General features: G+C 42.7%; 1 protein-coding gene across 1 annotated transcript; it reads left to right on the top strand.

Moving 5' to 3' along the window:
• The first annotated feature begins 33569 nt into the window (after nt 1–33569).
• On the top strand, nt 33570–42037 carry LOC139158197 (vomeronasal type-2 receptor 26-like). The gene is made up of 6 exons (XM_070735615.1): nt 33570–33793; nt 35072–35363; nt 36806–37642; nt 38901–39119; nt 39646–39775; nt 41133–42037. The coding sequence occupies exons 1-6, from the start codon at nt 33570–33572 to the stop codon at nt 42035–42037; spliced, it is 2607 nt and encodes an 868-aa protein (XP_070591716.1).
• The last annotated feature ends 30052 nt before the right edge of the window (nt 42038–72089 follow it).

Raw genomic sequence — 72089 nt, 5'->3', positions numbered from 1 at the left:
CTAACCCCTATCCTAAGAAGGGGTATAGGCCCCACAACTTCAATTACAACCGTTTCCACTCAAACTACAACAGTTTTCCCTCCCACTACAACCATAAGACCAAGAACGGGGGTGACAAGAACCCCCATAGGGGTAATCAGTTCAAATGCCCCTTTCGAGGGGCAGGTGGTCGCCCCTACCGCCAAAACCACTAAAGGGGTTTGCCCTCCCATCGGGGGTCGTCTGGCAGCCTTTGCCAGCCGGTGGGAGGCTACGACCAGGGACCACTGGGTCCGGGAGACCGTATCCAAGAGCCTAGTGATAGAATTCCTCACAACTCCCCCAGACTTCTTCGTGGGCTGCCCAGAGCCAAAAAACCTGGCCCAGAGGGAAATCATGGAAGAAGCCATCCAGCACCTTCTGGACATAGCAGCCATCCAAGGCCCAGAGAGGACAAGGATTCTACTCCATCTTGTTTGTCGTGCCAAAATCATCTGAGGGGTGGCGGCCCATTTTAGACCTAAAGCGGTTGAATGAGTATGTTAAGTACCGGAGGTTTAAGATGCATACCTTCCAAACCATCCTGGGGGGAATCAGGCAAGGTGACTACCTCACTTCTATAGATCTCTTGGGAGCCTACCTCCACATCCCCATCAGAGACTCCCACTGCCGTTTACTCAGATTCGCATATGGGGGTCAGCACTATGAATACAAGGCCCTTCCCTTCGGCCTTTCCTCAGCACCCCGGGTTTTCACCAAGGTCCTTTCGGTGCTAGTGGCATACCTCAGGACGGTCCCAGTCAGAGTACAGTGCTACCTCGATGATGTCTTAGTTCAGTCAGTATCCAGACAGCGAGCCCTCCAGGACATCGCCATTACTCGGGAGGTATTGGAGGGCCATGGGTTCATGATCAATCAAAATAAGTGTCAGTTGACCCCAAACACTTCCCTAACCCACCTGGGGGCGGTGATAGACACTGTGTTGTGCATGGTGTCCCTATCAGAGGAAAGATGGCACAGTCTCAGGGATTTGACCAGGGCAGTAAGGGATTCCCCAGTATCACAGCTCCATATATTGTCCTCACTGCTGGGGAAGATGATTTCAGCTATTCACATTGTTCCCTGGGCACACCTCCACTCCAGGGGTCTCCAGTGGTTTCTTCTCCCTTTTCAGCGAGCAGGATACGGAGCGTCATCGCTCAAGGTTCGTTTAACCAAAGAAGCTCGGTCGTCGCTGTGCTGGTGGGAATCAGGAGACATCGACAAAGGAACCTGCTTCCTGGAACCAGACAGAGTGACTGTCACAACAGACGCAAGTACTCTGGTGTGGGGTGCTCATCTGGGGAACATGGTGGCTCAAGGCACATGGTTCCCAGAGGAGGCGCTCTTCAGCATCAACCTGCTGGAACTGCGGGCCATTGCATTGGCCTTGGGTCACTTCGAGTGAACTCTGAAGGGGCATCATGTACTGGTGCTAACAGACAACATCACAGCCAAAACACACATCAACAGACAGGGGGGTACTGTGTCCAAACAGTTGATGGCAGAAGCCATGTCTCTAGGCCTGTGGGCGGAGGCACGGCTCCTTTCAATCATGGCAGAACATATTTCTGGGGTGGACAATGTGACGGCGGATTGGCTCAGCCGCCATGACATCGACCAGGTGGAATGGTCCCTGGATCCAGGGGTGTTCAAGCAACTCACCTCCAGATTCGGCCACCAGTAATGGATCTCTTCGCCACACCTCTCAATGCTCAGGTCCCCAGATTTCTTTCTAGATTCAGGTCCCACGGGGCAGAGGGCATAAATGCTCTTCGCTGTTCCTGGCCGAAGGGCCTTCTATATGCCTTCCCACCTCTTCCAATCATCCCCAGGGTGGTCAGAAGGATTGTACAAGAGCGGGCAGAAGTGGTACTACTGGCCCCACACTGGCCCTGGAGGACCTGGTTTGCGGATTTAGTGGCTCTGTCAATAGTCTCCCCCTGGAGGATCCCAGTGACAGAGTGGTTGCTGTCTCAGGGCTCCATCCCACATCCAGATCCCAACTGGTGGCAACTGATCGCCTGGCGCTTGAGCAGCTCACGCTAAAGCTACGCAGGGTCCCAGAGGACATCTCAGACATTATGCTATCAGCCAGAAGGCTGTCTACAGAGCCTGAAGCTCTTCAACCTGGAGGAGCTTCTGTAAATGGTGCACAGAGATGGCTCGATCCCCCTTGGATCTCTCTATAGTAGACATTCTCAAATTCCTAAAGCAAGGCGTAAGCTTAGGCCTGTCCGTCAACACACTCAGGCATCAAATAGCGGCACTGTCAACAGACTTGAAGTGTCACCCGTTGGAATCGCTGGCAGGCCATGATCTCATTAAGCAATTCTTTAAAGGGATTTCTAAGCTACGCCCTCCTACTGTGCACAGGTTCCCTAACTGGGACTTGGCACTGGTGCTCTCGGCTCTCACTAGGGACCCATTTGAACCAGCAGAGAGCATATCCATCAAGAACTTGACACTCAAGGTGTCCTTCCTCGTGGCCATCACTTCGGCCCGTAGGATCTCAGATTTAGCAGCCCTCTCAATCAGAAGGGACCTCTGTACGTTTTTCCCAGACAGGGTAGTTCTCCGTCTAGATCCCACCTTTACTCCGAAGGTAGACTCCTCCTTCCACCGAAAGCAGGAGGTGATTCTCCCTTCCTTCTGTGAGAACCCGGGCTCAGAACAGGAACTCTCCGGGCACACACTAGATGTTAGGAGGGCCTTATCCATATACATAGAATGAACAGCAGCTTCCCGTAAATCAGACGCGCTGTTCATTTCCTTTTGCCCGGCCATCTTGGACTGCAAAGCCTCATCCACTACTGTGGGAAGCTGGCTGCGGAACACCATTTCCCTTGCATACCAGCTGGCGGGGTATCCCCCGCCGCAGGGGGTCACAGCTCACTCAACTTGTAGTGCTGCCACCTCGGCAGCATGGCTGTCTAGCATTCCCATTGAGGAGATCTGCAGGGCAGCTGCATGGGCATCGCCCACGCCATTCATTAGACACTACAAAATAGATGCCTTTGCTGAGAAGGACTCAGGATTCAGCCATGGGGTACTCCGACATGTTTTTTCCAATGAGGGGTCTCTTCCAGGCCCTAGTATCCCGCCCATAGAGAATCCTTAACTTTGGTATGTCCCAATCTATTGGAGGATAGCTCTGCCCACTGGAGAAGGGGCGTTGGTATACACTGATATGCCCTTTCTCATGGGCGGAGCTATCCTCCAAGGCCCACCCTGATCTAGGGCCAGCCGTTGCACACGGTTTTTCGGACTATAAGTCTGGAGATAGCACGCAGAATCGTTACTTCCCTCATCGAAGAGGGGGTGGTTTTGGGGGATCTTCCCTTTTAAGTAATTGATTCAGTCCTATCACGTCACAAGACCATCATAACCCAATCTATTGGAGGATAGCTCCGCCCATGAGAAAGGGCGTATCAGTGTATACCAACACCCCTTCTCCTCATCCTTAAAGTCATTCACAGATACCATTAAACTTCCTAAATACCATGTTACTGATAATTCACCCACAGCTTTGGTTCTTCCCATATATAAAGTACATCCACCCAATTGGTTGCTGAACAATTTTTGTAGCTTTCCTGTGTGTGGATACATATGCACAAGTGTGGCAAGAAGCAATTCAGTTTGAATTCTCCTTCCAGCTTAAAATCCCAAATAACTAAAAAGAAGGAGGCTGGTCTCCCCTCCCTTCCCTGGCCCCCTCCCCTGCTGGCAGGCACGCACAGCTCTGCAAAGCCAGAAGCCTTTGTCTGGGACCGAAGGGGAAGGACCCACGTGGGCCCCTAGAGAGGAGAAGGGGGAGGGCTTGATTGACAGCTTCTCTCAGCCTCTCATGACTTCTGTGCTCTGTGATCAGGAGTTATTTTGAAGGAAATCCTTTTTCTTTCATTCTTTTTTAATGGCCTCTTTCAAAGAGCCTGAAGCTGCTGTTGTAATGAAGTTAGGCAAGTGGCAAGGAAGTTTGGGCTCTTTTTCCCTTTGGAGGGGGAGGTCTTAATAATAATAATAATAATAATAATAATAATAATAATAATAATAATAATAATAATAATAATAATTTATTAGATTTGTATGCCGCCCCTCTCCGAAGACTTATTAAGTAAATAGATTCCTCGGAGTGAGCAAGTACAGCTCAGGAAGGAGAAAGAGAAAAAAATTGGTGTGTTACATTGGCCATGCCCACCCAGTCACATGACCATCAACCTGGTCCCGCCCCCAGCCATCTGAAGGACTGTGAATTGCCCACCTATGTTTGAGGACCCCCATTATAGTATTCAACTAAGGGACAATATAAAGTATGTGTATGTGAGTTTGTCTGTTTTTAAATATACAATTTTAAAAATATGTTTCAACTACTTTTGTTTTGTCTTTGCAATAGTTCAATTTTTTGAAGCTTGTTTTTTACCTTTTTAAATAAGAGAAAATTTAAAGTTTGCAGAGAAAATATGAATGATTTTCACAGAGAGAAGGGTGCATGAGTAAAAAGCAGTAGAAAAATCATCTAGGGTTTTTTTTAGCACATAGGACTTGACTGACAATAGAGTCTCCTATAAGAACATTGATGGTAGACTGGAAGAAAGATGAGGGACACCAAACTTGATATGCATGTTTGTGAAAATGACCTCAATATTCTGGAAACAGAATATGAATCAGGAGGGAGATGTTCTTGGAAAGGAGGCAAAGGCAGCTGTAAGAATCCCAGGAAGTGGATGTTCTGGCTTGGGGAGACATCAACTCAAGGACCTGGTCCCCAAGCTTGGAGGAGAATTTGAAAAAAATCTACATCAAGTTCAGGGAAGGACAAATACAGTATTTCCGAGTCTTGCAGAGAGGGGCGGCATACAAATCTAATAAATTATTATTATTATTATTATTATTATTATTATTATTATTATTCGGATAGAAGATGTTCTGGATTATCAGATGCACCTAACTTTTTGGGGGAGGAAAACAAGGGAAAAAAATCTGCCTCCCAGAAATTTGCCTCCTTGCAGCAAGCTTGTTTCAGCTTTAGCACAGCCTGATTAGAAAAAAGCAGATAATTGTTGGTTGGATCGGCCTCATCAGCTGTTTCAGGCTGCAAAGATTGCCATAGGCTATTGCCACTTCTGCACGCTCCATTTTCTGGGTGGTGGGGATCAGAATGAGTGGAAAATGGGGCACACGGAGGCAGCAATGTGAATCTCTCAGCCTGAAACAGCTGAGGGTCGTGTGGATGCTTGTGTTCATCAGGCTGTGCTGAAACTGAAACAGGCTGTTTACCATTAGCTGCAAGGAGGCAAATTGCTGGGAGGCAGAGGCCAAAGGTTGGGGGCTGGTAGATGGGTGGGTCTACATTGAGTCTGTAAGATGGACCCAAATTTTCACCCTCTTTTTGGGGTGGAGCAATATTGGGTTGCTACCAGTATGGAAAAGGGTGGCGTTTTGGTAGCATAAGTTGAGCTGTGCATGTGTGTCACAGCAAGATTTTGCTTGTGTGTGTGCAGAATGGGAATCCGCCCCAGGTGGGGGAGAGTGCATCTTATACTCTGAAAAAATCAACTGTGGCGAGGGGGACGTTTGCCCAGGTTCGCCTGGTGCACCAGTTGCGGACATATCTAGACCGGGACTCACTGCTCACAGTCACTCATGCCCTCATCACCTCGAGGCTCGACTACTGCAATGCTCTCTACATGAGGCTACCTCTGAAAAGTGTTCGGAAACTACACATCATGCAGAATACAGCTGCGAGAGCAATCATGGGCTTTCCCAAAAATGCCTATATTACACCAACACTCCGCAGTCTGCATTGGTTGCTGATCAATTTCTGGTCACAATTCAAAGTGTTGGTTATGACCTATAAAGCCCTTCATGGCATCGGACCAGAATATCTCCGGGACCACCTTCTGCCGCACGAATCCCACCGACCCATTAGGTCCCACAGAGTTGGCCTTCTCCGGGTCCCGTCAACTAAACAATGTTGTTTGCTGGGTCCCAGGGGAAGAGCCTTCTCTGTAGTGGCCCCAACTCTCTGGAACCAGCTCCCCCTGGAGATTAGAACTGCCCCCACCCTCCTTGCTTTCTGTAAACTCCTTAAAACCCACCTTTGCCGTCAGGCATGGGGGACTTGAGATATCTCCCCCCGGCCTATACAATTTATGTATGGTATGTTTGTTTGTATGTATGTCTGATTAATAATGGTTTTTAAAAAAATGTTTTTAAATTATTAGATTTGTTATGAATTGTTCTATTGCTGTTGTGAGCTGCCCCGAGTCTACGGAGAGGGGTGGCATACAAATCTAATAAATAAATGAATGAATGAATGAATGAATGAATGAATGAATGAATGAATAAATAAATAAATAAATAAATAAGGTAAGGCAAGGAAGAGATCAAAGGAGCAGCTCGTAGCCTTGAGGAAAGAGAAGAAGGAGGAGAGCTGAAGATCGGGAGGAACCTGGGAGCCCCTTTTCCAACGGACACCATCTCTCAATTGAGGAGGGGAGGTTGCTGCCCTCTTCCGATCACTGACACACGTCACACACCAGCCTAAGATCTGCTCACTGTTACTCCATGGTGTCAGACATAGAAAAATGAACTCAGTTACAGGAGAGGAGATGTTAGATGAACGAGAGAGAAAAATATCCTAAAAGGATGAGCTCTTTTAGAGCTGAGCCACAAAAGCAGAGAAATTCAGTCTCCCCTTTGTGGAATCTCTGGATGCAAAGATGGAGCCACCATCAGTCAGAGAAGCTTTAACTGGGATTGCTGCAGAGAGAAGGGGTTGGGCTAGATGGTCTCCAGGGTCTCCTCCAAATTCATAAAGGTCAAATTCCACAATGCTAATCACAAACCTATACAGCATTTTCAAATTAACAGTGTTTAATAATTGTTACATGACATGACCAGCAAGCATCACCTGCTGAATCACATGACCATGAAGCCATCCTCCACCTGGTCACATGGCTAGTAAGCTCCTCCCACCCAATCACATGACCATCAAGCCATAGTCACACAATAAGCCACACCCACAAAGTGGTAGTAAAATACTTGGGAAACACACACAGACACACGCACGCACGCACACACACACACACACACACACACTGCTTTGGAACCATTATTCCCTGAGTAATTAAATTGAGCAGATCTGTTGAGGTGGTTCCCCTCTTTCTCCTCGGGATTCCTCCTCCAAAGAATCTGAGATTCATGGATTCCTATCGGGACCCCCTACCTGCCACGGCTGCAGCCTTGGAGACCCCGACCTCTTTTCTCCCTCCTTCCTTCTCCTCCTCGATCTGGGAGAATAGGCGGCATTCAAGACATGGGCCAAAGTCTTCATGAGGGTGTAATACTCATAGTAATTTGGGACCTGTATTCTGTTCCTTTTCCTCTGGGTCTCCAGTGGGGCTTTCTGGGTGCATCTTCTGTAGCCTTTGACAGAAAAGACGTTCTTTGAAAGAGAACAGAGAAGATAAAGATCTTGAAAGTTTTCTTCCACAAAGAAATGGGGTTCAAAGGCTTCATCTTTTGGCCTTTCTTTGGGCAGATAACCAAAGTTCACAATACTGTGGATGTATTTGAGAAGTCTGCGCTTGTCCATTGGATACCCTTCAAAATTTGTGATGATCCAGACTTTCTCTTCAATGAGTCCCGGCAAGCGCAAAAATGTTAAATGGAAAGGAAGAATTCTGTCCCAAAGGAAATCATTTTCCATGAAGTGAACAAAGATATTGACTTGTCTCCACTTAGAGAGGGCATCCCTGAGATGGGCTGTATATCCTGTTGGTGAGAATTGTTGTGATAGAACCACACAAATTCCATTCCTGACAAGCACAGGAGGGAAAGTCCTCATGAAATTCTCTCCCTTCTCTGTGTCTGAAGCAAAGAGGCCAATCAGGGTCCATCTGAAATGGAGGAGCAGTTGGACAATGGCTGGGTAGTGGATCCCTTCTTTCTGTTGCGTCTGGTGGAAAAAGGGGAATTTGCTTTTATCACTCAGAGCCTCTGAAGCAATTCCAACTTTGATATGAAAAAGCAATGAAAATGCTGTGTCATATTTGGGGTCAGATCAAATCCAAAATATTAGATTTTAATAAATCCAACCTGCTTCTCATGAATGTATTAGAACAATTTGTAGTTAGACATTGCTTGAAATATTAAAGACAGAATATTAGCCAGATTGTATAATAAAAATGAAAAAGAATAAATTTTAAAAACTATAAACATTGTGAATAATATTACAGTACCACCTTCACAATTTACCACAATTAGATTAAGATATTGAAATGCTGACTGAAGTATTATATTCCAATAAGGGGCATATTATAATTTTTGAAAATTGGTGCATCTTTTTCTGTTTCTGTATCCCAGATTTTTTCTGGAGGACTTTTTTTAGCTTTTTCTCCAGTTATACAAGAAACAGGGAGACGTTATTTCCTAAAACAATTTGTCAGTTGTATAATCCAAGATTTCTCTTTAATTGAAATTTTGTCTGTTTTCGGAGACAGACAGTTTTCGTAGATTAGAATTTATGCCAATATCCATATTTTCTGAATTTAGACATAGCAGAAATTGTATAAATTCCCAATACAACTGTGAGGGCAGTAGCTGGAGTTCTTTTACTCACCCCAACACCTCAGAGGCCATGATGGGTTGGTTCTGCTAGAGATTCCTCTCTGAGGGTTTAGGACTTTTTGCCTCCGCCAGTTGGACGAATCTCATTCTTCTGCTGCAGCTGATCGGCCGCTGCCTTCTCTCCCTCACCCAAAGGCCCCTAGCTCTTGGCCCCAGCCCTTTCGTCACACACATCCACCTTCAGCCACTGCCTTTTGGCCACATCGGACACTTCGCCACCATCCAATCAGAACGGTTCTTACAAAATGCTACTTTGGGAAGGAAAGAATGGGACAGTTTGCTCTTTCATACATACACACACACACCAGTTGAATGATAGAGATGGAAGGGACCTCAGTGGCCATCTAGTCTGACCCCCATTCTCATTCAGGAGACTTACAGAATGATAGAGAGGGAAGGGACCTCAGTGGCCATCTAGTCTGACCCCCCTTCTCATTCAGGAAACTTACAGAATGATAGAAAGGGAAGGGACCTCAGTGGCCATCTAGTCTGACCCCCCTTCTCATTCAGGAGACTTACAAAATGATAGAGAGGGAAGGGACCTCAGTGGTCATCTAGGCTGACCCCCGGCTCAAGCAGGAGATTGGAGGGAACCTCAGTGGCCATCTAGACTGACCCCCCTTCTCTTTTTTTTTTTTTTTTTTTCAAATCTTTTTATTAATTTTCTTTAAAATGACAAACAAACTTACAAACATTTAACATACATTGTAGGGATGTATCATCCCTGCTCTTCTCAAAAGTATAATTGCAGATACAGAAAAAGGAATACACAATTGAATATCTAATTCAATGCTACTAATACAAAAAATATCTGGTAAAAAAAATTAACTGTCATATAAAAGTTTCTAATTAATTTCAAGTCAAAAAATCTTTAGAAAAAACAAATTTCTATTCTATCTATGTAAACTAAATCTAAGATAAATCTTAATAAGAAAAGATCATCTAAAATATCTATACTTGTTACTACTCTTCTTTCTTTATTTTTTTATTCTTATCTATCCATTCATAAACATTGTTCCATGTTGCGTAAAATTTGGTTTCTTCCTGTTCATTCAAGCGTCTTGTCATCATGTCCATTTCCGCGCAGTCTAATATTTTTGCAATAACTCCCTCTTCTTTGGGGATATCTTCCCCTTTCCAATTTTGCGCGTATATAATCCTTGCCGCTGTAAAAATATGTATAATCAAGTACAAAATTTCTTTTTTATAATTTTGGTTAGTAATTCCTAGCAAACAAAACTCCGGGGTGAAATCTATTTTCTGCTTTGTAATTTCTTTTGTCATTTTTTCTATCATTTTCCAATACATTTTAGCTTTATTACATGTCCACCATTGATGATAATAGGATCCTATTTCTTTCTTACATTTCCAGCACAAAGGTGATGTCTTTGGGAACATTTTTGCTAATCTACTTGGTGGGAGATGCCATCTATAAAACATTTTAATTTGGTTCTCTTTCAAAGAAACTGATTTAGTCATTCTCCAATTGCACATCCAAACTTTCTCCCATGTATCTAAATCAATTTCTTTACCTATGTTTCTACACCAATGTATCATACTATCTTTTAATGTTAATTCAATATTCTTGTGGGTAATCAAATATTTATATATTTTTCCAATTACTCTGTTGTGGTTTTTAGTGATTAACTCACTTAACAGGTTTTTACTTTTGTTAAATATATAGAGTGTACTATCTTTCTGGTATCTGGATCTAATCTGTGCGTAATGCCACCAATCAATTTGTATCCCTTCATCTTGTAGTTTAATTCTAGATTTTAATTTCATTTGATTGTCTAACAAATCTTTATATCTTATATTTCTTGAATCATTAATAGAATTTGGATGTATTATTGCGTCCAAGGGGGTAACCCAATCTGGAATTGTTAAAAAGTGGTTTTTCTTTATGTCTTTCCAGACATCAAATAAATATTTTCTCAGCGTGTGTCTTTTAAAGTAAGAATGGTTTTTATCTTTATCGTACCACACAAAAGCATGCCAACCAAGCATGAGGTCATGTCCTTCTAATATTGATGTTCTCATGTCCTCTAAAGTTATCCAGTTTTTAATCCATGTTAAGGCGGCTGCCTGATAATATAGTTTCCAATTTGGGAGCGCAAAACCCCCCCTCTCTTTTATGTCTTCTAACATATTTATCTTAATTCTTGCCTTTTTCCCTTGCCATAGAAATTTTTTAACCACATTTGTTAAGTTTTTAAAAAAGTTAGCCCCTGGATTGATTGGGATCACTTGAAATAAAAATAATACCTTAGGTAAGATATTCATCTTAATCGTAGCAATTCTTCCCAAAAATGATATTTTTAGATTGTTCCATATTTCTAGATCCTTTTTAATTTCATTAATTAATTTTATATAATTATCATTTTTTAATGTTATTGTTTTGGCTGTTAGCCATATTCCCAAATATTTTACTTTTTTAACTATTTGCATTCCAGTAATACATTCTAAATTGCTTTCTTGTATTTTACTCATGTTTTTAGTTATAATTTTTGTTTTATTTTTATTTATTTTCAAACCTGCCACCTTGCCATATTGTTCTATTGTTTGGATTAATCTTGGTGCTGTGACTAACGGATCTTCCATTATAAAAGTCAAATCATCTGCAAAGGCCTGGACTTTGTATATCTCTTTTCTAACTGTTAAACCTTTTATCTTTGGATCTGATCTTATTTTTATTAAGAGTGCTTCTAAAGTCATAATGAAAAGAAGAGGTGATATGGGACATCCTTGCCGCACTCCTTTATTTATTTTAAACGCTTCTAATTGTTCATTGTTTAATATAATTTTTGTCGTTTGTTCTGAATAAATAGCGTCTATTAAATTAACAAATTTGGGGCCGAATCTCATTTTATTTAATTGCATCTTTATAAATGTCCAATTCACGTTATCAAAAGCTTTTTGCGCGTCTAAGAACATTAAAGATAATGTTTTATCTGAATGTTGCTCATAATACTCTAATACATTAATAATTGTTCTAAGATTATTTTTAATTTGTCTACCTGGAAGGAAACCATTTTGGTCTGAGTGAATTTTGCTGTTTATCACATTTTTCAATCTATCTGCGTATATTGCTATAAAAATTTTATAATCTACATTCAATAAAGATATTGGTCTATAGTTTTTAATTTTTTCTTTTGGTGTATCTGGTTTATGAATTAAAGTTATCAAAGATTCCGACCATGATTTAGGAATTTTACCATCTACTCTACATTCATTAAAAATTTGGAGCATATTATTTCTTAATACTTCATTTTCTATTTTATACCACTCTGCCGGGATAGCATCCGGCCCCGTGGCTTTGTTGTTTTTCTGCTTTTTAATAACTATAAGGAGTTCTTCCATCGTTATTGGACTCTCCATCTTTTCTTGTTGCTCTTCTGTTATTTGTGGTAACTCTGCACTCTCTAGGTATTTAAATACGGCTTCTTCTTCAATATTATCATCTTTATACAATTCTTTAAAAAAGTTTTGAACTATATTTGCTTTTCCCTCTGGGTCATATTTTATTATTCCATCTTTATCTTCTAATTTTCTAATTAATTTAGATTGTCTCTGCTTTCTCAGTTTGTATGCTAACCATCTACCTGATTTATTGGCATGCTCAAAATACTGTTGCTTAGCTTTCTTTATTTTTTCCAATAGCTGATTTTGTTCTTGTAATCTAATTTTGTGTTTAATTAAATTTATTTTTTTCCCCAAATCTTTATTTTTCACATTTTGTTGTGATAGAAACTCTAGTTGTTTTAATTCATTTATTAATTGTTCATATTTTCTTTTTCTTTCTTTATTATATTTTGCAGTATAGGATATTGTTAATCCTCTTATGTATGCTTTGGTTGCATCCCACAAGTTCTGAGGGGTGGTGTCTGTATTTTTATTAATTTCAAAAAATATTTTTAATTCCTTTTCCATCCATTCTTTATATTCTTTCTCTTTCAAAATATTTCTATTCATTTGCCAATTGCGATGTTTTTTAATATTTCTCATATAGACTATAACTGGATTATGATCTGCCCAAGTATTAACATCTATTTCTACGTCTTGTATGTACTCTGCTGTTGTTTTGGGAGCCCACACCATATCTATTCTAGTCCAAATTTTGTGGGGGTTTGAGTAAAAAGTATATTGCCTGCTATAAGGATGCCTTTCCCTCCATATATCATTCAATAGCAATTCTGCTTTCATTTTTTGGAAAGTTGAGGGCAGTAAATTCTTTTTTTTCTTTTTACAACTTTTCTTCACCCCCGAATGGTCTAATTGTCTATTTGTTATGGCATTAAAATCTCCAATAATTAACATATTTTCCAAATTTAATTCTAAAATTTTTTGATGTAATTTTTCATAAAATGCAATTTGGTCATCATTTGGGGCATATATAGAAACAATAGCAAGCGATTTGGGTTCAATATCTATCTGGACAATCAAAATTCTACCTTCATCATCACTATATAGTTGTTTGGAATTTATAGAACTCTCAACATACATTGCCACTCCTCTTTTCTTTTGGTCTGCTAACGCAGCATACATCTTTCCAATTTTATTATTTAACAATAAATTCCGATTACTTTTTTTTATATGCACTTCTTGGAGTATCACAATTTGAGCTTTTTGATTCTTAATTTTGGAAAACATTTGTTTTCTTTTTTTTGGTTCATTAAGTCCATTGACATTTACTGAAAAGATTTTTAAATCTCTCAATGTAGTCATTTGTTGTATTTCTTGGTTTCGCGTTGAGGTTGCTTTCTTCTGGCCCCATGGTCCTGGTCCTCCACTTGTGCAAGTGCCCCCATGGCTTCGGCCTGCATTGCTTCCAGTTCTTTTGTTATCTGTTCCATTTCGCATATTCCACTGTTTTCATAAAAGTCTCTTGCTTGGTCTAGATTCTCCAATTTATATCTCGTTGATTTCCATGTCAATGATAGACCTTGTGGAATAAGCCAGCGAAAAGTTATGTTTTCTTTGATCAGAAGTTTGGTCAAGAAATGATAGTCTCTTCTAGTCTCTCGAACACGTCTTGGGATTTGTTTTAATATTTTTATTTCTTTGCCTTGGTGTTGTAGTTGTCCCGCTCTTGACCAATGCAATATATCATCTCGCATGCTTTTTCTTACAAATTTGATGTGAATCTCGCGTGGAAGATTAAAACGGCGAATATAGCTGTTAGAAATTCTGAAGACTTCATCGATTTCTCTTTTTATGTCATCTGGGTCCATCTGAAGAATTTTCCCAATAATGTCAGCCATAATGGCCTTTAAATCTTCATCTTTTTCTTCTATTACGTTTTGAAATCGAAGTCCATATGACGCACGTTGCATTTCCAAATGTGTAATTGATTCATCATACCCTCTGTAACGTGAAGCAGCTTTATCCTCCAAGTGACCAATTCTTTTCTCCACCTTTTCCGCCTTTTCTTCCACTGCCTTCATTCGTACTTCATTATCTTGCAAGGCTTGCTTAATCTCCTTCATCTGGTCTTTCATTTCACCTGTGTCAACTTTCATTTCCGCCATCTCTGCTTTAATTTCATCTCTCTGTTGTGTTGCGTCTTGTTGAGATTTTAGCATAAAGTCATTTAATGTTGTTAATGTCTCTTGGATTGAAGCCAGAGATGGTTGTTTCTCCCTGTCCTTCTCCTTGGTGAACATAGTTGCAGATAAAGTCTGCTGTGCGGGAGATGGATGTGGTGAACTTTGCGGGGAAGAAATAACAGTTGTTTGCTTCTTGATTGTTTTAGTATGGGTGGAAGAACTTGACATTTTCAAGTTTAAATTTGGTGTTATTTTATGTTAGCAGAATGTAAAGAGATTCTATAAATTCCAAACCCACAGTAACAGTTATACTAAATCAATAGCAATTAATTAATAGCAATAAAAGTTCTAATTCAAATAAAAGGCTAAATTTCAAATACACTTAAAATTTAAAATATATCTAATTAATGCTCAACTTATTTATTCTTATTACTCTAGTCAAAGTTTATATCAAGAAGATGTGAAGAAGAAGAGGGGGAAAGGGGGAAGAGATTAGTTTAGCACAGCTGCAAAGATAAGGAGGAAAAGTCAGCAAAGTAAGAAGGAGGGTAAAAGCATGTGAAGAAAGGGGGCAATCAGAGTTAAAGACTATTATTCAATTAGGAGGGACAGGGGACCAAAGACCAAAAGAAAATTTAGCAATGCATAAACAGAACCAATTGTAATATAATGTAATATAGAATTAAAATTCAAAGATTGAAATTATCAAAGGGAAAATGCAAGAAAAAAAAAAAACAATTGATTGAAGATCTAATTTGTTGTCAGAAACACCTTAATGAGTACTGCAAAGGTATTCCGTTTTTTGAAGAAGGGTATAGTCTTTAGAAAATTTATAAAACTTTTTCCAAGCAAATGCAGTTTAATCTCACGAAGTTAAAATGAAGTCGGTCCGTCTCTCACAGCCCAGGAAGAAATCTCTCCGCAGTAAATCCAACGAAAATGCTGTTAATCCACAAACCGCTATTAATCCAAACGAAATCCAATGGAAATAGTCCAACAGAATAATCCAAAAAAAACGTCGATTAGATAATCCAAATTTTAAAATTCTCAAATGTAGGAAAAGAGTTTTTTTTCCCTTTATAAATGTTTATTCAGAATTGTAGGTAAATAGTGAGCAGTCTGGTCCTTCCGCTAGAAAAATCCCAGCCCGGACTTCATTTTTCAACTTTCGGTAACCAAATGTTTCAAAAATGTTTCAAAGGAGGGAAAAAAATTTTTTCAACCAAATAATGTCATTTGTGAATAATAAATCCTTTAATGTCTCATTCTAAAATCTTCTAGATCTCCTTGTTTGCAAAAATTCAACAGTTCAAAACAAGTGAAAGTGGTTAGAATAAGTTCCGGCTGTTAATTCGCGCCTGGATACAATGTTGTTTTAACAACTTTCTCTTTCGCCTTTGTTTAAACTCCGATTCAATTTTCTTGTTTTTTAAACTTCTTGTTTAGCATGGAACATAGAAAAAACTTTTACCTTAATTGTAGCTTCTTTGGCAATATTCCTTTTTCGATTAGGATTGTTCAGTTTCTCTGCTTTTTACTCTCTTGATGTTTCTTGCTTCCCACTGGTTAGGTGGGATCGCAATGGCCGTGTCCTCTTGGGAGAGGACCGGTGCTCCCTGCACCAGAGCTGCAGGATGAACCCTCTGTCCTGGAGCCTCGGCGATGGCTCCCCGGGCAGAGGGGAATCCCCTTTTCTAGGATCGAGCCATCCGGACTCGATCCGATCGCGCTGGGGCGACCTCTGGGAGGGTTGGAGGGGTCTCGAGGCAGAGCCCTGCCAAGAGACTCCGCTGCGATCCTCAGCGAAACCGGAAGTCTGACCCCCCTTCTCATTCAGGAGACTTACAGAATGATAGAGAGGGAAGGGAACCCAGTGGCCATTTAGTCGCCCCCCCCTTCTCATTCGTCCAACTGGTGGAGGCAAAAAGTCCCATCCCCCTCTCTGAAGCCCCAAACATCAGATGGATGTAAGAGCATGGGGGAAACCTTGGCCTCTTATGCTTTGATAGTTGAGGGTAAGGAAGCTGGAGAGCTATGAGGTTTCCATTTAAGCACCACTCTCACTCAGGCCCTTTCTCTGACTGAGCTCCTTTGATGAAGAGGGTCCCAGATTCAGTCTCAGAGAAAACAACCCCAGGTAAAGAAAAGTATTACACGCTCTATTGGCTGACCAACTTGACTACCATGTCATTTCCCAAAGACCGTAACTTTTGAACTTGATTGATTAATTATCAGATAATTATTATGACAAAAGAATCCAAGACTTGTTTACAGAGTATACAATCCAATGTGTAAGTATGATAATATCATTTGTTAGTGGAAATTAGTGAGTTCCAATAGGTATTTAGCATGCTCAACATGTGTACCTATAACAGAAGTTAAAACACAATAAAAGAATTGGAAGGGACCTTGGAGGTCTTCTAGTCTAACCCCCTGCTCAATCAGGGGTCCCTATGCTATTCCAGACAAGTAGGTGTCTAGTCTCTTTTTAAAAACTTGCAGTATTGGAACACCCACAACTTCTGGAGACAAGTTATTCCACTGATTAATTGCTCTAAGTGTCGGGAAAGTTCTCCGTAGTTCTAGGATTCTTCTGTCCTTGATTAGTTTCAATCCATTGTTTCTTGTCTTATTTTCCAGTTTTTGGAAAATAGGTGAACCCATCCCCCCTATTCTTTGGGGCAGCCCCTGAAATATTGCACACTGTTATTATGTCACTGTGAGAAAAGGAAAAATAATGACACAGGAGCCAGGTGAACAGGAACAGACGTTTACTATCTCGTTAATCAAGGAGAGGCCAACTCAGTTAGAGAATCACCCCTGAAGAAGGCAATTGACATCTTCACACCTTCATTTTTATACCAAATCGACAATTCATACATGATTCCCAGTATACTGGACACTCCCATAACTCATGATGTGAGCAATGTCATATGTTCTTCATGTGGTTTTTCCTCTTACTTAGGGACTAGCCCCAGTTTCATATCCTGTTTTTCACACAATGAGCTAAAAATACAATATGTGTTCATAATACTGCTTCACACTCATGGTGATATAATGATACAGAGGGAAGGTCATTTGAGTATAAAAGACAACTTGATATCACAATATGGCTCCGCTTTGATTCCCTTCTTTACACAAAAGAAACCATCTTTACATTTTCCTCTCAGTAACTCAAAGTCCTTTTCATTCAACTAGACATATTCAATTCCTGCAACCGTTCTTCACATGTTTCAGTCTCCAGACCCTTAATCATCTTAGTCTCTGCATTTTTAAAATAATATTGTGATCAAAATTGGATGCAGTATTCCAAGTGTGGTCTTACCAAGGCATTATAAAGCGATACTATTACTTCACATAATTTTATCCATCTGTTGATGCAAATGTTTTGGCTTTTTTGGCTGGTGCCAAACATTGTTGGTCCATTTGTAAGTGATTGTCCACTAAGACTCCAAGATCCCACTCACAGTTACTACAATTGAGGCAGATTTCACCTAATCTGTAAGTGTACATTTGGTTTCTCTAACCTAAGTGTAAAACCTTACATTTCTCTACATTGAATTTCATCTTGTTAGGGTTCAAGTCTATTTAGATCCATCTGGATCTTCACCTTATCTTCTGGGGTGCTGGCTATTCCTGCCACTTTAGTGTTGTCTTCAAATTCGATGATTTTCCCATATCTCCCCTCATACAAATCATTTGTGAAGATGTTGAAGAGTCCTGGGGCTAAAATGGAACCTGGGGATCCTCCACTGCTGGTTTCCCTCCAGGCAGACATAGTTCCATTGAGGACCACCGGCTGACTCCATCTGGGCATCAGGCTGCCTATCTCACATAGTTTTAGCTTACCAAGAAATAGGTTGTGGTTTACAGTGAGAGGAAGTACAGGTTGTGGTTTACAGTGAGAGGAAGAGGGAAGAGGCAGCGACTGCAGCTCCTTGGAGGGGAGATTTTCTGAGAGAAAAGCCATAAGAAATTGCAAAGAAACCATAAGGAATTCCAAAGATCCTGAGGGGAGAAGTTCTAACAACTGAATACTGCAGAGAAAAGCAAAGAATCGGTGAGTTTTAGCGTGCTACAAATATAGCAACGTGTACCCATTTCCACTCACCTTCTCCTAGCTGCTCCATAACAAAACAAAGAATCTCAGCAGCCAGCATCTGAGGTATAAGAATCCGGATACTTTTTTCCCCCTTAACTCCAGAAAATCTCTTTCCCTCTTCCAAAGCTTAAACTCAAATCATAAGCTAAGAGACTTAATTAACTTCAAGAAGTTTCAAGAAACTTTAAAGAGGAAAAGTTCTTCTCTCCCCCCCCGCTCCCGTCCCCCCTAGCCCATCTCAATTTGCATATCAAAGGCGTTTTCTGAGAGAAAAGCCATAAGGAATTGCAAAGAAACCATAAGGAATTGCAAAGATCCTGAGGGGAGAAGTTCTAATGACTGAATACTGCAAAGAAAAGCAAAGAATCGGTGAGTTTTAGCATGCTACAAATAGCAAAAAGAATCCAAACTTCGCATATGAACTGAATAAACAAATTCTCGCAGCCAACCCACACTCAGTAAAAGACCTTGGAATACTAATATCAAACAACCTAAGTGCTAAAGCCCACTGCAACAATATCGCCAAAAAGGCTTCTAGAGTTGTTAATCTGATCCTACGTAGCTTCTGCTCTGGCAATCTCACACTACTGACTAGAGCCTACAAAACCTATGCCAGACCCATTCTCGAATACAGCTCATCTGTCTGGAACCCATACCACATCTCAGATATCAACACTCTCGAAAATGTCCAAAGATATTTCACCAGAAGAGCCCTTCACTCCTCCACTCGAAACAGAATACCCTATGAAAATAGACTATCTATCCTGGGTCTTGAAAGCTTAGAACTGCGGCGCCTAAAACACGATTTAAGTATTGCCCACAAGATCATATGCTGCAACGTCCTTCCAGTCAACGACTACTTCAGCTTCAACCGCAACAACACAAGAGCACACAACAGATTCAAACTTAATATTAACCGCTCCAAACTTGACTGTAAAAAATATGACTTTAACAATCGAGTTGTCGAAGCGTGGAACTCATTACCGGACTCAATAGTATCTACTCCCAACCCCCAACACTTCTCCCTTAGACTCTCCACGATTGACCTCTCCAGGTTCCTAAGAGGCCAGTAAGGGGCGTATATAAGTGCACTGATGTGCCTATCATCCCCTGTCCAATTGTCTTTCCTTATCTCATATGTCATATATATTCTCTCCTTATCTATATCTATATATCTATATCTATATATATTCTCTCCTTATCTCTTATATCATATATATTCTCTCCCTCCCATCTACTTCTCTTCTTTTTACTTTCTATCGTCATATATATTACTTAATGTCTATTCTCTTCCATATGTATTGTATATTGGACAAAGAATAAATAAATAAATAAATAAATAAATACCTTGTCAAAGCCTTTCTGAAATCCAAGTACTGTATACTATGTGCACTGCCTTTCACTGGTCCACTAATTTAGTAAATGAAATAACATATATTTATGATCTATTTTAGTCCTAGTAAGTGATTCATATCTATACTGAATAAGAAGGGTTCAAATATGTATCTTTCCTTTCCCTGCTTGGTAAGCATAGATCCTTCTTCTCGTGGCCCCATTGAGCCCAAACCTCCCTCTCCAACAAAGGCTTGGATCAGGGCCAACAGGCTGAGCTCCATTTGGAGGGCAATCCATTTTCTCCATCCTATTTCTCTGTTCATTGAGTCAAATGCTGCACTGACATCTAGAAAGCCTGCAAACCTTGTTTTTCCTCACTGATATAGATTAGATATTTCACGACCTATTTAAGCCAATAGATGATCATTAACTTATGCATTGTTTCTTCTAAAATCTACATAACTTTTAACTCTACTGAAAACCTTCTGGTTCTTCTGCAAGGAATGCATTTTTCTCAAGTTTAACTAAGAGGATCATGGCATAAATTTTAGCCACAATATCTGCTAGTCCATTTGGTCCATAATTGCCAGAGTCCTTTTTATTCCATATTCTAGTTACATAAAACGCAACTATTGCCTACTTCAATCCGAGTGGATAGGGCAGGTCTTGTCTTCTAAAATGAAGATGCCAATAGGGGCCCCAACAACTAGAGATGTTTTTGGATTGATTAACTAGTTGGTAGAATGTCTTCTCCAGGGAAGGTATTGCTTGCATCTCAGGCCTTTTATGAATAATCTCAACATGAACATAATGGGGTAGAACATTGACATTTTTGCTAATATGGAGGAAATCAGTTCCTGAATTCCATGCAGAAAACATGATTGCATCTATTGCTCATCTATCATCACCCACCACTTACTTTTTCCAGATGGAGAAAAGCACAAACAAACCTGTGGGACTTTGTAGGTGCCTCCTAACTTTGACATCTGGATGGAGATTTCCATGTGAGCTGAATCAAGAAGTCAGAAGGTTGTCCTTCCTTCCACAGCCGTAGTTGGGGACATTGGCTTCTCCAGTGGAGAGAATGTCCAGCAAGGCATCTGAAGTGTGGAAAGTGCTCCAATAGTTGTTATGGATATTGTAGCCAAGTGTAAAGTTGTGCATGAACTGGGAATTCTTGTTGATCAGTTGAATGTTGAAAATGAACATTGAGGTAGATAAAAAACCATAAATATCCCTATTGTAAAAAATATGTTATTAAAATCAACAGTAACAACAAATACTTCTTTTAATATATACTACTCAAATAAAGAAAGGCAACACTCAAAGAACCCATCCTAGATCTGAATGAATGAAATATCCTCATTGAACACTTGTTCTGTACAAAGTTGAATGTGCTGACAACAGCATGTGAAAAGCTGCTGTTGCTTCCTAAGTGGACAGTTTGATTTCACAGACATTTGATTGACTTGCAATTATATTCTGTTGTTTAAGTGTCCCCTTTATTTTTTGGAGCAGTGTATAATCTTCCACATGCCTAGTGAACCAAAAGCAATGATCAGTTACACAAATATGGAAATCGACTGAGGTGCGGCAACTACAACTGATTCCCCAATTACTTTAAATAAAATTCATTATTCAAATGATAAATTAAGGATTGAACAGAGAGGGGGAAATAATCTGCAGCCCTTTCAGCTTTTTCTCAGACCCCTTTTTGAGTCTCTTTCACAAAAGCAAACAAAAACAAGAAACATAGAAACATAGAAGTCTGACGGCAGAAAAAGACCTCATGGTCCATCTAGTCTGCCCTTATACTATTTTCTGTATTTTATCTTAGGATGGATATATGTTTATCCCAGGCATGTTTAAATTCAGTTACTGTGGATTTATCTACCACGTCTGCTGGAAGTTTGTTCCAAGGATCTACTACTCTTTCAGTAAAATAATATTTTCTCATGTTGCTTTTGATCTTTCCCCCAACTAACTTCAGATTGTGTCCCCTTGTTCTTGTGTTCACTTTCCTATTAAAAACACTTCCCTCCTGGACCTTATTTAACCCTTTAATATATTTAAATGTTTCGATCATGTCCCCCCTTTTCCTTCTGTCCTCCAGACTATACAGATTGAGTTCATTAAGACGTGGACGTGGAAATAAAAATCATTCAGGAGATTAGACATATTCACAATATAGGAATAAATGAGGAAAAAACATAAAATAAGGAGAGTGTTAGAACGGAGGGAGTGAAACTCCATCACCCTGAATGACTTACGGATCAGGAAGAGAAGGAGCCACATTGAAAAGCAACTTTGTAAGCAGTTTTCCATATCCACTGCGGACTATACCAATGAGATGGTCTCCTGGGCTGTAAACGCTCTGTGCTTGTTTTCCATCCTGGTGCTCCAAACTCAGTGGGCATTTCCTTCTCAGCTTCCCAGAGACTGGATGGAACAAAAGCAGCACCACAACCAGAAGCAGGAGGACCATCATCCATGGAGTGACTCAATCAATCTCCTTCCTGTTCCTAAAGAAGAATTCAAAGGATTTTCACAAGGTGGGACATGATCCAGTTGCTTTCCTGATTGAAGCACAGCCTCACCTGGAAAGGAGAGAGACGTACATGCAAGAGACTCTGCCTGTCTCCAAACTCCCTATTTCTCTGCCCAAAGTCTCCCCTGGAGGATTCAGCCCAAGAGCAGAGCTGAAGCATTGATCGTAATAATTCTCCCTCTCAGGAGAGATCCCTGGATGATTCAACTTTGGGGGGTTTTCTGGAGAGGAATGAAAGGGAAATAATCCCCCTATGGCACCTAATGGCAGGGGCAGAGATGGAATTAAATTAGTCATCTAGAATTGAGAGGTTTCGGAGCTCCGTGCTAGAAACTGACCCGGAGGGAATACACGGCAATTGTGGCTGAAGAAACAAATAAATCTGACATTTGTGGGCATGGAGACAAAATCCCAGGGGCCAGTTAATGCCAGAGCATCTCACAGGTCTGAAATAGCTGCCTGCTGAGTTAAAGCCAACATGCATTTAACTTTATTGTGAACGTTAAAGCTCAAAGGCTCCACACAAAAGGGCTGATGCAACTTTAGTGAAACACTAGTTACCAGAACTTTGCAGAGTTAAAAAAACTTTCTGTCTCTCACATGCACACACACACACACACACAATGGCTGATGCAACTTTAGTGAACTTTTAAAAAACTTTGCAGAGTTTTAAAATAAACATTTCTCTCTCACATACACACAAACACACAGACACGCACAAACAAAGACATGCACAAAAATCAGAGAGGACTTAGAAAAAAACTGGCTAGCTTAGCAACCTGAAGATGAGTGGACTTCAACTCCCAGAATTCCACAGTCAGCACACAGAGACCTTCCTCCCCTGGGCCTTTCCATGATTTGCTGTCCTTCTTGTTGCCTGTAGGGGGAAGTCCGGGCTCTGGCCTTTAAATCCTAATTGGCCTCCTCAGGCAGTGAGATGGACAACTAAAGCTGGCAAAGACCCATCTGGGGTTTTTTTTAGGCCCTTTCGCACAAGGACTTTTGAACATGTTTGCTTGAAAATAAATGAATGAATGAATGAATGAATGAATGAATGAATGAATGAATGAATGAATGAACATAGGAATGTGCAGATGTGGGCACATGTAAAACTACATTACCCAGAGTGCCATTTCACTACATTTCCCCTAATGCAATATCTTTAATAAACATGTCTCAATTCAATCTGACTATTTCTACCTGTGGTGACTTTTTGGGGTCCGAGGATGGCCACAGATTGGGGAGAAGGGAGGCCTTTCCCCCCCTCCTGCCTTTGTCCCTCCCCCTCCCTCTGGGAAGCATCTTGAAGGGCTTTGGGCCTTTGTGCCAACAACTTCCTTCCTGCCAACAACTACTTCATCTTCAACCACAACAACACACGAGCACACAATAGATACAAACTTAAAGCAAACCGCTCCAAACTCGACTGCAGGAAATACGACTATAGTAACCAAGTAGTTGATGACAGGGGGGGTTAGGTGATGATAGGTCAGGTAGTGAGTTCCTGTCATCAACTACTTGGTTACTATAGTCGTATTTCCTGCAGTCGAGTTTGGAGCAGATGATTTTATGGGCTATGCTTAGGCTACCGAACCAAAGGTCCTGGGATCCCCTTTTTCAGCCTTCCCACAAGCAGAGTCAACAGGGGAACCAGATTCACTCCATGACCCTGATAGAAATGGAACGTGGTGAGAAAGGTTATAAAGTGGGGCAGAATTCACGTTACAAATATCTCCCTTCACAAAAGAAATGCTGCGTTCATTTGTGGTTGTAAGTCAAGGACTCCCACTAACTGCTTTTTTCATGCCGTGTCCTGGTGTCTGATCTTTGTCTCCTCCCAGCTCTGAACTCAGCCTAAAGGACCCTCTGATTTCCCTCTTCTCCTGATGACCTCCTTCCTTCCTTCCTTCCTTCCTTCCTTCCTTCCTTCCTTCCTTCCTTCCTTCCTTCCTTCTGTAGTATCATCACCTAACCCCCGAAACTTTAGACTATCCACTGTTGACCTCTCCCAATTCCTCAGATGTCAGTAAGGGGTGTGCATAAGTGCACCAGAGTGCCTTCCGTCCCCTGTTCTAATGTTTCTCTCTTACTGGTATCATGTATATAAATATTGTCATATCTTTTTATACCACCAATACGTACTTGACAAAACAAATAAAAAAAACCAAATAAATAAATAGGCTGAATCCCTCCACTGCTCCCCCTCCTTTCCTCTTTCTTCCCCCCTCTCCTTCTCTCCTCCCCCCAATCTTGCGAGAGAGAAATGAGCCTTCTCCAGCAGTCATTGGGAGCTACGACAGGAAAAGCAGCAGCCTGGTTGGGCAGAACTGTCCCGCTGCCACACACACGAGAATTCGGGACCAACTCCTCTTCTTTTGGGCATCCGAAGAAGGCTCGTTTCTCCCTCTCGCTCACATTTTTGGCCTCCATTTCGGCGGCAACCGCCAGCACCAGTGAGAGCCAGGGAGCCTTGTCTCAGGCCAAAGCACAGGTCCTTGCCACAGCTGGGATTCCCCGCCTCGGGACAAGCAAAAGGAGGTGGGGAATCCCGGCGGGGGCAGCAAGCAAATGGGAAATCTCGCCGGTGGCAGTCACAAGGCAGGGGAAATCCTTGCGGCAGTAAGAGAGCTCATGCACACTAAGAGAACACACATGAAGTAAGAGAGCCCATGCACAGAAGCTCGGGTTCGTAAGGTGAAAATGGTTCTTAAGGAGAAGCAAACAAATCTTAAACACGGGGTTCGTATCTCGAAAAGTTCGTATGAAGAGGCGTTCGTAAGAAGAGGTATCACTGTAATTTCTGGAACGTTGCACTTTGATATGGCCCAAAAGCTAATCAATAAAAACTCATGTTATGTCAAACCATGTCCATTATAGAATATTTGTTTTTTTGGGGGGGACTATTGAGAATTTAATATGAAATTCTGGAAGAAAAGGCATGGTTGCTATCTAAAATTCTCAGTAATTAGACTCCTTGGGCTTTTTTACCTGAAACACTTACATTTAATAATATTAAATATTATTTCATGTCTTTGTGTGTAGTTGTGCATATAAAAATCCAATTTTGCTATTTCTGCTCGGACGATCAGAAGCTTCTCCTTACAGGAAAAAAGGTGCAACCATTGATCAGGTAGATTAGAAATGCTCAGGGAAACCGACATATCAGGAAATGTTTACACAGCCATATTCGTCTACTTTCTGATTGTTATTTTTCCACCTAAAAGATTTCAAATAGATTTTCAGTTGAATTGAAAAGCTTGCTTGTTGTATTTAAGATTGCGGAAAAAGTGATTTATTTTGGTTTGATTTTTTTGAATTGGCATCTCAGAAACATCTCTGCAGACTTTCTATGTCCACCATGAAGGTGGTGCTTGGCTTGCAACTACAGTGGAGCCCAAATTATCTAAGCGAGACCGTTGTTAAGCAACTTTTGCCCCATTTTACGACCTATCCTGCCACAGTTGTTGAGTGAATCACTGCGGTTGTGGAGTGACTCACACGGGATGTGAAGTGAACCTGTCTTCCCCATTGACTCTGCTTGTCAGGAGATCCCAAAAGAGGATAATTTGTGTTCTGCTTGACGGGGCTCAGGCAGTAATTAAGAGTCCAGGAAAGAAGGTCAGACACACACGGGCAGTGATAAACAGCACAATTGTATTAAACACAAAAGGAAAAACTAAACAAAATGTCCTTATTCTTCAGGAGTAAACCACAGTGCTAAGCGAAAGTTCAGATAGATACAAAGTGCATGTGAAGTGAAAAAGCAACCAAATACAAAGTTCACATAGCAGGCAAGTTCCAGGAGTTCTCCGAAGTCACGAGGCAGGATAGAAGCCGTGATTCACAGGTTTTCCAATGCCCACTTGCCTGAAAATGCTGGGTTGAATCCAAAAACACAGAGCAAAGATCTCAAAGCAGGGAAAAGCAAAGCCATCCAAACCACACAGATAAACGTCCACGGTTTGCTTCTGCCTCTGTTCCCTTTTGTAACTGTAGCCCTCATTATGGGGACCATACCCAGCCCTCATTCTGTGGACCACACCCAAACACAGGAAACACCATAATCACCTTGGATAATCCCATAATTGATCCCTATGTTGCATTGCTCTACAGCTACGCATATTGATTACCTGTTCAGCATTCGAATCCAGAGAAGAGAGGCTATCCCACGGGCTGCCTACCAAGTCCCCTGGGCTGTCTGCCAGCTCCTCTGGGCTGTCTGCCAACTCTTCTGAGCTATCTGCCAAATCCTCTGGGCTGCTGGCCAAGTTTTCCTGGCTGTCAGCCATGCTTTCACAATTGCTCTGTGACGCATCTCTCACATACGTGGGAGCAGCAGCCAGCCCAGGCCCAAACACAACAATGTGAGTCCCAGACACTGTGACCGTCACAAGTGTGAGTTAGCTGCAAAGCCTCGGAATGTCAATCACGTGACCCTGGGGATGCTGCAAGGGTCATAAGGTGGACAATGGTCCTGAGTCCCTTCTTTCTACAAACAGTCTCCAAGGGAACTGTCGTCAGTTGAGGGCCACCTGTATTGATGCCTCCAAGGCGCCTCTAGATGGAAAGGCCTTTTCCTCACAGAGGCCACAAAAAGCCCAAAGCCCTTCAAAACACTTCCCAGAGGGAGGGGGAGAGACGATGGCAGGAGTGGGGAAAGGCCTCCCTTCTTCCCAATCTGTGGCCATCCTCGGACCCCAAAAAGTCACCACAGGCAGAGATAGTCAGATTGAATTGAGACATGTTTCTTAAAGATATTGCATTAGGGGAAATGTAGTGAAATGGCACTCTGGGTAATGTAGTTTTACATGTGCCCACATCTGCACATTCCTATATTTATTCATTCATTCATTCATTCAATTTATTTTCAAAGAAACATGTTCAAAAGGCCTTGTGCGAATGGGCCTAAAAAAAAACCCCAGATGGGTCTTTGCCAGCTTTAGTTGTCCATCTCACTTAATACGAACCACTCCAAATGTGACTGTAAAAAATACGATTTCAACAATCGAGTTATCGAAGCGTGGAACTCATTACCAAACTCAATTATGTCAACCCCTAACCCCCAACATTTCTCCCTTAGACTCTCCACGATTGACCTCTCCAGGTTCCTAAGAGGCCAGTAAGGGGCGTACATAAGTGCACTGGTGTGCCTTTCGTCCCCTGTCCAATTGTCTTTCCTTTCTCTCACTTATCATATATATTTTCTTTCTTTCATATATCTTCTCCTCTAAGTTCACTTTTACCCTTATATATATTACTACATGTCTATTTTTCTTCCTATGTATTTGTGTATTGGACAAATGAATAAATAAATAAATAAATAAAATTCTTGAAAATTCTTGAAAATTTATCACCAAACTCCATTTTCCTAATTAATAATTTCATATATTGCCAGTTCACATTATCAAATACTTTTTGCTCATCCAGGAAGACAATACTTACCTGTTATTCAGAATGCTACTTGTAAGCACTATGTGCTTAGTCCTCAAGAGACCCTGGATACCCACTTTATGGTCTGTTTCTGTTGGTTCCCTGTGGCAGGAGTTTTCAAAATACCATATTTTTCAGTCTACAAAATGCATGGGACTATAAGTTTATTTATTTATTTTGTCCAATACATAATACACATTGAAGAGAATAGATATGTAGTAATATAAATAAAGAAAAGAATAGAAGAAAAGATATAAAAGTATAGGTGAACATATATGAAAGGAAGAAAAGATAAATGAGATAAGGAGAGACAATTGGACAGGGGACGGAAGGCACACTGGTGCACTTATGCACACCCCTTACTGACCTCTAAGGAACCTGGAGAGGTCAATCGTGGATAGTCTAAGGGAAAAATGTTGGGGGTTAGAGGTTGACACTACTGAGTCAGGTCATATTTTTTACAGTCAAGTTTGGAGCGGTTAATATTAAGTTTGAATCTGTTGCGTGCTCTTGTGTTGTTGCGGTAGTCAACTTCAACTGTCAATGACTACTTCAAGCTGAAGTAGTCATTAACAGGTAGGACGTTGCAGCATATGATCTTGTGGGCAATACTTAGATTGTAGGGTATTCTGTTTCAAGTGGAGGAGTGAAGGGCTCTTCTGGTGAAGTATCTTTGGACATTTTCAAGGGTGTTGATGTCCGAGATGTGGTATGGGTTCCAGATAGATGAACTGTATTCAAGGATGGGTCTGGCAAATGTTTTGTAGGCTGTGGTGAGTATTGTGAGATTGCCAGAGCAGAAGCTGCGTAGGATCAGGTTAACACCTAGATTTGGGGGAAGAAAACAAGAAAAAAAAATAGGTTTTGACTTCTGGTTTTAGCAGGACTATCAGATTCTGTAACAGCTTTGTTTCCTATGCAATTTGTCTGGTATACTTGCCAAGATTTGTTTTTCTGCCATGTACATGCATACAGCCAAACTAGATTGGGTTGTTTCTCTGTGTCACATAATATATGTGGGTATATGCATAATTTTGTATTTAGATCTTGCGGATTTAAATAGTAGGGATGTTGTAGATATTAGCAAGGCCCCTCAGGCGGAGAATGAGGGGATGTTCAAAGGAGAAGTTGTTGTAAATGAGGAGCATAGTGTCACCATACCAAGTCCAGTTAGTAGAAATAAAGAGAGGACACATGTTCTTGTGGGTGACTCGATTGTCAGAGGTGTTGATTTGGGACAGAGGAAGGATGTAGTGAAGGTGATGAGGTGTCTTCCAGGAGCCACTGCCCACAGGGATAGGAGGCGGATTACAAACATTATCAAGGCTGTGAGTAAAGATAATAACGTTGATGTGGTGGTGCATCTTGGCACAAACGATTTGTCCCAGAGAAATGTTAATGTAGTAAAAAGAGACTTTCAATGTCTAAGTGTGGAGCTGGGTAAAATAACTGATTCAGTGACATTCTCAGAGGTGTTACCGGTTTGTGGCCAGGAGGGTAAAACAAGTTGTATCAGAGAGTTTAATGTGTGGTTAAGGCAGTGGTGTAAAGCTGAAGGTTTTGGTTATGTAAGTCATGATGTCAATAGGTGGTCTAATAGGGAGTTGTTTAAGAGGGATGGTTTGCATCCATCATACAGAGGTGCCCAGGTGCTCGGTGAGGAATTCAGAACTTTTTTGGACAGGCATTTAAACTAGGTAAAGGGGACAGAGATGTACCAGATGTGGAGGATTTCTGTCCCCGACCAATGAGGATAAATCAGTTTCTGGAAGCTTATGAAAAGGGAGCTGTAAATAAAATAGATGTAGTTGCTGATGATGAGGGGCAAACTAATAATGAAAATAATGTCCTTCGGGTAATGTACACAAATGCTCGAAGCTTGAGCAACAAGCTCTGTGAGTTAATGGCCATAATATCTAGAGATAATTTGGATCTGGTTGCCATAACTGAGACATGGTTTAGGGATTCTAATGAATGGGAAATATCCATACCAGGATATACACTGTATAGGAAGGATAGAATAGAGAGAAGGGGAGGTGGAGTAGCCATTTATGTTAAAGAAAGTCTAAAAACAATACTAATTCAAAATACATGTAAAGATCTGGAGACCCTCTGGATTTGCATGCAAAATAAAGACGGTTCTGTCATTAGAATTGGGGTGATCTATAGGCCTCCAGGGCAATCTGAGGAACATGACAACAAGATGGTGGATGAGATTACCCTAATGGCAGTAAAGGGAGATATTGTGGTTATGGGTGATTTCAACATGCCTGATGTTGACTGGAATATCCCCAGTGCCCTTACATGCAAAAGTAAGAATATAGTAGAGGCCTTTACAGGAGCAGCTATGGCACAGCTAGTTAAGACACCAACTAGAGGGGAGAATATTCTAGATTTAGTTTTTACCAATGGGAATCGGGTTTCAGAGGTCAAGGTGGGAGAAATTTTAGGTTGCAGTGACCATCTATGTTTGTGGTTTGATGTAAAAACTGATGGTGAGCAATCCTATACTGCAACCAAAGTATTGGATTTCAGAAAAACAAATTTTAATGCAATGGGGGAATATTTAAATAATGAATTAAAGGGGAGGGATAAAATGGCAGGAGCAAGCACCCAGTGGACTGTATTAAAAAAGGCCATCTTAAAAGCCACAAGACTTTATGTAAAGCAAGTAACTAAAGGTAAAAGGAAGAAGAAACCGCTATGGTTTAGCAATGATGTAAGGGCTATAGTCAATGAAAAAAAGGCTGCCTATAGGAGGTATAAAGAGTCTGGAAGTATAGCTGATAGAGAGGTGTATAAAATGAGACAGAAAGAGGCGAAACAGATAATATATGCTGCTAAAGCCTCAAAAGAGGAAGAAATAGCAAAATCTGTAAAGAAGGGGGATAAAACCTTCTTCAGATATATTAGTGATAGGAAGAAGAAAAACTGCAGCATCACAAAGCTTAGTACCGGGAATAATACATACATTGATGGGAATAAGGAGATCGCTGACCATTTCAATAGCTACTTCTGTTCAGTTTTCTCAAAAGACACCTTACAAAATAATAATAATACTATAGAGGGATATAGCATTGCTTCCAGCTGTATGGATTCAGCTCCAGTGATCTTAGAAGCCGATGTCTTAGAAGAACTTGAAAGATTAAAGATAAATAAGGCAATGGGTCCAGATGGCATCCACCCCAGAGTTCTTAAAGAACTCAGATCTGTCATTGCTACCCCCCTGACTGATTTGTTTAACAAATCCCTGTTAACAGGAGATGTTCCTGAGGATTGGAGAATGGCCAGTGTTGTGCCTATCCACAAGAAGGGCAGTAGAGATGAAGCTGGTAACTACAGGCCAGTTAGCTTGACATCAGTTGTAGTTAAAATGATGGAGACTCTACTCAAAAAGAGGATAAATCAGCATCTAAAAAACAATAACTTATTGGACCCAAATCAGCATGGCTTTACTGAAGGCAAATCGTGTCAGACTAATCTCATTGAGTTCTTTGACTATGTCACAAAGGTGTTGGATCAAGGTGGTGCCGTGGATATTGCCTATCTGGACTTCAGCAAAGCCTTTGATACGGTTCCACATAAAGAGCTGATAGATAAATTAGTGAAGATTGGACTTAATCCCTGGATAGTTCAGTGGATTTCAAGCTGGCTGAAGCATAGACATCAGAGAGTTATTGTTAATGGCGAGTATTCTGAGCAGAGTCAGGTTACAAGCGGTGTGCCACAAGGGTCTGTTCTGGGTCCTATTCTTTTTAATATGTTTGTGAGTGACATAGGGGAAGGTTTGGTAGGGAAGGTTTGCCTATTTGCCGATGACTCTAAAGTGTGCAATAGGGTTGATATTCCTGGAGGGGTCTGTAATATGGTAAATGATTTAGCGTTACTAGATAAATGGTCAAAGCAATGGAAACTGCAGTTTAATGTTTCCAAATGTAAAATAATGCACTTGGGGAAAAGGAATCCTAAATCTGAGTATTTCATTGGCAGTTCTGTGTTAGCAAAAACTTCAGAAGAGAAGGATTTAGGGGTAGTGATTTCTGACAGTCTCAAAATGGGTGAACAGTGTGGTCGGGCGGTAGGAAAGGCAAGTAGGATGCTTGGCTGCATAGCTAGGGGTATAACAAGCAGGAAGAGGGAGATTGTGATCCCCTTATATAGAGCGCTGGTGAGAACCACATTTGGAGTACTGTGTTCAGTTCTGGAGACCTCACCTACAAAAAGATATTGACAAAATTGAACGGGTCCAAAGACGGGCTACAAGAATGGTGGAAGGTCTTAAGTATAAAACGTATCAGGAAAGACTGAATGAACTCAATCTGTATAGTCTGGAAGACAGAAGGAAAAGGGGGGACATGATCGAAACATTTAAATATGTTAAAGGGTTAAATAGGGTTCAGGAGGGAAGTGTTTTTAATAGGAAAGTGAACACAAGAACAAGGGGACATAATCTGAAGTTAGTTGGGGGAAAGATCAAAGGCAACATGAGAAAATATTATTTTACTGAAAGAGTAGTAGATCCTTGGAACAAACTTCCAGCAGACGTGGTTGGGAAATCCACAGTAACTGAATTTAAACATGCCTGGGATAAACATATATCCATCCTAAGATAAAATACAGGAAATAGTAAAAGGGCAGACTAGATGGACCAAGAGGTCTTTTTCTGCCGTCAGTCTTCTATGTTTCTAGATTAGATTACATTAGATTTATTGGATTTATATGCCGCCCCTCTCCGCAAACTCGGGGCGGCTCACAACAATAATAAAAAACAGTACATAATAACAATCCAATGCCCACCAATCTAATTACAATTTAAAATTAGTAATTTCATAAAACAATCCCAATATATATATAAAAAACAGGCACACAGTCGATCAATCAAACGGCAAAACAACATGGGCAAGGGGGAGATGTTTTAGTTCCCCCATGCCTGACGGCAAAGGTGGGTCTTAAGGAGTTTACGAAAGGCAGGGAGGGTGGGGGCAATTCTAATCTCAGGGGGGAGCTGATTCCAGAGGGTCGGGGCCCCCACAGAGAAGGCTCTTCCCCTGGGTCCTGCCAGACGACATTGTTTAGTCGACGGGACCCGAAGAAGGCCGACTCTGTGGGACCTAACCGGTCGCTGGGATTCGTGCGGCAGGAGGCGGTCCCGAAGATATTCTGGTCCGGTGCCATGAAGGGCTTTATAGGTCATAACCAACACTTTGAATTGTGACTGGAAACTGATCGGCAACCAATGCAGACTGCGGAGTGTTGGAGTAATATTTATGTATTTATGTAGGTATTTACATATTTATGTATTTACATTTTCATCTATTTATGTATTTCTTTTGTCATGTTTATGTAGTGTATATTGGAGGTGTTATCCCTTTGAGAACTGTATGCAACGAAATTTTATTTTAATGTATGCCAATTAGTGTACATTCACAGTAACATTAAAGTTATTCTAAGTCTTCATCATATCTGAAAAAAGTATGACACAAGTGCTTAGTTTTATGCAGCTCAAACACCCAGCTCCATCTTGACTCTCAAGTCCATATGATCTGTGAATTAGCAACAAGAGATATAAACATGTTTTTCCCCTTCTAGTGCCAGGACAATATGTCAGAACAGTAATTGTGAATGTATCCCCTGAAGATTTCTACCCTCACAAATCTTTCAGGATAAAACCTGGATAAAAATATGCTCCTAGTTTTCCCAATGGGGACAGGCATGTCTGTCACTTTCTCTTGTCTTGCAAATAGAAATCCCTAGGTTTGCTGAGACACAACTTGTCATTGTTTTCTGTTTAGCCACAGCTTGAACACAGATAAGAGGAAATGTGGTGGATATAAAGTTTCCCTGAGGCCATCTAGATAGGTGTGTACTGTGCTAAAACCTTGGTGAGATTTCAAGTGCTGCCTGTAATTTGGCTTCTCCAAACACCTTGACTTATGATCTAGGAGGGAAGGAAAGAAGAATGACTGAGCTGCCTCTGCTGCTGCTACTCTTCTGGCTCCTGCCTCCAACTGCTGCTAAGAAGATGCAAACTGTATGTGTATTGAGGAACTATTTCCAGTCACAGGAAAGCTACTATAGGCCTGGTGATCTCATTATTGGTGGGAATGTGCACCTGGGAGTCATTATTCATTCCGTTGTTCCAGACTTCCAGCAAGACCCATTATTGCTTTTTGTGCCAAGTATGTAAGTCTCACCTGGAGAGATATTTATTTATTTATTGTTAGAGTTGAAAGGGACCATGAAGGCCATCGAGTTCAATCCCCTGTCCAAGCAGGAACCCTATAGTACACCAGTCAAGTGGCAGTTCATTCTCTTAAAAATGTCCAGAGTGTTGGAGTTCACAACGTCCGCTGGTAGGTTGTTCCATTGGTTGATCGCTCTGACCATCAGGAAGTTCTTCCTTATCTCCATGTTGAATCTCTCCTTGGTCAACTTCCAGCCGTTGTTCCTCGTCCGGCCCTCTGGTGCCCTGAAGAATAAAGTGATCCCCTCCTCTCTGTGACAGCCCCTCGTATACTTGTAGACTGCTATCATGTCCGCTCTGCCCCTCCTTTTCTCTAGGCTATCCATGCCCAGTTCCCTCAGTCTCTCTTCGTAAGTCTTGGTTTCCAATCCCTTAATCATCTTGGTTGCTCTTTTTTGCACCTTCTCCAGAGTTTCAATGTCTCTTTTGAAGTGTGGTGACCAGAACTGAATACAGTACTCCAGGTGTGGTCGGACCAGGGCGTAGTAGAGTGGTATTAAGACTTCCCTGGTCTTGGAGTGTATTCCCCTGTTGATGCAGCTTAGGATTCTGTTGGCTGTTTTAGCTGCTGCTGCACATTGTTGGCTCATGTTTAGTTGATTGTCCACCAAGACTCCGAGGTCTCTTGTGCAGTCGCTACTGCTAAGAGGGGTTTCTCCCAGGTTGTATGTGTGTCCAGGGTTTTTTCTGCCTAGGTGAAGGACTTTGCTCTTGTCGATGTTAAACATCATTTTGTTGGTGTGGGCCCACTGTGTTAGTCTGTCTAGGTCTTTCTGTAATTTGAGCCTGTCTTCTACGGTATTGGCTACCCCCGCCAGCTTGGTGTCGTCTGCAAATTTGATCAGTTGCCCTTCTATTCCCTCGTCCAAGTCGTTGATGAAAATGTTGAAGAGCACAGGGTCAGGACTGAACCCTGTGGTACCCCACTGCCTATGTACTTCCATGTGAATTTGGAACCACTGAGGACAACTTGTTGGGTGCGGTTGGTCAGATATGATGTAGATAAGTGTTTGCTTTATTTTAAATTCAGGGACTCCTTTCAAAAATACCTGTACTGGCATCTAGTGTAGTTGAAACCTTTGTTCCCAATGAAACATGGGACTTCTGACTCCAACCAACACACACACACACACACTCACACACACATGCAAAAGGCAAGGCAAATTCAACAGCAAGATCTTTTCTGAAAATTTCCCCAATGATTTTTCTCATGATAGACTCATACCGAAGAGCTACCAGCAGTTCCTGGCAGTGGTATTTGCAATCAGAGAGGTCAACAGAGATATGGTTCTCCTCCCCAATATCACACTCAGCTTCCAAATATCTGACAATCGCCAGTTTGAGAGAAGTACTTCACTAATCAGCCTCTCCCTGCTCACCACAAGAGGCCAAATGATTCCAGGTTATAAATGTGACAGGCAGGACACTCTGCTCTCTGTCATTGGAGGCTTCATCACCAAATCTTCAAGGCAGATGGCCTCCATATTCAGCGTCTTCAAGGTCCCACAGGTAAGGGGATCCAGTGATGGATACTGACACAGACAAACAAGAGAAACACACAGAGAAACCAAATATGTTTACTGGCGTACCTCACAAATATGTAACTTAGAGAATCCACATGACAGTTGAATTTATTTTTATGTTGATTTGTCAAGATAATTTTTATATAACATGACAATCATTTCAATATGAGCCAGCTGTGTGCAGCAGCTGCAAGAAAGCCAACACAGTTCTAGGTTGCATAAACAGAGGGATAGAATCAAGATCACATGAAGTGTTAATACCACTTTGTAAGGCCTTATTAAGGCCACACTTAGAATACTGCATCCAGTTTTGGTCCCCATGATGAAAAAGAGATGTGGAGACTTGGGGGAGGGCAGAGAAGAGCAACAAAGATGATTAGGGGAGTGGAGGATAAAACATATGAAGAATGGTCGCAGGAACTAGGTATGTCCAGTTTAATGAAAAGAAGGACCATGGGATACATGATAGTAGTGTTTCAATATCTCAGGAGTTGCCACAAAGAAGAGGGAGTCAATGCACCTGAGGGTAGAACAAGAAGCAATAGGTGGAAACTAATGAAGGAGAGAAGGAACTTAGAACTAAGGATAAATTTCCTGACATCTAGAACAATTAATCAGTGGGACAACTTGCCTCCAGAAGTTGTGAAAGCTTCAACACTCGAAGTTTTTAAGTAGATGTTGGATAACTAAACAAATAAGTCCCTCAACACTGTCAGACTTTCTACTAAATCTGCATTTCTATTCTACTAGTTTTTCTCATCATTCCTTCTACCCATTTCCTCCCATGTTGACTGTATGACTGTAACTTGTTGCTTATATCCTAAGATTTTTATTAATATTGCTTCTTCATTGCTTATTTGACCCCTATGACAATCATTAAGTGTTGTACCACATGGTTCTTGACAAATGTATATTTTATGTACACTGAGAGCATATACATCAAAGACAAATTCCTTGTGTGTCCAATCACACTTGGCCAATAAAAATTCTATTCTATTCTATTCTAACCATTTGTCCAAAACCATTTGCCTGAGCAGGGTGTTGGACTGGAAGACCTCCAAGGTCCCTTCCAACTCTGTTATTCTATGATGGAGATAGATAATGAGATATTTCCTAAATGCTGACCATGCCAAGAGGAATTTTGTATGGAGAAATTGCTTCTTAACTAACTAATACTTCATAAATTGTATCCACCCTTTCAGTGAAATTTATTCCCTGTATCAGGTGGCTGGTGTGTTTCCTTTCCTTCTGGCCTGTCAGAACTAATCAAAATATATAACTTTTCACTCTTCCTGAGAAAGAAGAATCTTAAACTTGCCATTTAGAGTGAATCAGACTGACTAGTGGGGCCATCGCCATACAATGGTGACCCCTAAAGTCACAATAAAATATTACTTTGCTTTGAAAAACAAATCTCACTTTCTCCAGCTTGGTGTTGGCTTTGACTTCACTCAAGGAGACAGAAGAGTTTATCCTTCCTTCTTCCGGATTAATCCCAAGGAATTTCCTCAGTATGTGGGTTTAGTTCAACTGCTCCTGTATTTCCACTGGAACTGGATTGAGCTGGTGGCCAACAAAGCTGACAGTGGAGAACATTTCATCTCATCTCTGATGTCAATGCTGAAGGAGAAGGAGATCTGTGTAGCGTTCACTGAAATATTGAAACTGGATGATTTTATTGATACATGGAAGGCATTTGGTCTTTTCTTAAAAAACTGTTGTCAAGCTGAAGTGATTATTCTCTTTGGAGACCCTTGTACTAATGCCAATGTACAGTCAGCTCTGCTTGTTTACATAAAGCCCACAAAGTCACCACCCCAGAAAGTTTGGATCCTAACTTCCCAATGGAAACATAATGTGGGGGCACTTAAAGATGCATTGCCAGTTATAAAGCCCTTCCATGGGGCTTTGCAGTTAAGGGAGCACCCAGGGGATATCTCTGAATTCAGCCAGTTTCTCATGTCTTTAGACCCTTTGAACCCAAAAGGGGACGTCTTTCTTCCGAAGTGGTGGGAAAAGATCTTTGACTGCAGGATCCAGAAACCAGGAAGGATCATTCCAAAGAAGAAGAAGAAATGTACAGGAAAGGAGAATGTAGAGAATGTGCCCACTCACATTTTTGAAATAAGCATGACAGGTGAAAGTTACAATATTTACAATGCCATTTTTGCCCTGGCACATGCATTACATGCAATGATTGGATCCAGAGCCCAACCATCCATGATGAGATTTGGAAAGAGGATCTCAAATGTCCATCCATGGCAGGTAGTCTATGTAACTTTTTATTTAGTTCACAGAACCCTGCAAAGAAAGTTTGCTATATGTATTTCATGAATTTACTGATTCAATATCTGTATGCTACTGTATCAGTCCATCTCAGAACAGCTTCAGATGATTTGAGGGGTTGCCACAGTGAGGAGGGGGTCACATTATTTTCCAGGGCACTAAAGGGCCAGACCAGGAGGAACGGATGGAAACTGACCAAGGAGAGATTCAACCTGGAAATAAGGAAGAACTTTCTTATGCTGAGAAAGATCAACCAGTGAAACAGCCTGCCAGCAGAGGTTGTGAACGCTCCATCACGTCACACATTCAAAAGAAAATTGGACTGCCATCTGGTTGGGGTGGTGTAGGGTTTCATGCTTGAGCAGGGGGTTTGACATGACCTGCAAGGTTCCTTCCAACTCTAGTAATAAATAAATAAATGAATGAATGAATGAATGAATGAATGAATAAATGAATAAATGGATAAATGGATAAATGGGTAAATGGATAAATGGATAAATGGATAAATGGATAAATGGATAAATGAATTAAAAACAGTATTAAAATACAAAATAATTGAGTCCAAAATTTGCTCGTGGGTTTGGCCGTTGTGGAGGATTAGCTGATCGTTGTGTTTCATGAATACCTTGCTGACTCCGAAGAAGAAGGGATGTGACTTTCTTCACAGCTGCAAGCTAAGTATTTCCGAACTGATAAGGGACTTGTACAAACTACCAGGTTGTTTTGGGATAAGTGCTCTTTGCAATACAAAAAGAGTGCTTAGTTTGTTTTGAATTTTGTGATAAAGAACATTGTTTTGAATTTTCAAACGTGTGTGTGTCTGAAATTTGTGCCTTTGAATTTTCGGTAGGCTCCTACCAGAGAGTCCGGCAGAACACATAGGTTTGCCATCACTGGTCTAGTTCATCTTTTTAGCCAATCCCAATGTACAAAGTTGTTATAAGAACTTTGGGCTGGCAATTCCCACGTGCCATGATCTCCCACCTCTGGTGGTGAGACAAAACAGATGTCTCAAGGGACATTTCCCCCCTTCTCAACTTTCCCAAAAGGTACATCAAAGCATACAAAGGAACAAAAGAAAACCCCATATAAACGTAGCTCCCAACCTTCTCCCTCCCACCAGAATGGTAAGTTCCTGATAGAGATCAATGGGACCTGACACAGAATGTTAGAAGCCATGATGTCACCTTTGTGACTTTCTGGTTGATTAATTTCTGACATATTTCTTTTCTTTCAGATCCTTGCCTATTTGAGGAATGTCCACTTTAACAACAGTGCTGGAGATGAAGTTTATTTCTCAGAAAATGGACTTGGATCTTCTCAATACGATATTCTCAACTGGGTTTTCCTCCCCAATCAATCTTTTGTCCCTATGAAAGTTGGGCATATAGATCCTGGGGCTCCCTTAGGCCAAGATTTCACCATTCGCTCTGATGCAATCATCTGGGCCACAAAGGTGAGAAGGAAGGAAATGCTTTAAATTCAGAGAACAGGTTTATTCTTTCCTGGGGATGGAGAATATCCTTCTAATTGGAAACAGAACTATTGAATTTCAAAACATGTGGACATTTGATGGAAAACCTTCTTTGCATGTAACACAACTGAGGTCAGACATGTGGCAGATTTTCAAAGGTTCAGGACTGAAAAAACCTTCTTCTTGAAACCCAGGATGCAATTGGAGGAGACAAGAACAATCTCCATCGACAATTCCTGTTCAGTTGTATCCTCATGAATGTTTTTTTTTAAAACAAAGCTCAATGTTTTTCCTCTTTCTCTCAAGACTGAGCTCCACATTCCAATTCCCAGTCTCCAGTGATGGATCAGGAATGCTACTGGCCTGAATCTCTCAAGAGATGTTCCTGGTAAACCACGATGAACCATTTTTTCTGAAGTCCTTCTGAACATGGAAAAATAAATATGGAAATCAATAAAAGTGTATTCCTTGCTTAGGCCATCTCAAGGATTATTTTTTTCTCTTTCAGAAGGTGCCCTTTGCCCGGTGTGGCAGGAAGAGGTGCCAGGCAGGAGAGAGGACAAGAGTTCCAGAGGGCAAGCAGGTTTGCTGCTACCAATGTGACCCTTGTCCAGAAGGGACTATTTCTGATCGGACAGGTAGATGACACTTCAAAATTAGGTCTTCCATGATCAAAGACATCATTCAGCAGATATAAATGTTTTCATATTAATTAATTTTTGATAGGATTGACATGCTTCAGAGTATTCATAGTTCTCAGCAGAGCATCTTAGTTTATTGAGATAAACTCACCTTGCCCCACAGGCCAAATTTCCTGCTCCTAACCAATGTAATGCAGGGTAATTTCTATAAAGAGCTTTTGGGTAGCCTTTCTTTCCCTAAATAAATCACTCAAACTCGATTGCAGAAAATAACTTCAGCATTAGAGTGGTCAATGCTCGGAATGCACTAACTGTCTCTGTGGTTTCCGCTCCAAACCCCCAAAGCCTTAACCTGAGTCTACTTTTGACCTCACCCCATTACTAAGAGGTCTGTTAGGGGTGTGCATAAGTTCACCAATGTGCCTACCATCCTACTGTCCCCATTTATTTGTATCCTTATCCTGTATTCATAATCATATTTATACTTATATCTCTTATCTGATACATGTTTGACAAACAAACAAATAATATGGAGACTCTAGAAAGAGTGAAGAGAAGAGCAACAATGACGATTAGGGGACTGGATGCCAAAACATATGAAGAACAGTTGCAGGAACTGGGTATGTCTAGTCCAGTGAAGAGAAGGTTTAGGGGAGACATGATAGCAGTGTGCCAATATCTGAGGGGCTGCCACAAAGAAGAGGGAGTTAAACTATTCTCCAAAGCACCTGAGGGTAGAACAAGAAACAATGGGTGGAAACTAATCAAAGAGAGAACTAAGAAGAAATTTCTGATAGTTAGTTGTTCAATGGAACAACTTGCCTCCAGAAGTTGTAAATGCTCCAACGTTGGAAGTTTTTAAGATGTTGGATAACCATTTGTCTGTAGTGTTGTAAGGTTCCTGCCTAAACAGGGGGATGGAGTAGAAGACTTCTGAGGTCCCTTTCAAATCTGTTATTGTATACTTATAAACAAAATAGCAAGATTCCTGGCTTACAAAACTATCAGAATTCTGGAGGATTCAGTATAAATTGCGAAATAAACCATATTTCATAATTTCTCTCTCTCTGAAATGTACAGTAGGCATTGATGTGCCTGTTGATTGGAGAGACCCTTTATACCAGAGCAAACTGATCAAACAGCTGAAGCTGAACAGATTCTTGTCTCTAACCTCTCCTCGGTGTCATCATGAAGGATTATTTGCCCTTTTTGTGCACCTATATAAAGGACAAAGTTCATTCCATCACTGTGGGTTGGTCACAGCAGAAAGGAGGTGGTCATGTCACCCTGAAAGGAAGGATAATACTTATAGCATGTGCCTCTAAAATCTTTAAACAAAGATTCTTGATTCCAGATGCAGCCCATTGTGACCTCTGCCCAGGAGATCGATACCCCAATGAGTACAAGGACCACTGCATTGTCAAGAGGATCCACTTCCTTGCCTATCAAGAGACCCTGGGATACACTTTATTATGTCTTGCCCTTTTCCTCTCTATGATCACATTGGCAGTCCTGGTGATTTTCTTTAAACATCATGAAACACCAATTGTCAAGGCCAACAACCGAGATCTCACCTACATCCTCCTGGTCTCCCTCCTGCTCTGCTTTCTCTGTTCCTTCCTCTTCATTGGAAAACCAAGAAGGTTCACCTGTCTCTTCCGACAATCTGCCTTTGCCGTTCTCTTTTCCTTTGTGGTTTCCTCTGTTTTGGCAAAAACTGTCATGGTGGTTCTTGCATTTATGGCCACCAAACCTGGGAACAAGACAAGGAAACTCTTAGGAAAACCACTGACCAATTCCATTGTGTTAGGCTGTCCCCTGATCCAAGCAGTCCTTTGCACCATCTGGCTGACAACCTCCCCCTCATTTCCCAATTTGGATTTCCACTCTTTGGTTGGAGAGGCCATCTTGGAATGTAATGAAGGCTCAGGTTTGATGTTTTATGTTGTCCTTACCTACCTGGGTTTCCTAGCTCTTATCAGTTTCACAGTGGCCTTTTTGGCGAGGAAATTGCCAGATAGCTTTAACGAAGCCAAGTTCATTACTTTTAGCATGCTGGTCTTTTGTAGTGTTTGGATTACTTTCCTCCCCACCTATCTGAGTACCAAAGGAAAATCCATGGTGGCTGTGGAGATCTTCTCCATTTTGGCCTCTGGAGCTGCTCTCTTGACTTGTATCTTTTCCCCCAAATGCTACATTATCTTACTTAGACCCAATCTGAATTGTAGGGAAAATATAATGAAGCATAAAAAACTTTAATTTATATGGGATTTGGGAGCTTTTATTTTGACTTGGGTACATTTGGTCAATTGTCCCCAGAGAAGCCTCTGTGATATACATGGAAATCAACATTGAGATTAAATATATGGCTAAGAATTTTCAGCAGTACAATGTCTTCATTATTTTTATCAAATCAGTTTTTAAAAAGGGTTGGATTCACTACCAATGTTTTTAAACATGTTTCTTTCTGTAGATCTACAAGGTTTTGATAAGTGCCCTACTAACATTTTCATTCAATTGACTACTAGGGTTTTTTTAATTCTAGAATTTAAATGAGTCATTTTTACTTTATGAATAGATATGAATATTTCTTTAGACTGTTATTCTCACTAGTACGTGTATGACCTGGACTGTTTGTTGGGTTGTGCTATTTCTTAAAGTAAACTTTAACTCAACTTAGTCTATCTGTGTGTGGCTGAATAATTATTCATAACTACTCTCATAAATGTTTCCATGTGCATATTGGTAGTCGGCTCCTACCGGAACGGTAAAGGACTCTGCACCGATAGCAAAAGGTGAGCTGCACATGCAGCTTTGGGTGTCTTGCATGTGTGCATGCGCGTCCCTGTGTGCTTTTTGCTTCTGCGCATGCACAGGAAGCAAAATCTCATGAGAGGTTGTGTACATGCATTAGATTTCAGCCATTATTTTGCTCCTGCGCATGCGCTAAAGCAAAAAATTTTTTTTACCAAAATCTCTCGTGCGAGGTTTTCTTTACAGTGTAGAAGCAGAAGCAGAAACACCCTGCGACATGCGCATACGCATGCATGGCACCAAAAGCTGCACACACAGTGCACCAGTAGCGGCAGTAGAAGCAATCTGCCCCTGGTGCATATCCTTGTTATTCAAATGTTACTTTGCACATACATTAACATCCTTGATAAGCAATTCATGTTTATTTACCTGAATAAAGATGGGCCTCTCAAAACAAGAGGGAACCCTGAACACTGTGACACTCATTTATTTTATTTTGTTTTTTGTTTGTTTGTGTGCATGTGTGTGCGCTTATTATTTATTTATTTATTCATTCATTCATTTATTTATATATTTATTTATTTATTTATTTGACTTTTATGCCGCTCCTCTCCAAGGACTCAGGGTAGTTTACAACATATGAAAAACACAATACAGTGATCCCTCGATTTTCGCGATCTCGATTTTCGCGAAACGCTATATCGCGATTTTTCAAAAAATAATAATTAAAAAATACTCCCCGTTTTTTTTGCTATACTGTACCACGGTTTTTCTCTTTTTTTAAAAAAATAATATTTATTGAATATATACAAAACTATACACAAAAACAATACAAAACAGTATGAACAGGACAAGGTGTTCTTATCATATGCGTCTAATTGTTATTTTCATTAAGGTCGAACAAACCACATTTAACACTAACAATAAACGTAGAACACCCCTTTTCCCTCCCCCCCCCTCTGCCAACCTGCAGTTATATTTGTATTTCATTTTTCCGGTTGTACTTTCAGCGGAATCCTGTTTCTTAAAATTTGCTTAATCTATTAGTCTAGTACTTCCTTTTCTAGGTGTTGTGTTTAAAATTCTAATTGTTATGTTTCTGGTATATTCCTTAATATTGAATAAATAAATAAAAGGATATCGGCGAGCAATCAAATAAGTTGTTTTGTCTTGTTCTTCTCCTCCTTTCTCTTTGTTCCCAATCTCTTTGTGATTTGTTCTCTTTTACTCAGTTTCCCTTCGTTTCTGTCTCTCTCTCCCTTTCCTCGATCCAGTTATAGAACTTATCCCATGTGGTTATATTTTCTGTTTCTTTATTATCTTTCAGTTTTTGTGTTAGGGAATCATATTCGGCGCAGTCAAATATTTTTTTAATTATTTCTCTGTCTGATGGTACCTCCTCCCTTTTTCCAGTTTTGAGCTATTGATATTCTGCTTGGTGTTATAATGTGTTGGATTATATAATAATCTGTTTTCTTTATTTTTGTATCTATTATTCCCAATAGGAAGGTCTCTGGCTTGAGAGGTAGATTTGTGCCCGTAATTTCGAATATCCAATGTTTTATTTTAGTCCACAATTTTTTTATCTTTGGACAGCTCCACCAAATATGGAAAAAAGTTCCCGACGGATTTGAACACCTCCAGCAGTTTGGTCTGGTTTTAGGAAAGATCTGTGCTAGTCTTGATGGCGACATATGCCACCTGTAGAACATTTTTATGATGTTTTCTTTGAATGATACTGACTTCGTAATTTTGTAATTTTTATTCCAGATTGTCTCCCATTGTTCTATATGGATATTGTAGCCAAAATTCTTTGCCCAGCTGGTCATTGGGTCTTTAGATATTTCCGTTTCCATTTCATATATTATTAGGTAACTATATATTCTTGTAATAAAATTTTTTTCACTTCCTAATATAAGTTTATCAAGGGGGGTGTTGTGTGCTGCTATTCCTTCTTTTTTAGTGTCTTTTTGCCATTTTGAAAATATTAGCCTATATGGCCACCAGTTCAGGGTTATATTCTGTTCTGCTAACTCTTCTTTCGTTTTTATATTTCCTTCTGTATTTAATAAGTGGTTATAAGTTATCATATTTTTTAATTCAATAGTGTTCGGGTGAGTAAGAGCTTCCAGACTGGAATACCATCTAGGTATTTTTGTATAATGATCTTTTTTTAATTTAAGCCATGTTGTTATTAAAACATCTCTGATCATGTGATTTTTAAAGTAAGTCGGAATCTTTTGGTGCTGATTCCATAGCATATTGTGCCAGCCGGAGAGTAAGTCATGGCCTTCTAGAGCTAGTGTTCTCTCTGCTTTAAGCTCTATCCAGTCTTTTATCCATAGCAAGTTACATGATAAATGGTAAATCTTAAAGTCCGGTAACCCCAAACCTCCTTGTTTGGTTCTATCTTGTAGCCATTTTAATCTGATCCTGGGTCTTTTATTGTTCCATATGAATTTAGAAGTGATTTTATTCAATCTGTTGAAGAAGTCGTTATTTAATTTTGTTGGGATTGTTTGAAAGAGGTACAAGAATTTCGGCAGTACTGACATTTTGATTGTCGCTATTCTACCTAGTAGTGAAATTTGCAACTTGTCCCAGTCTTTTAATTGTTTCTCAGTTGTCTTTAATAATTTTTCGTAGTTATTTTCTTTAATAGTACTACATTTTTTTGTAAGTAAGATCCCCAAATATTTGACTATTTTAACTATTTTGATTTTCAAAATTTCTTCCAGATCATTTTCCTGCTCTTTTGTCATATTTTTGGTTATAATTTTTTTTTTGCATATTTATTTTTAAGCCTGCTACCTCGCCGAAATCCTCCACCTCTTTCATAATATGTTTCCCCGATTCCAGTGGGTTTTCTAATATCAGGGCCAAATCATCCGCGTAAGCCTGTAATTTAAACTCTTGTCCTTTAGTTTTTAATCCTCTTATTTTAGAGTTGGCTCTAATTTGTCTTAGCATGGTTTCTGTAGTAAGAATATATAGTAATGGGGAAAGTGGGCAGCCTTGCCGAACTCCTTTTTCAATCTGAATTCTATCGGTTAAATCTCCATTTATTGCTATTCTTGTATGTTGTTTATGGTAAATTGTCTCGATCATTCTTATAAATTTGGCACCAAATTTCATATGTTTTATTAATTCTATCATAAATCCCCAATTTAGATTGTCGAAAGCCTTCTGGGCGTCTAAGAAAATAAGAGCTAATTGTTTATCTGAGTGTTTTTCATAGAATTCTAAAACGTCTAATATTATCCTCGTGTTATTTCTTATATACCTGCCGGGTAGAAAGCCATTTTGATCGGAATGTATCTTATTGTTTAAAACTGTTTTTAGTCTGTTTGCCATTAAACACATAAAAATTTTATAATCCACATTTAGCAGGGAGATAGGTCTATAAATTTGGATTCTATGCTTTTCTTCTTCATTCTTAGGAATCAGACTTGTGAAAGCCTCCATCCATGAGTTGGGCATTAAGCCTTTTTCTAGGACTTCATTATAAAGTGTTAATAGGAGGTCTCCTAACTCAGTGGAGAATTCTTTATAGAATTCAGAAATGATGCCATCTGGACCTGGAGATTTATTGTTTTTCAGGTTTTTAATTGTTTCCTCCAGTTCAGTTATCGTAATTTCTTTGTTCAATCTTTCCCTTTCGTTGTCCGTCAATTCTCCCGGTTCCGATTTTGTTATATACATCTTTTGTTTCTCTGGGATTTTTATTTCCCTTTTATATAATTCTATATAATAGTCAGTGGCAATTTGTTTTTTCCCTTCTAGAGTGGATTGTCTTTCTCCCCTGCTATCTTCTAGCGAATGAATATATCGTTCCTTTTCTTCTTTTTTTAGTTTGTGGGCAAGCCATCTACCCGGCTTGTTTGCATTTTCGAAGTAGTCTAATTTAGCTCTTTTTAGTTTCCCTGCTAATTCCTCCTGAGCCATTAGATTAATTTGGTGGGTTAATTTATCCTTTTCCTCTGTAAGTTTCTCATCTGAGAGATCTTGTTGTAATTCTATTTCTAATTGTTTAATTCTAACTAGATAATCTTTAATCTTTTGGTTTTTAATTTTCTTTACTCTAGAGGAATATGATATAGTGATTCCTCTTAAATATGCCTTTAAGGTGTCCCATAGATTTTGTACAGAAGTATCTTCATTCCAGTTATCTTTAAGAAAAAGAATTAGTTCTCTTTTAACCTGGTCAGTGTAATTTTTTTCTTTAAGTAATAATTGGTTCAAGGACCACTTTTGAAAGTTTTTCCTTGGTTCTTTTATCTTGATTGTGATTGGGTGGTGATCTGCCCAAATGTTGGGACCAATCTCCACTTGTTCTATATATTTATCCATGTTCAGGTCACCCCAGGCCATATCTATTCTTGACCAGGATTGGTGTGGGTTTGAAAAAAAGGTGTATTCACTATTCCCCTGGTGTCTTTCTCTCCATAGACCCAAAAGATTAAATTCTCTTGTTAGTTCAAAAAATTTGTTAGGTAGGATTTTCCTATCTTGAATTTTTTTTTTGGTTGTTTTATAGTCCTTTTTTTATCAGTGATCGCGTTGAAGTCTCCTAATATACACACATTTTTCCCTTCTAATTGTATTAATTGATCATTTATTTTTTGGTAAAATTCTGATTGGTTTGAATTTGGGGCATATATCACCATCAAGACTACAAGACTTTGACCAATTTTGATTTTCAAGTTGAGTATTCTTCCGTCGGGATCAGCAAAGATTAACTCTGGTTGTAGCCTCTCTTTTACATACACTGCTATGCCTCTTTTCTTTGTTTCTGCTAGCGCCGTGAACAGTTTCCCTAATTTTTTATTCTTAAGTAGGTTTTGATCTTGCGATCTAATGTGCGTTTCTTGTAAGCAGATTATGTCTGCTTCTTCCTTCTTCAATTTAATCATCGTTTGTTTTCTTTTTATAATTGAGTTTAGTCCATTTATATTAACTGAGAAGATTTTTAATAATTTCATATTTATTTATAAAGGATACGGGGAGAGAGAAAGAGAGAGAAAAAGAAAAAGGGAGGGAGTAGAAAAAATTTGCTTGCTCGCCAAAGCTCCCCCTTATTGTGTGTTATTTATCTAAGTGTGTGATCTATTATGGTTGGTGTTGTGTACTTTCCTTTCTACTTCCTTTTTGCTGTTGCTCTTGTTGTTACTCTGTTTTCTTCTCTAAAACTAAGATCCTTCTCGCTTTCTGCACTTTGTTGTCCTTGCTCGTTTTCTTCTGGTCTGGTCTGAGGGGCTCCTTCAGGGCCAAGTGTGTTTTCTCCTTCTAGATTTTGTATAATAAAATTGTCTGCTTTTTCGAAGGAGTCGATCTTGTATTTTTTTCCTTTCCAAGTCACCAACAAGCCTTCTGGGATCAGCCATCTATATGGGATTCCCCTTCTCATCAGTTTAGCGGTCAAGAAGTGAAACTCCCTTCGTCCCTCTCTAATTCTCTTGGGTACCTGTTTCAGTATGGTTATTTCTCTGTCGTTAAACAGAATTTGCTCATTTCTTGTGTTTCTATAGATCGCATCCCTTGCGGTTTTTTTCGTGAAACGGATATGTACCTCTCTTGGGACTTTGTTTTTTTTAGCATAGTTTGTCTGGATCCTGAAGACCTCGTCTATATGATTTTTTACTTCTTCTTCATCTATCTGCAGATTTTCTGATAAGATTTTTACCATTTTGGAAGTCAGATCTTCGTCCGCCTGTTCGGGGATGTTTTGAAAACGAAGATAATAGGAGGCTTTCTCCATCTCTAGAACCGCCACAGCCCCTTCCAACTCCTTATTTTCCGCCCTTAATCTTCCCTCGACAAGAACGATGTTTTTGTCTGTTTTTGTTATATTTTCTTCCATGTTTCTAATTTTCAACTCATGGTTGTTGACTGTTTCTTGGATTGATCCCATTTTTGCCTCTAGGCCTTCGATTTTGTCAGCCATCTTCTCAAAATTTTTGTTGGTTTCTTCTTGGTTTTTAACCATCGTTTCTTGTGTTGCAATGGAGGTCTCTTGGCTTCTAGCCATAAATTCTTGGATCAAATCCAGAGAGGCTTGAATTGACTGTAATGTCGGTAATTGATTTTGTTTTTCTGTCAAGGCCATCTCTGTAGTCTGTTTCAAGTTGAGGGTGTTCGGGCTTCCTGTAATGTTTGTTTTCTTGGCTGTTTTGGTAAAGGTGGTTGACATGCTTGAAGGGGAATTGCTTATAAAATTGATAATACAAGATTCATTTTTTTAAATAGTGCAATTATCTAACGGTGTTTGGTTGATAGTTAGTTTGCTTCTTTTCTATTAAGCGGGTTTACAAATTTAAGCCACTTCTCCTTTTGCCCTCAGACCATCTACCTAAACTTTCCTTTTTTATTTCATTGTAAATTGTCTAAAATGTTTAAATATCTTACTGCTAAAAACCTAAACTTAGAACCCCAATTTCTTATAGAATTTACTAAGTGGATGGTTTTGTATATAGTTTATCTTAACACTGTTTAAATGTTTTGGTTCAATCAATAAATCTTCCTCTGCTTTCCACTAAACCACAATTCCCAGTCACTTCTATCTTTTCAAATCTTTTTGATATACAACGTATATTATAAACAGGTTAATTACATAAAAACAGTTAATTAAATTTCAACTGAAGTACTAAATATTATAGATTGTAAAAACTTATATAACACTTTATATGACACTTTTTAACGTTAAAGATAGTTTTGTAGAGTTAGAAATTCTACTTGTGCTAATATATTTAGTATACTTATGTTAATATATTTAATAAACTTATATACTTATACTTGTATATTTATGCTTATATTTATATGCTTTCTGCTGACTATTAATAGGTAATTGATCTTCAATAAATATTAAGTATTAAATACTATGTTTTAAATATTAACTCTTAAATATTAACCGTTAAATATTAAACATTAAATTCTACCAAGTACCAATACAATTCATTGATTCTCTCAAATCTCTCAAATCTGTTCAATCTACCAATAATTAATAACCAGTAATTAATAGTCAATAATGATCACGGTTAAATAACAGTTAGTGGTATGGGGATAAGGATCAGAAGCTTTATACTCTACAATATTAGAAATATATTTGAAATATGAAATAAATGCATACGAAATGGATAGATTATTTAAAATGTTCTAAGATTAATAAGTAAGCAAGTTTTTATAGGCAAGTTTTGATAGTAATTAAGGGGTAAGAACAAAAAAAAGGGAGAAAAAGGATGATAGGAGAGGAGGAAAAGAAAAGTTACTAACTAAAGAACTAGTTTAGAGTAAGGGTTACAAACTAAAGAGCTAGCTTAAGGTAATTTAAAATAATTTACAAAAGTCCACTTTCCGGGCTGCGCTAAGGTGTTAGTCTTCCTTTTCCCGTGTATTCCGTGTGTTTTTCGTCGTCTCGCTTCGTTCTTCGGCGTCTGGTGTCGGCTCTCGTTCTCTCTGCGTCACTTCCAACTTCTTTCCAACTTCTTTCGCTGCACAACAAGTTTACCACCCCCCGATTGCTCTCCCAGCCTCAAACGAGGCAAAATGACACCTCAAATAAATCGGCAAGTCGGCAAATCGGCAAATCTTCTTCTGCTTTGTCCACACCGCTCCTTTCTCCTTTCTCCTTTCTCCTTCTGTCTCACGCTACCGCTCGTCCACCGCTCCGCCGCTCCGCCGCAATGCCTCTCTTTCGTTTTCCGTTCCACCACGCCTTTCTCCTCTCCTGTGTAGCTTTGCTTCGCCGCTCTTCCTTCCAAGCCTACGTTGCAGACACTACTCCTCCGTTAATCCTCCACTTTTTGCTCTTCGACTTGTTTTTCTCACCCGATGACGTCATACGTCACCACCAAGAGTCACTTCTCTGTCTCTTTTTTTCTATCATTTCTCTCTCTCTTCCTTCCACTCTTCTCTCTCTCTTTCTTCCTCTCTCGCACTCTCTTCCTCCCTCTCTCATCTCTTTCGGGGGGGGGGGGGGCGGCGGGCGGGCGGGGTGCCTACGGGGGACAGTGGCCGCCAGCGCTGCTGCAGGAGGACTCGGTGGTGAGAGGGGCGGTAGCGGGGGGCGGGCGAGCGGCGAGGAGGCTGGAGGCGCTGCCATTGGCCGGGAACATGGCGCTGAACAGGAACCACTTGCCCAGTGGCGGGGTTGTCCCGCCCCACGGGGAAAGTAACCGGAGCTGAAGAGGCGCTCGGCTGGCAAGGGGCGGCAGGAGGGAGAGTTTGGTCGGGCGGGGTGTGTGTTTGTGTGGTGGGGGAGAGCTTGCGTATCTTCGGGGATGGCGATACGCAGGCGGAGCGTTTCCATCTGCTCCGCTGGGACGGGCGCCTCTAAGCCCAGTGTCTGCTTTCTCTCCCCGGGAACCGCCTGCTTTCCTCCACTTCGAGCGGGGCGCCTGGGCTCCCGAGTACCCGTGTCTTTTCCATCACCCGGAGGAGGAGTGCGACTTCTGCCCAAGTGTTAAAGAGGCCGTGGAGGGCTTAACCCGCGTCGCTCCCTCCCTCCTTGCCATCCCCGGGACTTCGACTCTGGGTGGGGAAGGCGGTGATAGCGGCAAACGGCGGACAGGCGAACGACAAACGGCGGGTGCTGGGGGGGGCAGGGGCAGCCGGCATTCAAAGCAATCTGTCGGCTTCCACACTCTCGTCGCTCCCCGCCTCCACCATCTGCGCATGCGCGGCCATGGGGAAAAGGCGTGCATGCGCAGATGGTGTTTTTACTTCCACAACCCTACATCATGAAAAATCGATTATCGTGAGGGGTCTTGGAACGGAACCCTCGCGATAATCGAGAGATCACTGTATAACATTATTTAACTAATTTTCTATGCCACCTTTCTCCCGAGACTCAGGGTGGCTTACAGCAAAAATTAATGCAAACATGTTAGAAATTTAAGTTAAAATGCAATCTTACAACTTGCGTATGTTTTGGGTGATCCGTTTGATTCCACACTGCATCCATTATTGTTTCTTCATCCAGTTTATACTGAATGATGGTGTCAATAATAATAATTTAACAATAATTATAATAATTTATTAGATTTGTATGCCGCCCCTCTCCAAAGACTCTCTGAAGTCAAGCTTGTTCATTCCTTAGCATTTAAAAAAGCATTTAGCATTTTAAAAAGAAAGACCATCAACTCCATTTTTTAAATTAAAGGTTTACTTTTACTAAGGTCAAGTGGTGATAGCATAAGCAAAGCTGGCTTTGAATATTGCTAGGGAAGGATTGCATTTTCCCCTTTCCCTGGGTCCTTCTCCACTTGACAAGTCCATCACTGCCCAATGATTTCAAATCAGATATTTAGGGATCAGCTCTGAGGGTTGGCAATACTTTGGTGGAGTTATACATTCCAATCTCACAGCTCCATCCTTGATCAGCCGGTCTGTTCCAAATTGACACCTCTGTTCCTTACATCCTACTATTCCCCCCTTTATTTCCCCAATCTCCATCCCTCCTTTTTGCTTTATGGCAGGATGCCAGTGAAATGAAAAAAGCTGAGGATTGTGGACCTGACATGATATTTTTAGATAGATGATTTCAACATGGAGTTTACAGTGAGGGGGTTTTTTTTTTACCTTCCCTTGGGTTTTGCTTTTCAGATTCCTGTTCTTGTGCAAAGAGCACATATCCTATTGCCTTTTGTAGTGATTATGTAGGAGTCATAGCTGGCTCTATGGGTTGTCAGAGCTACATTTGGTTGATTTTTGGAAGATGATGCAATGTCCCCAGGTGATTGTGCAATTTAGTGAGCACTGTGTCTTACTGGGTTAATCGTATTATGTCCTGAAGAATTATACCTTAACCCCATCTCCTGGAGCTGAAGAGCTTTTGTTTTGTAGATGGGATGGCCTGGTCTTTCTTAATGGGCACAAAATTGCCCCACTTGGGGCAAGGAGATGGAATTCTGAGTTTATTTATTTATTTTATGCTGCCCTTCTCCTTAGACTCAGGGCGGCTTACAATGTGTTAGCAATAGCACTTTTTAACAGAGCCAGCATATTGCCCCCACAATCCAGTTCCTCATTTTACCCACTTCAGAAGGATGGAAGGCTGAGTCAACCTTGAGCGGGTGATGAGATTTGAACCACAGACCTGCAGATCTCCAGTCAGCTTCAGTGGCCTGCAGTATAGCACTCTACCTGCTGCGCCACCCCGGCTCCTTCTTTCTGTCTCCCTTAAGATTTTAATTTTATTTTTAGGGGAAATATTTTATTCTGCCTTTTAAAATATTTCTCAAAATATTTCATTCTTCTAGGAGAGGGGTGACTTTCCCACAGATCATTGGAGAAGTTGGAAACTAACTTTTCATCCCTTGTCATGTGGTTACATAGAAACTACAATTCCATCCAAACATTCACAAAAGTGCAACTGTGTGTCATGTTCCACCATGCCCCATTAGCATTCATACTAACTGAACAAACTATGGATCAGGACAAATTCTACCTTGTGAACAGCTGCTCACAGAGCCCTCCCTTCAACCCAACGCCCAGCTGACAGCGGAGCTCGGTTTTGCTCGGTTTTGCTTTTGACTTACAGCTGACGCAGGAGGTTCCCCAGAGCTCCTGACATCAGCGGAAGAAGCCCAAGCCCACTCCGCGACCTTGCCTTGCACCCATCGCCTCCTCAAACCCCCAGCAGCATTCCCGACACCCAGCTGACAGCAGAGCTCAGTTTTGCTTTTGACTTACAGCTGACGCAGGAGGTTCCCCAGAGCTCCTGACATCAGCAGAAGAAGCCCTAGCCTGCTCCGTGACCCAGCTTAGCACCCGCAGGAGGTTCCCCAGAGCTCCTGACATCAGCAGAAGAAGCCCTAGCCTGCTCCGTGACCCAGCTTAGCACCCTGCAGCAATCCCTATGCCCAGCTGACAGCGGAGCTGCGCACCGGCATACAGCTGGCATAGGAACATCAGCGGAAGTAGCCCAAGCCCGCTCCGAGACCCGGCTTTGTACCCGCAGCCTCCTCTAACCCCCTGCAGCAATCCCGATGCCCAGCTGACAGCAGTGCTTCGCATTGGCATACAGCTGACAGTAGGAACGTCAGCGGAAGAAGCCCTAACCTGTGACCCGGCTTGCATCCGACACCTAGCTGAAGTGGGAGGCTCCCCAAGGTTCCCCAGAACCCCCAGACATCAGCGAAGGAAGAAGCCCTAGCCCGGCTTGAACGGAAATCGCCCAGCACCCAGCTGACCGGTGTGACTCCCCTGGAAAGCCAAATAGAGCCACCCTTTAGCCCAGCCTTTGCACCCAGCACCCAGCCAATGTAGAAAGCAGAAGACGCCTGGAACACAACCTGAGGGCCATAATAATAATAATAATCACACCTGGCTCCCCTGACACCTAAGGAAGTCATCTGGAGCCCAACTAAGACTATCATATTCTCCACTACCCCCTGACTTCTCGCCCTGCGCTCAGCTATCGCCGGAGCTTCCCCTGTGCCCGCACGTCAACGCAAGACACCCAGAACCCAGAAACAGACTTCCAAACCTCACCCCCACAACCATGCCATCCAAGAAGAAACCCCAAGCAAACCAAGTAAATATTTCGGATAACAATTGCATTATATGCAACATCAATATAAACTCACAAGAAGGAATCACAAAGTGCCACTCCTGCAAAAAATTGGCTCACCATACATGCCTCAACATCAACAAACATGCTGCCACCTTTCTACACGACAATTCCTCATTCTACTATTCCTGCCCATCCTGCACCCCCAAACAAGACTCCTTTGACAATTTGTCTGAAATAATCTTATCTGCAGTCTCAAAAACCCAAAAATCATACACTGAAAGTATCAAACCACGGATCGCCTCCATAGGAAAAAACATCCAAGACCTGATCAACGCTAAAACACCAAATCAAGTTCCCTGCACCACCACCCCACCACCACCTTACACCCAACCTAGGCCACCAAAACCTCTTCCTCCAAACCCCACCACTGACATCTCCACCCTGGTGAACGATGCCATGGAAAGGGCACAAAAACGCCATAATGCTATCCTTTTTGGCCTAGAGGAAAATGGGGAAACCGACCTAACAAATATATGTAACATTATCCACAATCATCATCCTCAAACAATCACCCCTGATGACATCTTAGAGGTTTCCAGAAACGGTCCCATACTAAAATACAGCGATGGATCAACGGCTCCCTGATTGTGCAGAATAGTCTGCACAAACGAAACTACCAAACAACAATTCATCAGGACCATGAACTCCATCGCCAGAAACAACACCAAATACAACAAACTCAGATCCAGACCAGACTTAACACTACTCCAACCCGCTCCCGGGAACTACGCGCCGAACTTAGGAGACGTTGTGAACTCGGTGAAACTAACCTTTACACTGACTACCGCTCTGATTGCATCAGAACCAAAACCCACAACCCTCCCTTCATCTCCAAACCCACTGCCCCTCCTCAACCATCCCACACTTCTCCACCCACCATCCCTCATCAACAATCAGACCTCCCCAGCACCTCCAGCAATGAATAGGAAAGCGCGCCCCTTACTACCTCGCCTCAATCCAACTTCAACTCAACCCAATCCAATCTCTTTCCTGAACACAAATTCAATCTCAAATGTAAACTAATCAATGCAAGAAGTTTAATCAACAAGTTATCTGAATTCCTCCTTCTACTTGACACCAACTTATTTGACATAATCTTTGTTTGCGAAACATGGCTGAATTGTTCCTATCCTGACTCCATCATCACACAAAACAACTACCTGGTTTTCCGGTCCGACCGCAAATCCTGCAGAGGAGGTGGTGTAGCCATATTCTATAAAAGCTCACTCAATCTAAAAAACATTCAAGTTGCACACGATTTATTCCTTCCTGAAACATTAATCTGCAATCTTTCCCTCAACACTACTCTCCGCTTTTTACTGTGCTACAGAGCTCCAAACTATGACACTACCCATGCAACAAAATTAATCTCCCTACTAACATGGGCAACCTCCTGCCCCTATCCTATTATCTTCCTAGGTGACCTCAACCTACCACACATCAACTGGACACTAAATGAATGCTCCACCGAACCTATACATACTGCCATTTATAACGCCGTCACCAGCCTGGGACTAGAACAATTAGTATCAAACAATACCAGACTCAACAACTGTCTCGATCTCATATTCTGTAATAGCAAAAGTACTATTTATGGACTGCATATCAGAGAACCCTTCTCCAATAGCAACCACAGTACGATCAACTTCAACCTCAGCCTGCACCATCATAACACTCAACAGAATAACGCGCCACCTAAGTACAATTTCAGGAAAGCCAACTATGAACTCATAGATGCCAATCTCTCACTTATTAATTGGCAATCCTTGTTCTCTAACTGCAGCACCGTTGATCACCTCTACAACACGTTCTTACACCAAATTAATAGACTTATAGATCTGCATGTACCACTCACCTCTTCCAGAAGAAAACGAAAAAATAATGTACCTGTCTCGATAAAGAAACTACAAACCAAAAAAAGATCCCTCTGGCATAGAAACAAAAAAGGCCCAGTAACCAACTTTAAAAGCCGCTACAGAAGCATTTGCCAACAAATAAAAGTAGAATGTCTCAACTATCACAGTGAACAAGAGGAAAACCTCCTACGCACCAAATCTAACCGTGCCTTCTACAACTTCGTCGACAACAAACTTAATGACTCCAGACCTATTCCACCTCTTGTAGGACCCAACAACAAAGAATACCATGATGACCTATCCAAAGCTAACCTCTTCAACTCCTTTTTTGGCTCTGTTTTTGTTAACAGTAATGGCTCATCCCCCTTCTCTGCAAATCGCACTCCAAACTCATTAAAAAACCTAACCCAAATCATCTTCACTATAGACCATGTTGAAAAAGCAATCCGTGATCTCAAACCTTCCCTATCTGTCGGACCAGATAGTCTTTGTGCATACTTCCTAAGAAAACTTTCTTCTGCCATAGCTGAACCCCTAAGCATTATCTTCCAAAAATGCTTCAGGACCAGCACTCTCCCCAAGCTGTGGTCAAAAGCAGTAGTCATCCCCATTTTCAAAAAAGGAGACCCATCACTAGTTGACAACTACAGACCAATATCACTATGCTGCGTCCCTTGTAAAATCATGGAATCAATTATAAGTCGATCAATCACCCTTTACTTAGAATCTAATAACCTACTCTCAAACAAACAATTTGGATTCAGAAAGAAACTATCCTGCAACCTACAACTACTTCACTGCAAAAACATCTGGACCACGCATTTTGATCAAGGAAAATCCATTGATGCAATTTATATCGACTTCTGCAAAGCCTTTGACTCAGTGGTTCATGACAAACTTCTCCTAAAACTTAAATCCTATGGCATCTCAGGACTCCTCCACAACTGGATTACTGCATTCCTGGCAAACAGGCAACAAGTCGTGAAAATTGGAAGCACCATATCGACCCCCGTCCCTGTCAAAAGTGACGTTCCCCAAAGCAGCGTACTAGGTCCTACTCTTTTCATCCTATACATCAATGACCTCTGTGACAATATCGCAAGCAACTGTGTGCTTTTTGCCGATGACGTGAAACTTTTCAACACCACTGACAATACACTCACTCTCCAAAAAGACCTTGACTTTGTTTCAGATTGGTCTAACACCTGGCAACTTCAAATATCAACCAACAAATGCTCTACCCTCCACATCGGAAAAAAGAATCCAAACCTCATATATGAACTGAATAAACACATTCTCACAGCCAACCCACACTCAGTAAAAGACCTTGGAATACTAATATCAAATGACCTAAATGCTAAAGCCCACTGCAACAATATCGCCAAAAAGGCTTCCAGAGTTGTTAACCTGATCCTACATAGCTTCTGCTCCGGCAATCTCACACTACTGACTAGAGCCTACAAAACTTATGCCAGGCCCATTCTCGAATACAGCTCATCTGTCTGGAACCCACACCACATCTCAGACATCAACACTCTCGAAAACGTCCAAAGATATTTCACCAGAAAAGTCCTTCACTCCTCCACTCGAAACAGAATACCCTACCAAAATAGACTAACTATCATGGGTCTTGAAAGCTTAGAACTGCGGCGCCTAAAACACGATTTAAGTATTACCCATAAGATCATACGCTGCAACATCCTTCCGGTCAATGACTACTTCAACTTCAACTGCATCAACACAAGAGCACGCAACAGATTCAAACTTAATATTAATCGCTCCAAACTTGACTGTAAAAAATATGACTTTAACAATTGAGTTGTCGAAGCGTGGAACTCATTACCAGACTCAATAGTGTCAACTCCCAACCCTCAACATTTCTCCCTTAGACTCTCCACAATTGACCTCTCCAGGTTTCTAAGAGGCCAGTAAGGGGCATACATAAGTGCAATGATGTGCCTTACGTCCCCTGTCCAATTGTCTTTCCTTTTCTCATATATCATATATATTCTCTCATTTCATTTCATTTCATTTATTGGATTTATATGCCGCCCCTCTCCGAAAACTCGGGGCGGCTAACAACAGTCATAAACAATATACAGTAAAAATCCAATACTAAAAACTAACTTAAAACCCCCTAATATATAAAACCAACATACGTACAAACATACCATACATACAGTTGTATCAGCCTAGGGGGAGAAGAGGTCTTAATTCCCCCATGCCTGGCGGCAGAGGTGGGTTTTGAGTAGCTTACGAAAGGCAAGGAGGGTAGGGGCAATTCTAATCTCTGGGGGGAGTTGGTTCCAGAGGGCCGGGGCCGCCACAGAGAAGGCTCTTCTCCTGGGTCCCGCCAAGTGGCATTGTTTCGTTGACGGGACCCGGAGAAGACCCACTCTGTGGGACCTAACTGGCCGCTGGGATTCGTGCGGCAGAAGGCGGTTCCTGAGATAATCTGGTCCGGTGCCATGAAGGGCTTTATAGGTCATAACCAACACTTTGAATTCTGACCGGAAACTGATCGGCAACCAATGCAGACTGCGGAGTGTTGGTGTGACATGGGCATATTTGGGAAAGCCCATGATTGCTCTCGCAGCTGCATTCTGCACGATCTGAAGTTTCCGAACACTTTTCAAAGGTAGCCCCATGTAGAGAGCGTTACAGTAGTCGAGCCTCGAGGTGATAAGGGCATGAGTGACTGTGAGCAGTGACTCCCGGTCCAAATAGGGTCGCAACTGATGCACCAGGCGAACCTGGGCAAACGCCCCCCTCGCCACAGCTGAAAGATGTTTCTCTAATGTGAGCTGTGGATCGAGGAGGACGCCCAAGTTGCGAACCCTCTCTGAGGGGGTCAATGTTTCTCCCCCCAGGGTGATGGACGGACAGATGGAATTGTCCTTGGGAGGCAAGACCCACAGCCACTCCGTCTTGTCTGGATTGAGTTTGAGTTTGTTGACACCCATCCAGGCCCCAACAGCCTCCAGGCACCGGCACATCACTTCCGCTGCTTTGTTGACTGGACATGGGGTGGAGATGTATAACTGGGTATCATCGGCATATTGATGATACCTCACCCCATGCCCTTGGATGATCTCACCCAGCGGTTTCATGTAGATGTTAAATAGCAGGGGGGAGAGGACCGACCCCTGAGGCACCCCACAAGGGAGAAACCTAGAGGTCGACCTCTGACCCCCCACTAACACCGACTGCGACCGACCGGAGAGGTAGGAGGAGAACCACTGGAGAACAGTGCCTCCCACTCCCAACCCCTCCAGCCGGCGCAGAAGGATACCATGGTCGATGGTATCGAAAGCCGCTGAGAGGTCAAGAAGCACCAGGACAGAGGACAAGCCCCTGTCCCGGGCCCGCCAGAGATCATCCATCAACGCGACCAAAGCAGTTTCCGTGCTGTATCCGGGCCTGAAACCCGACTGCTGGGGACCTAGATAGTCGGCTTCTTCCAAGGACCGCTGGAGCTGGAGTGCCACCACCTTCTCGACAACCTTCCCCATGAAGGGAAGGTTGGAGACTGGACGGTAGTTATTGAGTACGGCTGGGTCCAGGGAAGGCTTCTTGAGGAGGGGGCGCACGAGCGCTTCTTTATAGAGTGTTGGAAAGACTCCCCTCCCCAAGGAAGCGTTGGTAATCTCCTGGGCCCAGCTCCGTGTCACCTCTCGGCTGGCCGAAACCAACCAAGAGGGACACGGATCCAGTGAACAGGTGGCAGAACTCACAGCTCCAATGGCCTTGTCCACTTCATCAGGTGTCACCAAGTCAAACTCCTCCCAGACAGATGGACAAAGACGTTTAGCCCCAGTCACCTCGACTGACTCGTTGTCAGTCGACTCTGTTTTACAATTGGAGTCGAGATCGGCCCGGATCCGAGCGATTTTATCAGCGAAAAACGTGTTAAAGTCCTCGGCACTACTCTGTAAGGGCTCCCCAACTCCCCCCTGATTAAGAAGGGAGCGGGTCACCCTAAACAGAGCGGCCGGGCAGGATTCCGCTGATGCAATCAAGGCGGAATGATACGCGCATCTTGCCGCCTTGAGCGCCACTTTGTAAGTCTTAATAAAAGCTCTTACAAGTGTTCGATCGGATTCGGACTTACTCTTCCTCCATCGCTTCTCTAGACGTCTCTTCTGGCGCTTCAACTCCTGGAGCTCCTCGTTGAACCATGGAGCTCTACGGGGTCTAGCGCCACGGAGAGGTCGCAACGGCGCAATACGGTCAAGGGCCTCCGCTGCCGCCTTGTTCCAGGCCTCAGCCAGAGACTCTGCCGGACTGCGGACGAGTGTATCTGGAAGAACCCCAAGCGCCTTCTGAAAGCCTTCTGGATCCATCAGGCGTCTGGGGCGGAACATCTTAATTGGTTCCGCCTCCCTGCGGGGGAGGATTGGAGCCAGGAAGTCAAGCCGCAGTAGAAAATGGTCTGACCATGACAAAGGCAACACTTCTAAGCCCCTTAGTCTCAGACCATTACTCAGTTGCTCAGAGAGGAATACCATGTCGGGTGAGTGCCCCCCCTCATGAGTCGGACCCTGAACTACTTGGGTCAGGTCCATGGCTGTCATGGTGGCCATGAACTCCTGTGCCAATCCAGAGGATTCGCCGAGCGATGGCAGGTTGAGGTCTCCCAAGACAATAAGTCTAGGGAACCCCACCGCCAGCCCGGCTACCTCCTCGAGCAGCACAGGCAGGGCTTGTGCCACGCAGCTGGGAGGAAGGTACGTGAGAAACAAGCCCACCTGAACCCCTAAGTCCAACTTCACCAGGAGGGACTCACAACCCGCAATCTCCGGAGCAACGAGTCTACGCAGGCAAAGGCTCTCCCTGGCTATAATAGCCACTCCTCCCCCCCTTCCCCGGGGTCGAGGTTGATGCCATATCTGAAACCCAGCTGGGCAAATTTCAGAGAGAGGAACTCCTCCCTCTGGGCCCAGCCAGGTTTCAGTTACACATGCCAGGTCGGCCTCCTCATCCAGGATCAAATCCCGGATGAGGAGAGCTTTATTTACCACCGACCTGGCATTGAGTAGCAGCAACCTGAGCCCAGGGCCAGATTTACACTCATCACCAGTATTCTGGGTTGAGCTCACGGAGCCGGAACAAGGGATCGTTATTAAGCAACGATCCCTCCTTCCCCTGTAACGGCTAGCTCCGTGACTCCCGCCATATCTGCCTCTCCCCAGCAGCACTGAGATATCCTGACCCTCTGTCACCCCAGAGATAGCCGCCCCTCCCCCTCCCGCCTCTCCAGCGCCAGGTTGGCCAAGTGTATTATTTACATCACTCCCATTCATTTCACCCATACTATGATCCCACCCATCCCATCCGCCCCATCCATACCAATCATTTGCTCCATACACCCTATGCCCATCCCAGTTATCCATCAATAAAACACCCCCCCAATAATTTAGTTAAAATATAAATCAATTAATTAAAATACTACAGTTAAAATACTAATAAAAGAAGTAAATACAAATAGCAAATATAGAATATATAAAATATAGGTAATAGTTAAAATGAACCCAGTCAGCAGCAAATAACAACAGCACCAAGGTCTCAGGTAGTAAAGTCACAAATTGCTCAGAGTCAAGAGTCATTCTATATCTCCCCCACTCCTCAGAGAAGGGGCGGTAGAACGTCCTTGTCCCAAGTATGCTGGTTATTAAATTAATTTCCCTGTCTCTCAGAGTCCTTAGTGTCAATGATGATTTCAGATCTTCCTTCTCTCTTGTCCCATCTACTCTTACAGTGCCTCCAAACCGCACTGGTCGGCCCTCCGTTGGTTCCCAGTAGTTTTGCAGCAGAATCTCATTACTATAGATCTCATAAATTGACATGCCCAGTCTGTTGTGTTCCCAGCAATAGCCAAATTGGCAGTCCAAACCTCTATGCAGCCACAGTATGCTCCTTTGGTGGTCATAGTGATACTCTCCTCCTTGGCCTCTTTGTTTTCCCATAGCCCTCTGTCTCCTCTCTCTCCTCCTCCTGCAGTTCCCCACTTGGCTGGTCTTTTGACGCCGAACACCCCCACCATTCGGTGTTCCCGCGTCTCGGGACCGCTTAGTGTATCTGGTGGGTCTGGCTGTTTCAATTTGGCTGGCTCGATAACTCAGCTCAGCCTCTCAGTCTCTGAAACTCTCAGTCTCTGAAGGTTGTAGCTCGGTGAAGAAAAGAGAGAAAAGGGCTGCAGGTAGTTTCGATCTGATTTGCGGCCGCCATTTTCCGCGCCCCAGCTGATTCCTCAGCAAATTCCGTGGCGGTGACAGTCCAAAGCAGGCGGCGCGGAGCCGGGGGTAGCGGGATCCTCCCAGGCAAGGCACAGGCTGGGCACAGGGTTCCTTCTACAGCTCTAGCCCTCTCATCTACTTCTCTTCTTTTTACTTACTATCCCTATACAGTGGTACCTCAAGATACGAACCCCTCGTCTCACGAACAACCCGAGATACGAACCCGGGGTTGAGAAAATTTTTGCCTCTTCTTACGAACTTTTTTCCTCTTACGAACGCCAAACCCGAACTTCTGGGTTCGGCATTCCGGAGGCTACTGGGAAGCCCCGCAGCCTGGCTGTCACCTTTTAAAACAGCTGGGGGGCTTCCCAGCAGCCTCCCGAAGCCGAACCCGGAAGTTCGGGTTTGGCGTTCGGCTTCGGGAGGCTGCTGGGAAGCCACCCGGCTGTTTTAAAAGGTGACAGCCGGGCGGCGGCGGTGGCAGGTTGGTAAGACGGAAAACGTTCGGGAGGCCGCTTTGGGTTTTTGGCTGGGAGGGAGGGCAGGAGGTTCGGCGCTGAGGGAGGGAGTCAGGAAGGTCCTCCTGCTCCCCCCCTCAGCGAAAAACACAAAGAGGGTCTGCCGCCGCATGACAGGCAGGGCGGAGCAGCATGGAGCAGCGTGAGTCTGAAACCGCCAGCGGCTTCAGCTTCCCATTGCTCCGTGGGCGGAAGCAGACCGCCTTTGTATTTTTGGCTGGGGGGGGGGAGAGTAGGAGGCGCAGGATTGGGCCGGCGGCGGGCGTGGGGAGAGGCAGCAGGTCTGCATCCTGGGCGGGCGGCGGGCGAGGAGGTGCGACCGAGCAGGCCCGGCTCAGGCTCCAGCTAGGACGGGGCGGGCAGCGGCTGGGTGCTGCGGCGAGGGTGCATCCGACTCGGTGCTGGCGGTGCCCAAAGCAGCGGGGAACATCAGCGTGGGAGGCAGGAGAGGACCAGGCAACTGGAGCAGCGTCGCCGCCGCTCCCGGCTTGGCTTCCCTCGCTGCCACAGGCAACGCGTGCTGCGATCTTCCAGGCCGGCGAGGCTCAGTGACGGAAGGCAGCTGCTGGGCCGGGCTTGATCCGCTGAGGCTGGCTAAGCCAGAAGATCGCAGCGTGCGTTGCCTGCGCCGGCGAGGAAAGCCAAGCCGGGAGCAATGTCGCCGCCGCTCCTGGCTCAGTTTCCCTCGCCGCCACAGGCAACGCACGCTACGATCTTCCAGGCCGGCGAGGCTCAGTAACGGAAGGCAGCTGCTGGGCCGGGCTTGATCCGCTGAGGCTGGCTGAGCCGGAAGATCGCAGCGTGCGTTGCCTGCGCCGGCGAGGGAAGCCAAGCCAGGAGCGATCTTCCAGCTCAGCCAGCCTCAGCGGATCAAGCCTGGCCCGGCAGTTGCCTTCCGTCACTGAGCCTCACCGGCCTGGAAGATCGCATCGCGCATTGCCTGTGGCGGCTCCGAAGTGGCACAAGGCTCTCCCTGCTTCCTCTGCAGATGGGAAGATCTTTGGGGAAGGCGGCCGCAGGAGGAGGAAGAGGAGGATAAGCTGCAGCAGCCCCCGCTCCCCTGGCACAAAGCTAACCCCGCCCCCTGGGCAGCCAGGAGGCTCCTTTGGGAAGGCGGCCGCAGGGGGAGGAGGTGAAGAGGCAGGATAACTTTGCGCCGCTTCGGAGCCCGTTTCTTTCCTGCTGCCACTATCTCCTTGAAGGTTTTCCCGATGAAGCGCTGCACTGGGCTCCAAAGTGGAGCAAAGTTCTCCCTGCCTCCTCTGCGGCCACCTTCCCCAAGGAGCCTGCCAACGGCAGAGGAGGCAGGGAGAACTTTGCGCCACTTTGGAGCCGGGCAAGAGTGATCTTCTGCTGGCCATGGGCGAAGGGCGGGGAAGCCTCTTGCACCAGCTTCTACAGCCGCCGGCTTTCCTGCCCTTCGCCCATGGCCGGCAGCAGACCGCCTTTGTGTTTTCGGCTCGGGGAGGAGGGAGTTAGGAAGGTCCTACTTCTCCCCCCTAGCCAAAACCCCAAAGCCTGTTTGCTGCTGCATGATTTAGCGGCGAAGTGACGTGGAGGGATGGAAAGCTGAAGCCGCCTGGTTTCAGCTCCCCATTCCTCCACATCACTTCGCTCCTGTCCTGGCTAAACCGTGCGGCAGCAAACAGGCTTTGGGGTGTTGGCTGGGGGGGAGGAAGGTCCTACTTCTCCCCCCCCAGCCAAAACCCCAAAGCCTGTTTGCTGCTGCACGATTTAGCGGCGAAGTGACGTGGAGGGATGGAAAGCTGAAACCGCCCGGTTTCAGCTCCCCATTCCTCCACGTTACTTCGCTCCTGTCCTGGCTAAACCGTGCAGCAGCAAACAGGCTTTGGGGTATTGGCTGGGGGGAGGAAGGTCCTACTTCTCCCCCCCAGCCAAAACCCCAAAGCCTGTTTGCTGCTGCACGATTTAGCGGCGAAGTGACATGGAGGGATGGAAAGCTGAAACCGCCCGGTTTCAGCTCCCCATTCCTCCATGTCACTTCGCTCCTGTCCTGGCTAAACCATGCGGCAGCAAACAGGCTTTGGGGTTTTGGCTGGGGGGAGGAAGGTCCTACTTCTCCCCCCAGCCAAAACCCCAAAGCCTGTTTGCTGTCCCACCCATCGCCCGTATTCCCCCCCGCCGCCACCGCCCGCTGGCTGCGAGCGCTCTGCCAGGCGGCCAGGAGGCATTCAGCGTGTGGAGGAATGGGAAGCACAAACTCCGGTGGCTTCAGCTTCCCATTCCCCCATGCACTTTGCCCTGAATGCTTCTTGGCCGCCTGGCAGAGCGCTCGCAGCCAGCGGGTGGCGGGGGGAGATACGGGCGATGGGAGGGACAGAGGGGCGGGGTTAAGTCTCCTTCGGCAGCTGGGGAACTGCCCGGCTTTGTTGTTTTGGCTGCAGCGGGTGCTGTGGTGGGGACCTTTGGGTTTTTGGCTGGGGGGGGAAGGTGAAGCACTGGGGTGGGGTGTCCGGCCCTCCTGCCTCCTCCCCCAGCCAAAAACACAAAGCCAGGCAGCCTCCAGCTGCCAAAGGAGCCTCCTGATTCTCCCTGCTTCTCTGTCCCGCTCATTGCCTGTGTCCGGCAGAAGCTGCTGCCCGATTGCTCTTAGCCGGCGGGATGCAAAGTGCTGGGCTGGGGGTGGGTGTCATGACAGCCCCCCCCACCACAATGCGAGCGGCGGGGAGTCACCCATATCCGGCAGAAGATTGCTCTTGCTGACCTGATGCCTCACGGTGAAGCCGGGCAAGAGCGATCTTCTGCCGGCCATGGGCAACTCCCCGCCGCTCGCCCATGGCCGGCAGAAGATAGCTCTTACCTGGCTTCCCCGCGAGGCTTCCCCCCTCCTCGCCCGCCACCCGCTCGCCCAGAATGCTGACCTGATGCCTCGCGGGGAAGCTGGGCAAGAGCGATCTTCTGCCGGCCATGGGCGAGCGGCGGGGAGTCGCCCATGGCCAGCAGAAGATCGCTCTTGCTGACCTGATGCCTCGCAGGAAAGCCAGGAAAGAGCGATCTTCTGCCGGCCATGGGCGACTCCCCGCCGCTTGCCCATGGCCGGCAGAAGATCGCTCTTGCCCGGCTTCCCCGCGAGGCAGCAGGTCAGCATCCTGGGTGGGCGGGCGGCGGGGAAGCTGGCGGCTGTGGCAGCTGCTGCAAGAGGCTTCCCCGCCTCCTCAAAGCAGCCTCCCAAACCCGAACTTTCGCTGAGAAGCCCCGCCGCCCGGCTGTCACCTTTTAAAACAGCCGGGGGGCTTCTCAGCAGCGTCCCAACGCCGAACCCCCCGGGGAAGCCCCCCCCCGGCTGTTTTAAAAGGTGACAGCCGGGCGGCAGCGTTTTTTTGCGGGGTTTTTTTTGTTGTTGCACGGATTAATTGACTTTACATTGTTTCCTATGGGAAACAATGTTTCATCTTACGAACCTTTCGTCTTACGAACCTCCCCCTGGAACCAATTAAGTTCGTATCTTGAAGTACCACTGTATATTAATGTCTATTTTCTTAATGTCTATTTTCTTCCATATGTATATATATTACTTAATGTCTATTTTCTTCCATATGCATTGTATATTGGACAAAGAATAAATAAAATTAAATAAATAAATAAAATGTATTGATTCTCAAGTCCAGCTGCTCTGTGGATTGGCAACAAGAGACATAAATCTGTTTTCCCTTTCTGCACAAATAAAATGGAGTGCTAATAGGGTGGGACTATTGCTTTCCCTTGCAATTATCAGGATAACAATAGTTGTTAATATAGTCCTAGTGGATTTCAAGCCACAACAATCTTCCAAGATAAAACCTACTTTAAAAAAATGCTTAGAGTTCTCCAGATGGGGGCAGGCAATGCCACCTCACCTTGTCTTGCAAAGAGCTAATTCTTGGGTTTGAAGAAACTCAAATACCCTAACTTTTCTCTTTGGTCAAAGCCCAAACAAAGGTAAGAGGAAGCATATTTGATATATTTTGTCCAAATGCCCTAGGTTTATCTATTAAAATTTAAAGTGATGCCTGCAATTCAACCTCTGTCTTGATTGATTTCTTGATTTCAAGATTTCACTACAAAGCACTGCACACAAGACAACTAGAGAGAAGAACAGTTTCTTCCCAAATGCCATCACTCTACTAAACAAATATTTCCCTCAACACTGTCCAACTTTTACTGTGCACTTCTATTTCTACTAGTTTCTTCTCATCATTCCTATCATCCTTTTCCTCCCACTTAGGACTGTAGGACTGTAACTTGTTGCTTGTATCCTAAGGTTTTTATTCATTTTGATTGTTTCTTCATTTGACCCCTCTGACAATCTTTAAGTATTGTACCTCATGATTCTTGACAAATGTATCTTTTTCTTTTATGTACACTAAGAGCATATGCACCAAGACAAATTCCTTGTGTGTCCAATCACACTTGGCCAATAAAGAATTCTATTCTATTCTATTCTGATCTAGGAGGGGAAGTGAAAAGCATGATTTGGCTGCCTCTCCTGCTGTTGCTGCTCTTCTGGCTCCTGCCTCCAATTATTGCCAAGAGGATGCAAACTCTTTGTGTGCTGCCACAACATTACAAGATTCCTGAACACTATTATAGACCTGGTGATCTCATTATTGGTGGGAATCTGCATTTGGGGAACTATTGGGACCCTTACTTGTACTTTAACAAAGACCCATATCCATTTTCTCTTCCCTATTTGTAAGTTTTTCCTGGAGCACAAGTATCTAGTGCTCTAGTTGCTGTGTTTTCTCAGCAATACTTTTGTGATATTTGGACTTTCCAGTGCAGTTGGAAGGTTTTTACCTTAGTGATGAGGTTGAGGTACAATGCTAATTTGGACAGAATGTCATGGTGAAAGACTCAAGGAAATGAGTAACACTTTTCTGGAATGGGGTGCTGCAAAGATATCGACAGACAGACAGACAGGCAGAGAGATGCATATACATATGCAAAATTCAATTTTGCTTTAGAATAATGGTCCTCAGTAAACATTTTCTTTTTTCCCACTGGAGTCTTGTGTTCAGCAATGTTTGCCAGATGTGAAGAAGCTGCTCCAAAGAGAACAAAATTAGTTTACTTTGTCAAAGACGAAATTGGATAGGATGGCAAACATTGAAGCAAAATGAAGAAATGGGTAATGATAGAAACATAGAAACATAGAAGTCTGATGGCAGAAAAAGACCTCATGGTCCATCTAGTCTGCCCTTATATTATTTTCTGTATTCTATCTTAGGATGGATGGATATATGTTTATCCCAGGGATGTTTAAATTCAGTTACTGTGGATTTATCCACCACGTCTGCTGGAAGTTTGTTCCAAGGATCCACTACGCTTTCAGTAAAATAATATTTTCTCATGTTGCTTTTGATCTTTCCCTCAGCTAACTTCAGATTGTGTCCCCTTGTTCTTGTGTTCACTTTCCTATTAAAAACACTTCCCTCCTGGATCTTATTTAACCCTTTAATATATTTAAATGTTTCGATCATGTCCCCCCTTTTCCTTCTGTCCTCCAGACTATACAGATTGAGTTCATTAAGTCTTTCCTGATAACGTTTTATGCTTAAGACCTTCCACCATTCTTGTAGCCCATCTTTGGACCCATTCAATTTTGTCAATATCTTTTTGTAGGTGAGGTCTCCAGAACTGAACACAGGTCTCCAGAGGGAGGGATATAAAATGATCTATTCAGTGGTTCTCAACCTTTCTTATGCTGCGACCCCTTAATACAGTTCCTCATGTTGTGGTGACCCCCAACCATATGTCTAGTGCCAATTCTCTCAACAGAGCTTTAAGTTGATTGGCAGGAAGGTCAGAGGGAAACCTCCACTGTAAACGCCTGATTAGTTGGGTTGGAAAAATATATTCCAAGGCACCAGAATAGAAGCTTTAGTTCCTAACACCATGAGAAATTTGTCTTTTCCCATGATCTTAGTTGGGGAAAAAAAGATCAAAAGCAACGTGAGGAAATATTATCTCACTGAAAGAGTAGTAGATCCTTGGAACAAACTTCCAGCAGACGTGGTTGGTAAATCCACAGTAACTGAATTTAAACATGCCTGGGATAAACATATATCCATTGTAAGATAAAATACAGAAAATAGTATAAGGGCAGACTAGATGGACCATGAGGTCTTTTTCTGCCGTCAGTCTTCTATGTTTCTATGTTTCTATATGGATAGGTAGCCTTTTCTTCTTTCTCACAAAGTCATCCACATTTAATCATATATTTTTTTAAAAAAACAACCATTAATAAACAAACAAAGAAGACATTTCACACAAGCTTAGGTGTAATAGTTCACAATGTTTGTCTCCCTATAGACCAACACCCAAAAACTACCTGCAGTTCCTGGCCTTGGTGTTTGCAGTGATGGAGATCAACAAGGATCTGGGTCTCCTCCCCAACATCACTCTGGGATTCAACATGTATGATAACGCCAACTGGAATAAGAGAGTTTCTTTGATCAGCTTCTTTCTGCTCTCTACACGGGACCAAGTGGTTCCAGGCTATAAATGTGACCAGCGGGACATTCTAGTCTCTGTGATTGGAGGTGATGACCCCAAATACTCAATGCCGATGGCCTCCATCTTCAGCATCTTCAAGGTCCCACAGGTAAGGGGGCTTCTTTAGATACACTTGTGTAGTAGACAAAATATGGAAGTGATTTCATTTGATTTGATTGGATTTGTATGCCACTCCTCTCCGTAGACTCGGGGCGGCTAACAACAGTAGTAAACAGCATATGAGAATCCAATATAAACAGTTAAAAACCCTTATTGTAAAACCAAACATACAAACAGACATAGCATGCATAAAATTGTAAAGGCCTAGGGGGAAAGAGTATCTCAATTCCCCCATGCCTGGCGGCAGAGGTGGGTTTTATGAAGCTTACGAAAGGCAAGGAGGGTGGGAGCAATTCTAATCTCTGGGGGGAGTTGGTTCCAGAGTGTTGGGGCCGCCACAGAGAAGGCTCTTCCCCTGGGTCCCACCAAGCGACATTGTTTAGTTGACGGGACCCGGAGAAGACCCACTCTGTGGGACCTAATTAGTCGCTGGGATTCGTGCAGCAGAAGGTGGTCCCTGAGATAGTCTGGTCCGGTGCCATGAAGGGCTTTATAGGTCATAACCAACACTTTGAATTGTGACCAGAAACTGATCGGCAACCAATGCAGACTGCGGAGTGTTGGTGTAACATGGGCATATTTGGGAAAGCCCATGATTGCTCTCACAGTGAACACAAAAGTCCATGATGACACAAAAAGGAGAGGCGAAATAAATAAAACATGACTTAGGGAATTTATCTTATAGTTGGACATGTTATTATATATTATATGTCAAGATGTAGTTGCATGATAGTAGTTACATAATGTAATATTTCCATAGAAATTCCTTACTAATGTATTATTCATAGCTGTATAGCTACTCTTTCAGTGCATTTTATCTTTCACACAAGATTTATGGGTTTTGTATTCTGACATATCAAACCAGTGAAAATATATTATTCGATAGCTCTTTCTAAGAAAGGAAGAAGCTCATCAGTCAAAATAACTTAGTTTGACTCTTGGGGTGAATATTTATTTATTTATTTTATTTATTTGTCAAGTATATATAAGATCACAAATAATATTATAAACATGATTGTGAATACATGAAATGTATAAACGTGATTATGAATACATGAGATGGTTACAAATAAAAGGGAACATTAGGACAGGGACAGTAGATACATTGGTGCACTTATGCACGTCCTGTAAAATATAGCTGGGATTGCGCAGTGGTTAGAGTGCAACACTGCAGGCTACTACAGCAAACTGCTAGCTGTAGTTCAGCAGTTCAAATCTCACCACCGGCTCAAGGTTGACTCAGACTTTCATCCTTCCGAGATGGGTAAAATCAGGACCCAGATTTATTTATTTGTTTGTCTGTCTGTCTGTCTGTCTGTCTGTCTGTCTGTCTTTCTGTCTGTCTGTCTGTCTGTCTGTCTGTCTGTCTGTCTGTCTGTCTGTCTATCTATCTATCTATCTATCTATCTATCTATCTATCTATCTATCTATTTGTTGGATTTGTATGCCGCCCCTCTCCGGAGACCTGGGGCAGCTAACAGCAATAATAAGACAGCGTACAATAATAATCCAATACTAAAAATGATTAAAAACCCATTAATATAAAAAACAAACATACATAGAGACATACCATGCATAAAATTGTAAAGGCCTAGGGGCAGAGGTGGGTTTTAAGTAGCTTACGAAAGGCAAGGAGGGTGGGGGCAATTCTAATCTCTGGGGGGAGTTGGTTCCAGAGGATTGGGACAATATGCTAATTCTGTAAAAGCACTATGAAGCATTATATAAGTCTTAATGTTATTGCTATTGCTATAAAATAGTCACCATCCATCTTTACTTTTCTCTTTTAAAGATATTCTCACTTTTTCCAGCTCAGTGTTGGCTTTGAGTTAATTCAGGGAGATAGAAGATTTTATCCTTCCTCCTTCCGGATTAATGCCAAGGAATTTCCTCAATTTGTGGGTTTAGTCTGGATGCTCCTGTATTTCCAGTGGAACTGGGTTGGGTTTATTTCCTGCGATAGTGACAATGGAGAACGATTCATTTCAACTTTGAGGTCAATGCTCATGGAGAAGGAGATCTGCACAGCCTTCACTTATATGGTGAAACATGATGCTTCTCATTTGAAAATCCTGAAATTCACTTTACATTCCAAAATGTGGGCTAATGTTGAAGTTATGCTTTCCTTTGCAGACCCTGACATTGTTGAAAGATTTCTTATGACTCTGAACGCATTTGATAAAACTCCACTTCCAAAAGTATGGATCTTCACTTCCTTTTGGAAGCCACATACAAACCATCTTCAAGATGGTTGGAATGTTTTAAAGCACATCCATGGGTCCCTGCATTTGAGGGAACACACCAGTGATATCTCAGAATTCCGCAATTTCCTCCTCTCTTTAGACCCTTTGAACCCACAAGGTGATATGATTCTCCCATTGTGGTGGGAACAGGTCTTTGGCTGTGAGTTCCTCAAACCAGGTAATTATTTGGATGGAAGAAATACTGTATGGAAGAGATACTGTACAGGAAAAGAGAATTTACAGCATCTGCCATCTTACGTGTTTCAAACAAGCATGACAGGTGAAAGTTACAATATCTACAATGCCGTTTATGCTCTGGCACGCGCATTACATGCAATCTATGGATCTGAATCATGGCCAGCACTGATGAGACTTGGAAAGAGGATCTCAAATGTTAAATCTTGGCAGGTAATCTCTGTCCCTTTTTATTCAGTCCGTAGATCTTAGAATGGAAGTTTCCCATATGTATTATCTGAAATATTCATGTCTATTTGTGCTGTAGCATATGCTTTACATG

This window comes from Erythrolamprus reginae, chromosome 1 (genome assembly GCF_031021105.1).
Source record: "Erythrolamprus reginae isolate rEryReg1 chromosome 1, rEryReg1.hap1, whole genome shotgun sequence".
Classification (NCBI taxonomy): domain Eukaryota; kingdom Metazoa; phylum Chordata; class Lepidosauria; order Squamata; family Dipsadidae; genus Erythrolamprus; species Erythrolamprus reginae.
This window is presented reverse-complemented; position numbering and strand designations above follow the sequence as displayed.

Bases quoted from the DNA above. Each gene is read 5' to 3' on its own strand.
- LOC139158197 (XM_070735615.1), top strand. From the start codon at position 33,570: ATGACTGAGCTGCCTCTGCTGCTGCTACTCTTCTGGCTCCTGCCTCCA. The intron at 33,794-35,071 runs GTAAGTCTCACC...TTCTCATGATAG, and splicing joins TTGCTTTTTGTGCCAAGTAT to ACTCATACCGAAGAGCTACC. The intron at 39,120-39,645 runs GTGAGAAGGAAG...TTTCTCTTTCAG, and splicing joins CAATCATCTGGGCCACAAAG to AAGGTGCCCTTTGCCCGGTG.